The sequence below is a fragment of the Scyliorhinus canicula genome, chromosome 18 (genome assembly GCF_902713615.1).
Source record: "Scyliorhinus canicula chromosome 18, sScyCan1.1, whole genome shotgun sequence".
In the NCBI taxonomy this organism is placed as follows: Eukaryota; Metazoa; Chordata; class Chondrichthyes; order Carcharhiniformes; family Scyliorhinidae; genus Scyliorhinus; species Scyliorhinus canicula.
Window position 1 is genome coordinate 112,229,820 of NC_052163.1, and position 60,948 is coordinate 112,290,767.

General features: G+C 51.9%; 2 protein-coding genes across 4 annotated transcripts; one reads left to right on the forward strand and one right to left on the reverse strand.

The window, feature by feature from the left end:
- The first annotated feature begins 8,004 nt into the window (after positions 1-8,004).
- LOC119953030 (cytokine receptor-like factor 1) lies at positions 8,005-41,192 on the forward strand. Its single transcript, XM_038776804.1, has 9 exons — positions 8,005-8,309; positions 19,146-19,424; positions 22,706-22,835; positions 29,168-29,337; positions 30,434-30,591; positions 31,829-31,997; positions 32,806-32,984; positions 33,862-33,898; positions 40,534-41,192. The coding sequence occupies exons 1-9, from the start codon at positions 8,159-8,161 to the stop codon at positions 40,548-40,550; spliced, it is 1,290 nt and encodes a 429-aa protein (XP_038632732.1). The 5' UTR covers positions 8,005-8,158; the 3' UTR covers positions 40,551-41,192.
- On the reverse strand, positions 29,079-60,233 carry rex1bd (required for excision 1-B domain containing). Of its 3 annotated transcripts, none has more exons than XM_038776807.1 (5): positions 60,089-60,233; positions 55,915-55,997; positions 52,904-53,108; positions 51,327-51,415; positions 29,079-29,380 (listed from the first exon to the last, which is right to left on the reverse strand). In XM_038776807.1, the coding sequence occupies exons 1-5, from the start codon at positions 60,089-60,091 to the stop codon at positions 29,311-29,313; spliced, it is 450 nt and encodes a 149-aa protein (XP_038632735.1). In that variant the 5' UTR covers positions 60,092-60,233; the 3' UTR covers positions 29,079-29,310. The 3 variants fall into 3 exon arrangements, with proteins under 3 accessions (XP_038632735.1, XP_038632733.1, XP_038632734.1); XM_038776805.1 differs by lacking the exon at positions 29,079-29,380 and adding an exon at positions 44,014-44,512 and having other exon boundaries at positions 52,899-53,108; XM_038776806.1 differs by lacking the exon at positions 29,079-29,380 and adding an exon at positions 44,014-44,512 and having other exon boundaries at positions 60,089-60,231.
- Between the last annotated feature and the right edge of the window lie 715 nt (positions 60,234-60,948).

Here is a 60,948-nt window from a genome sequence, read left to right on the forward strand (position 1 = left end):
GTGAGAGTCAGTGTGTGTGGAACCCGCACCCCAATGAGAGTCAGTGTGTGTGGAACCCGCACCCCAGGGAGAGTCAGTGTGTGTGGGAACCGTACCCCAGTGAGAGTCAGTGTGTGTGGAACCCGCACCCCAATGAGAGTCAGTGTGTGTGGGACCCATACCCCAGGGAGAGTCAGTGTGTGGGTTTAAATGGGGTGTTCTTTCCATGGGTCGGTGCAGACTCGATGGGCCAAATGGCCTCCTTCTGCACTATAAATTCTACGATAAGCTGTCCCCATCAAACATTCCCAGGACAGGTACAGCACGGTGTTAGATACAGGGTGGCATTTACCAACCACCCCGCCGTGTGTTTTTCGTTGGGGGAGGCAGCCCGCCTGTGGGACCGATCAGCCCACCGTGGTGAACGTGATTTCCCATTGACAGCACCCCTCACCGCCAGAAAGTCGTGCGCCCGCGTGGGGCCAGCTGGCGTGGACAACTGATACATCCCATCGATAGAGTTAAGCTTTTCTACAGACTGCCTACATACAGATGAGGAGATTGTCACAGTGAGGGGTGTGGGGTACATCAGAGTGTTACAGTGAGGGGTGTGGGGTACATCAGAGTGTTACAGTGAGGATTGTGGGGTATATCAGAGTGTTACAGTGAGGGGTGTGGGGTATATCAGAGTGTTACAGTGAGGGGTGTGGGGTATATCAGAGTGTTACAGTGAGGAGTGTGGGGTATATCAGAGTGTTACAGTGAGGGGTGTGGGGTATATCAGAGTGTTACAGTGAGGAGTGTGGGGTATATCAGAGTGTTACAGTGAGGGTATGGAGTGTATCAGAGTGTCGCAGTGAGGGGTATGGGGTATATCAGAGTGTTACAGTGTGGGGTGTGAATATATCAGAGTGTTACAGTGAGGGGTATATCAGAGTATTTCCGTGAGGGGTGTGGGATATATTATAGTGTTACAGTAAGCGGTGCGGGGTATATCAGAGTGTTACAGTGACGGGTGTGGGGTACATCAGAGCGTTACAGTGAGGGGTGTGGGTACATCAGAATATTACAGGGAGGGATGTGGGGTATATCAGAGTGGTACAGTGACGGGTGTGGGGTACATCAGAGTGTTACAGTGAGGGGCGTGGGGTATATCAGTATGTTTCAGTGAGGGGTGTGGGTATATCAGAATATTACAGTGAGGGGTGTGGGGTATATTAGAGTGTTACAGTGAGGGGTGTGGGGTATATCAGAGTGTTACAGTGAGGACCGTGGGGTATATCAGAGTGTTACAGTGAGGGGTATATCAGAGTATTTCAGTGAGGGGTGTGGGATATATTATAGTGTTACAGTAAGGGGTGCGGGGTATATCAGAGTGTTACAGTGACGAGTGTGGGGTACATCAGAGCGTTACAGTGAGGGGTGTGGGTATATCAGAATATTACAGTGAGGGTGTGGGGTGTATCAGAGTGCTAGAGTGAGGGGTGTGGGGTATATCAGATTATTTCAGTGAGGGGTGTGGGGTATATCAGAGTGGTACAGTAAGGGGTATGGGCTATATCAGAGTATTTCAGTGAGGGGTGTGGGGTATATTAGAGTGTTACAGTAAGGGGTGTGGGTTATATCAGTGTTACAGTGAGGGGTGTGGGGTATATCAGTATGTTTCAGTGAGGGGTGTGGGGTATATTAGAGTGTTACAGTAAGGGGTGTGGGTTATATCAGTGTTACAGTGAGGGGTGTGGGGTATATCAGTATGTTTCAGTGAGGGGTGTGGGTATATCAGAATATTACAGTGAGGGGTGTGGGGTATATCAGAGTGTTACAGTGAGGACCGTGGGGTATATCAGAGTGTTACAGTGAGGGGTGTGGGGTATATCGGAGTGGTACAGTAAGGGGTGTGGGTCATATCAGTGTTACAGTGAGAGGTGTGGAATATATCAGAATGTTTCAGTGAGGTGTGGGTATGTCAGAATATTACAGGGAGGGATGTGGGGTATATCAGAAAATTACAGTGAGGGGTGTGGTGTGTATCAGAGTATCACAGTGAGGGGTGTGGGGTACAGCAGATTGTTATAGTGAGGTGTGTGGGATATATCAGTGTGTTTCAGTGAAGGGTGTGGTGTATATCAGACTGTTATGGTGAGGGTTAGGTGGATTGGCCATGCTAAATTGCCCGTTGTGTAAGGTTATTGGGGGGATTGTTGGGTTACGGGTATAGGGTGGATACGTGGGTTTGAGTAGGGTGATCATTGCTCGGCACAACATCGAGGGCCGAAGGGCCTGTTCTGTGCTGTACTGTTCTATGTTCTAAGATGTGGCGTATATCAGAACGTTACTGTGAGGGGCGTGGGGTATATCAGAGTGTTACAGTGAGGGGTGTGGGGTACATCAGAGTGTTACAGTAACGGGTGTGGGGTATATCAGAGAGTTTTAGTGAGGGGTGTGGGGTATGTCAGAGTGTCATAGTGAGGGGTGTGGGGTATATCAGCGTGCTTCAGTGAAAGGTGTGGGGTATATCAGTGTTACAATGAGGGGTGTGGGGTACCTCAGGGTGATACAGTGAGGGTTGTGAGGTATATCAGAGTGTTACAGCGAAGGGTGTGGTGTATGTCAGAGTGTTACAATAACAGGTGTGGGGTATATCAGAGTGCTACAGTGAGGGGTGTGGGATGAGTGTTACAGTGAGGGGTTTGGGGTATATCAGAATATTAGAGGGAGGGATGTGGGGTATATCAGAGTGTTACTGTGAGGGGTGTGAGGTATATCAGAGTGTTTCAGTGAGGGGTGTGGGGTATATCAGAAAATTACAGTGAGGGGTGTGGTGTGTATCAGAGTATCACAGTGAGGGGTGTGGGGTACAGCAGATTGTTATAGTGAGGTGTGTGGGATATATCAGTGTGTTTCAGTGAAGGGTGTGGTGTATATCAGACTGTTACGGTGAGGGTTAGGTGGATTGGCCATGCTAAATTGCCCGTAGTGTAAGGTTATTGGGGGGATTGTTAGGTTACGGGTATAGGGTGGATACGTGGGTTTGAGTCGGGTGATCATTGCTCGGCACAACATCGAGGGCCGAAGGGCCTGTTCTGTGCTGTACTGTTCTATGTTCTAAGATGTGGCGTATATCAGAGTGTTACAGTGAGGGGTGTGGGGTATATCAGAGTGAAGCAGTGAGGAGTGGGGGGTATATCAGAGTGAAGCAGTGAAAGATGTGGGGTATATCAGAGTGTTACAGTGAGGGTGTGGGGTATATCAGGGTGATGCAGTAAAGGGTGTGTGGTATATCAGTGGTACTGTAAGGGGTGGTGGGTACCTCAGGGTGTTACAGTGAGGGGTGTGGGGTATATCAGATTATTTCAGAGAGGGGTGTGGGGTATATCAGAGTGGTACAGTAAGGGGTGTGGGTTATATCAGTGTTACAGTGAGAGGTGTGGAATATATCAGAATGTTTCAGTGAGGGGTGGGTATGTCAGAATATTACAGGGAGGGATGTGGGGTATATCAGAGTGTTACAGTGAGGGGTGTGGGGTATATCAGAGTGTTACAGTGAGGGGTGTGGGGTATATCAGAGTGGTACAGTGAGGAGTGTGGGGTATATCAGGGTGTTGCAGTAAAGGGTGTGGGGTATATCAGTGGTACAGTAAGGGGTGGTGGGTACCTCAGGGTGTTACAGTGAGGGGTGTGGGGTATATCAGAGTGTTACAGTGAGGGGTGTGGGGTACATCAGAGTGTTACAATAACGGGTGTGGGGTATATCAGAGAGTTTTAGTGAGGGGTGTGGGGTATGTCAGAGTGTCGTAGTGAGGGGTGTGGGGTGTATCAGCGTGCTTCAGTGAAAGGTGTGGGGTATATCAGTGTTACAGTGAGGGGTGTGGGGTACCTCAGGGTGATACAGTGAGGGTTGTGGGGTATATCAGAAAATTACAGTGAGGGGTGTGGTGTGTATCAGAGTGTTACAATAACAGGTGTGGGGTATATCAGAGTGCTACAGTGAGGGGTGTGGGATATATGAGTGTTACAGTAAGGGGAGTGGGGTATATCAGTGAGTTACAGTGAGGGGTTTGGGGTATATCAGACTATTAGAGGGAGGGATGTGGGGTATATCAGAGTGTTACTGTGAGGGGTGTGAGGTATATCAGAGTGTTTCAGTGAGGGGTGTGGGGTATATCAGAAAATTACAGTGAGGGGTGTGGTGCATATCAGAGTATCACAGTGAGGGGTGTGGGGTACAGCAGATTGTTATAGTGAGGTGTGTGGGATATATCAGTGTGTTTCAGTGAAGGGTGTGGTGTATATCAGACTGTTATGGTGAGGGTTAGGTGGATTGGCCATGCTAAATTGCCCGTTGTGTAAGGTTATTGGGGGGATTGTTGGGTTACGGGTATAGGGTGGATACGTGGGTTTGAGTAGGGTGATCATTGCTCGGCACAACATCGAGGGCCGAAGGGCCTGTTCTGTGCTGTACTGTTCTATGTTCTAAGATGTGGCGTATATCAGAGTGTTACTGTGAGGGGCGTGGGGTATATCAGAGTGTTACAGTGAGGGGTGTGGGGTACATCAGAGTGTTACAGTAACGGGTGTGGGGTATATCAGAGAGTTTTAGTGAGGGGTGTGGGGTATGTCAGAGTGTCATAGTGAGGGGTGTGGGGTATATCAGCGTGCTTCAGTGAAAGGTGTTGGGTATATCAGTGTTACAGTGAGGGGTGTGGGGTACCTCAGGGTGATACAGTGAGGGTTGTGGGGTATATCAGAGTGTTACAGCGAAGGGTGTGGTGTATATCAGAGTGTTACAATAACAGGTGTGGGGTATATCAGAGTGCTACAGTGAGGGGTGTGGGATATATGAGTGTTACAGTAAGGGGAGTGGGGTATATCAGAGAGTTACAGTGAGGGGTGTGGTGTATATCAGAGTGTTTCAGTGAGGGGTTTGGGGTACATCAGAATATTAGAGGGAGGGATGTGGGGTATATCAGAGTGTTACTGTGAGGGGTGTGAGGTATATCAGAGTGTTTCAGTGAGGGGTGTGGGGTATATCAGAAAATTACAGTGAGGGGTGTGGTGTGTATCAGAGTATCACAGTGAGGGGTGTGGGGTACAGCAGATTGTTATAGTGAGGTGTGTGGGATATATCAGTGTGTTTCAGTGAAGGGTGTGGTGTATATCAGACTGTTACGGTGAGGGTTAGGTGGATTGGCCATGCTAAATTGCCCGTAGTGTAAGGTTATTGGGTGGATTGTTGGGTTACGGGTATAGGGTGGATACGTGGGTTTGAGTAGGGTGATCATTGCTCGGCACAACATCGAGGGCCGAAGGGCCTGTTCTGTGCTGTACTGTTCTATGTTCTAAGATGTGGCGTATATCAGAGTGTTACTGTGAGGGGCGTGGGGTATATCAGAGTGTTACAGTGAGGGGTGTGGGGTATATCAGAGTGAAGCAGTGAGGAGTGGGGGGTATATCAGAGTGAAGCAGTGAAAGATGTGGGGTATATCAGAGTGTTACAGTGAGGGTGTGGGGTATATCAGAGTGTTACAGTGAGGGGTGTGGGATATATCAGAGTAAAGCAGTGAGGAGTGTGGGGTATATCAGAGTGTTACAGTGAGGGGTGTGGGGTATATCAGAGTGTTACAGTGAAGGGTGTGGGGTATATCAGAGTGTTACAGTGAGGGGTGTGGGGTATATCAGAGTGAAGCAGTGAGGAGTGTGGGATATATCAGAGTGAAGCAGTGAAGGGTGTGGGGTATATCAGAGTGTTACAGTGAGGAGTGTGGGGTATATCAGAGTGTTACAGTGAGGGGTGTGGGGTATATCAGAGTGTTACAGGTAAGGGTGTGGGGTATATCAGAGTGTTACAGTGAGGGTGTGGGGTATATCAGAGTGTTACAGTGAGGGGTGTGGGGTATATCAGAGTGTTACAGTGAGGGGTGTGGGGTATATCAGAGTGAAGCAGTGAGGAGTGTGGGGTATTACAAAATGTTACAGTGAGGGGTGTGGGGTACATCAGAGTGTTTCAGTGAGGGGTGTGGGGTATATCAGAGTGTTACAGTGAGGGGTGTGGGGTATATCAGAGTGTTACAGTGAGGGGTGTGGGGTATATCAGAGTGAAGCAGTGAGGGGTGTGGGGTATATCAGAGTGAAGCAGTGAGGAGTGTGGGGTATTACAAAATGTTACAGTGAGGGGTGTGGGGTATATCAGAGTGTTTCAGTGAGGGGTGTGGGGTATATCAGAGTGTTACAGTGAGGGATATGGGGTATATCAGAGTGAAGCAGTGAGGAGTGTGGGGTATTACAAAATGTTGCAGAGAGGGATATGGGGTATATCAGAATGAAGCAGTGAAAGATGTGGGGTATATCAGAGTGAAGCAGTGAAAGATGTGGGGTATATCAGAGTGAAGCAGTGAGGAGTGTGGGGTATATCAGAGTGTTACAGTGAAAGATATGGGGTATATCAGAATGAAGCAGTGAAAGATGTGGGGTATATCAGAGTGAAGCAGTGAAAGATGTGGGGTATATCAGAGTGAAGCAGTGAGGAGTGTGGGGTATATCAGAGTGTTACAGTGAGGGGTGTGGGATATATCAGAGTAAAGCAGTGAGGAGTGTGGGGTATATCAGAGTGTTACAGTGAGGGGTGTGGGGTATATCAGAGTGTTACAGTGAAGGGTGTGGGGTATATCAGAGTGTTACAGTGAGGGGTGTGGGGTATATCAGAGTGAAGCAGTGAGGAGTGTGGGATATATCAGAGTGAAGCAGTGAAGGGTGTGGGGTATATCAGAGTGTTACAGTGAGGAGTGTGGGGTATATCAGAGTGTTACAGTGAGGGGTGTGGGGTATATCAGAGTGTTACAGTGAAGGGTGTGGGGTATATCAGAGTGTTACAGTGAGGGTGTGGGGTATATCAGAGTGTTACAGTGAGGGGTGTGGGGTATATCAGAGTGTTACAGTGAGGGGTGTGGGGTATATCAGAGTGAAGCAGTGAGGAGTGTGGGGTATTACAAAATGTTACAGTGAGGGGTGTGGGGTACATCAGAGTGTTTCAGTGAGGGGTGTGGGGTATATCAGAGTGTTACAGTGAGGGGTGTGGGGTATATCAGAGTGTTACAGTGAGGGGTGTGGGGTATATCAGAGTGAAGCAGTGAGGGGTGTGGGGTATATCAGAGTGAAGCAGTGAGGAGTGTGGGGTATTACAAAATGTTACAGTGAGGGGTGTGGGGTATATCAGAGTGTTTCAGTGAGGGGTGTGGGGTATATCAGAGTGTTACAGTGAGGGATATGGGGTATATCAGAGTGAAGCAGTGAGGAGTGTGGGGTATTACAAAATGTTGCAGAGAGGGATATGGGGTATATCAGAATGAAGCAGTGAAAGATGTGGGGTATATCAGAGTGAAGCAGTGAAAGATGTGGGGTATATCAGAGTGAAGCAGTGAGGAGTGTGGGGTATATCAGAGTGTTACAGTGAAAGATATGGGGTATATCAGAATGAAGCAGTGAAAGATGTGGGGTATATCAGAGTGAAGCAGTGAAAGATGTGGGGTATATCAGAGTGAAGCAGTGAGGAGTGTGGGGTATATCAGAGTGTTACAGTGAAAGATATGGGGTATATCAGAGTGAAGCAGTGAAAGATGTGGGGTATATCAGAGTGAAGCAGTGAAAGATGTGGGGTATATCAGAGTGAAGCAGTGAAAGGAAAGATGTGGGGTATATCAGAGTGAAGCAGTGAGGAGTATATCAGAGAAATTTGTAGCTGTTGAGTTTGTGCTGTCTGTGTTGAATGATATTGGAAGTGTGATTACGGGAAGCTTGTTGCTGTTTACCGTCCCATTAAGACTTCCCTGAACCATTCACCAATATACAGAGTGAGTCACTGCTCAGTCATTGACACTCGCCGAGGGATCGGCTTGAACAATCTCGTCGGCTGACTGGAATCGCAGGCACCCAGGCTAATTACAGGAAGGATTATTCAGTCTAACACAAGAGGCGGAATTGTGCAGAGAACGAGTGAGTTTTTTCACAAAAGTGAACACTGATGGAGTGGTGGGGGTTGTAGGGTGGGGCATTTGCAAGGATCAACTTGTCAAATTGCGGTGTGTAAGGTAGAAGACAGAGGAACTTCTTTGCAGACGGAACAGAGACTGTGAACATTCTGCAGCAGAAGCACCCAGTCCAACACACGTTAGTGGGAGAACACATGCGCCTGTTTTTGAAACATTTATCTGACAGACGTTTCCCACCCTCCATAAAAGTTATTAATTTTGAATTGACCAGCAGTGAAAGTATGATGTCTTCCCTCCTTTTCCTTCTTTCGTTCTGTCTGATGAAGCTGATTTTGTGCTCGGCACGTAAGTATCATTTTGAATACCAGTTGAGAAAATGACACTGATTGGTATGAAGGTACGATATAAGAGGTTACAGTGTTAATCTTGTGAGATGTGGAACACTGGATGCTCTGGATCCAGGGGAGCCAGTGCGAACTGTTAAATGTTGCCTGCTGGATCCAGAGGGGCAGTGTGAACCATACTGTACCTTAAATGTTTTTTTTCCGCTCTGAACTAATTTCTTGAATTCAGTCATGACTTAAGTTACAACTCATTGAGGGCAGCACAATGGCGCAATGGTTAGCACTGCTGCCTCACGGCGCAGAGGTCCCAGGTTCGATCCCGGCTCTGGGTCACTGTCTATGTGGAGTTTGCACATTCTCCCTGTGTTTGCGTGGGTTTCGCCCCCACAACCCAAAGATGTGCAAAGTAGGTGGTTGGCCAGGTTAAATTGCCCCATAATTGGAAAAAATGAATTGGGTACTCTAAATTAATTTTTTTTAAAGTTTCAAATCATTGCAATCCTGTACAATTGCACCTTCTAACATCCTTCAGCCAGCACCTCTTGACCAACGTGGGGTTCGGAGGATCTTAAAATACTTGCAATGTCAGGCCAGAAATGTATTTCTTTCTCTTTGTGTGATTAATGGTTAAGGCGAGGAGAAGAAAAAGGAAGAGAGAGAGAGAGAAAAGAACAAAGCGATAGAGTGGGGAATGCATAAATCTGAGACAGAAAGTAAAGGGAAAGAATGTGGTTGATCAAGAAATAAAATGGAGGACCCTCCAAAAGAACTGAAAGTTAAAAAGGGAGTGGAATAAAAGGAGGATTTAGTCGGAGCCTTGGGGCCCGGCACACCCCTTCCTTGGACAGAGGTTGGTGACAGGCCTTGAGGGCTGCTGCCGATGTTGAATGATTCTCTCTTCAGAGATGAGTGCCAGATCAGTACCGACCTGCCATTACATGGCGCGGAATGTGTGCTAGAGGCTGGTGAATGCCGACTGCGATCAATCCTTGGAATCAAGGCATCCGTTTGTTAGCAATTGGTGTGAGAGGGAGGGTTCAGCTTTGGGAGCAATTTGCAAGTACTTCCAATCAATTGCAGCATAGGTTAGATACAGAGTCAGGTTTCCCCTACATTGTCCATTTATGTACCTTGGCTCTGATTGCCAGCAGCTCCCTGGGATGAGAGTATATAACGCAGGTAACCTTCACCCTGTAAGTGTCTCATCGCAGCCACCCCCCTGCTCATCAGAGGCCTCCTGGTTGTCGGAACATCTGACACAACAGTTTTGAAGTATTTACCCAGTATTTGGCCCAACCAGTTTATGCCGGAGCTTATGTTCCACACAAGCCGCCTTCCATCATGCCTTATCTCACACTAACAACCTCATCTTTTGTTTCTTCACCCATGTGTTTATCTATAGCTTCCCTTTCAATGAATTTATTCACTGGTGGCACAGTGTTTAGCACGGTTGCCTCATCCCTCCAGGGACCTGGGTCCAATTCCGGCCTTGAGTGATTGCCTGTGTGGAGTTTGCACGTTCTCCCCGTGTCTGTGTGGGTTTCCTCCGGGTGCTCCAGTTTCCTCCTTCAGTCCAAAGATGCGCAGGTTAGTTGGATTGACCGTGCTAAAATTTCCCCTTAGTGTCCAAAGCAGTGCGGGTTAGGTGGGGTTACGGAGATAGGGCAGGGGATTGGGCCTAGGTAGGGTGCTCTTTCAGAGTCTCGATGGGCTGAATGGCCTCTTTCTGCACTGTAGGGATTCAATGGATCCACTTCCGATGGTAACATGTTCCACATTCCCACCACTCATTGGGTAATTGAAGTTTCTCCTGAATTCCTGATTGAATTTAATAATGATTATCTTAGGGCAGCACGGTGGCTTAGTGGTTAGCACAACCGCCTCACGGCGCTGAGGTCCCAGGTTCGATCCCGGCTCTGGGTCACTGTCCGTGTGGAGTTTGCACATTCTCCCCGTGTCTGCGTGGGTTTCGCCCCCACAACCCAAAAATGTGCAGAGTAGGTGGATTGGCCACGCTAAATTGCCCCTTAATTGGAAAAAAATAATTGGGTAATCTAAATTTATAAAAAAAAAATGATTATCTTATATTGATGACCCAATGGGCAGCACGGTGGCACAGTGGTTAGCATTGCTGCCTCACGGCGCCAAGGTCCCAGGTTCGCTCTGGGTCACTGTCCGTATGGTATGGAGTTTGCACATTCTCCCTGTGTCTGCGTGGGTTTCATCCCCACAACCCAAAGATGTGCAGGATAGGTCAATTGGCCCTTTATTGGAAAAAACAAATTGGGTACTCTGAATTCATTAAAAAAAAATTGATGATCCAATTCGTTCTGATCTTCTCCATAGTGGAAACATTTTTTTAAAATAAATTTAGAGTACCCAATTATTTTTTCCATTTAAGGGGCAATTTAGCGTGGCCAATCCACCTAACCTGCACATCTTTGGGTTGTGGGAGCGAAACCCACGCAGACACGGGGAGTATGTGTAAACTCCACACACACAGTGACCCAGAGCCGGGATCGAACCTGGGAACTCGGCACCATGAGGCAGCAGAGTTAACCACTGCGCCACCGTGCTGCCCCCAAAATGTCATTTAACCACTTTTTGCGACCCGAGACAGGACATATCAAAGCACTTCCTGACCAATGAAGTACTTTTCAATTGTGGTCACTTTCCCAATGTAGGAAAACTCTATCTCTTTTTTATAATAGGACTCACAGCCAAATGACACCAGCAGTTTACACTGTCAGGTTGGGCAGGATCTAGGACGGCACGGTGGCGCAGTGGTTAACTCTGCTGCCTCACGGCGCCGAGGTCCCGGGTTCGATCCTGGCTCTGGGACACTGTCCGAGTGGAGTTTGCACATTCTCCCCATGTCTGCGTGGGTTTCACCCCCACAACCCAAAGATGGGCAGGGTAGGTGGGTTGGCCACACTAAATTGCCCCTTAATTGGAAAAAAAAATAATCGGGTACTCTATAAATTTATTTTTTAAAAGGGTTGGGCGGGATTTAAACTCTGTTCCCAATGCACCACCCAGATCTACTCCCAAAACACTACGCTTGGTAGCGGAGTTGAATTTAGCTTCTGATCTAACACCAGACTGCAAGTCTACTCTCTGAAACACAGTCTGTTTTTAACCCCAAAGGAACTATCTCATTCTGTTACTGATCTCAACCTTGAGTTTGCTGGGCGATGAGAATTCAGGCTCCATTCCCAGTCTGTGCCTTTCATTCTTTTCAGGCAGGAAGAGTTGCAAAGAAGCCATAACTGGTAATAATATCAGAATAGAAAATCGTGTGTGTGAACGGACAGAACAACAACAGGAAATTGTCCTTATATAGCACCTTTAACATTGTCAAACCTCCCAAGGTGCTTGATGGGAGTATTATCAAGGAATATTTGACACCGGGCCGCACAAAAGGCAATTGGCCAAAAACGATATCAAAGAAACACATTTTAAGGGACATCTTAAAAGAGGAGAGAGAAGTAAAGAGGGAGAGAGGTTTAAGGGGTGAGTCCAGAGCTCAGGGCCTGGGTAGCTGAAGGTACAGCCACCGATGCACCGATGGCGGTGCGATGGGAATCCAAGGGTGGGTGGGGGGGGGGGGGGGGGGGGGGGGGGCGCTGGGGAAAGGGGGGTGCGTGCGCAAGAGCTCCAGACTCAGTCCAGCGTGCCACAGTGGGGGGAGGGCTGATCTGCGCGCAGGGGGTGCATTGTTCAGGGCTGGCGGCACTGTTGGGGGGTGGTCCGGGGCACACAAGCTGGCTGAAAGGAGGGACTGTTTCGCGGGCCGGGTCCGCGAGCTGCGTCTCCCATGAAGCTCGGAACGGCTGCTGTCGGCCGCCACCGTGTGCATGCGCGGCCATGGATCCGGCCTTTCCACGGGGAGTATCGGCAGCTAGAGCTCTATGCTGCCGTCCTGCTAGCCCCCAGCAAAACGGGTAATCGGTGGCAGTTTTGCGCCAGTTTTCCCGGCACTGTTCCCACGCTGGCGAGGGGACATGGCCCCAGAATCGGAGAATCCAGCTCATGATCTCTGTTCACACATGGAGAACAGCGACTTGGGCAACAACTCATTTCAGCTGTGGCTCAAGGAGTAACTCTCTCTCCTCTGGGTCAGAACATCACAATTTTGACGACATAAACCAGTGCGGTGCTGTACAATCTGAGGGAGTGCTGCACTGTCAGAGACAGCGTTGTACTGTCAGAGGGAGTGTTGTACTGTCTGAAGGAATGCTGCACTGTCAGAGACAGTGTTGTACTGTCAGAGGGAGTGTTGTACTGTCTGAAGGAGTGCTGCACTGTCTGGGGGAGTGCTGCACTGTCTGGGGTGTGCTGTATTGTCTGAGGGAGTGCTGCACTGTCAGAGACAGTGTTGTACTGTCAGAGGGAGTGTTGTACTGTCTGAGGGAGTGCTGCCTGTCTGAGGGAGTACTGCACTGTCTGAGGGAGTGCTGCACTGTCAGAGGGAGTGTTGTACTGTCTGAAGGAGTGCTGCACTGTCTGGGGGAGTGCTGCACTGTCTGGGGGAGTGCTGCACTGTCTGGGGGAGTGCTGCACCGTCTGAGGGAATGCTGCACTGTCTGGGGGAGTGCTGCACTGTCTGAGGGAGTGCTGCACTGTCTGAGGGAGTGCTGCACTGTCTGAGGGAGTGCTGCACTGTCTGGGGGAGTGCTGTACTGTCTGAGGGAGTGCTGCACTGTCTGGGGGAGTGCTGCACTGTCTGAGAGAGTGTTGTACTGTCAGAGAGAGTGCTGTACTGTCTGAGGGAGTGCTGTACTGTCAGAGAGAGTGCTGTACTGTCTGAGGGAGTGTTGCACTGTCTGAAGAAGTGCTGCACTGTCTGAGGGAGTGCTGTACTGTCTGGGGAAATGCTGCACTGTCTGAAGGAGTGCTGTAGTGTCTAAGGGTGTGCTGCAATGTCTGAGGGAGTGTTGTACTGTCTGGGGGAGTGCTGTACTGTCTGATGGAGTGCTGTACTGTCTGAAGGAGTGTTGCACTGTCTGAGGGAGTGTTGTACTGTCTGGGGGAGTGCTGTACTGTCTGGGGGAGTGCTGTACTGTCTGAAGGAGTGTTGCACTGTCTGAGGGAGTGCTGTACTGTCTGAGGGAGTGCTGCACTGTCTGAGGGAGTGCTGCACTGTCTGAGGGAGTGCTGCACTGTCTGAGGGAGTGCTGACTGTCTGGGGGAGTGCTGACTCTCTGGGAGGGGGAGGGTTGCACTGTCTTAGGAAATGCTGTACCATCTGAGGGAGTGCTGTACTGTCTGAGGGAGTACTGATTGTCTGAAGGAATATTGTACTGAATGAGGGATTGCTGCACTCTCTGGGGGAGTGCTGTACTGTCTGGGGGAGTGCTGTACTGTCTGAGGGAGTGCTGCACTGTCTGGGGGAGTGCTGCACTGTCTGAGTGTTGTACTGTCAGAGAGAGTGCTGTACTGTCTGAGGGAGTGCTGCACTGTCTGGGGGAGTATTGTACTGTCTGAGGGAGTGCTGCACTGTCTGAGGGAGTATTGTACTGTCTGAGGGAGTGCTGAACTGTCTGAGGGAGTGCTGAACTGTCTGAGTGTTGTACTGTCAGAGAGAGTGCTGCACTGTCTGAGGGAGTGCTGCACTGTCTGGGGGAGTGCTGCACTGTCTGAGGGAGTGCTGTACTGTCAGAGAGAGTGCTGCACTGTCTGAGGGAGTGCTGCACTGTCTGGGGGAGTATTGTACTGTCTGAGGGAGTGCTGCACTGACTGAGGGAGTATTGTACTGTCTGAGGGAGTGCTGCACTGACTGAGGGAGTATTGTACTGTCTGAGGGAGTGCTGCACTGACTGAGGGAGTATTGTACTGTCTGAGGGAGTGCTGTACTGACTGAGGGAGTATTGTACTGTCTGAGGGAGTGCTGCACTGACTGAGGGAGTATTGTACTGTCTGAGGGAGTGCTGCACTGTCTGGGGGAGTATTGTACTGTCTGAGGGAGTGCTGCACTGTCTGAGGGAGTGCTGTACTGTCTGGGGGAGTGCTGTACTGTCTGGGGGAGTGCTGCACTGTCTGAGGGAGTGCTGCACTGACTGAGGGAGTGCTGCACTGACTGAGGGAGTGCTGTACTGTCTGGGGGAGTATTGTACTGTCTGAGGGAGTGCTGCACTGTCTGAGGGAGTGCTGCACTGTCTGGGGGAATTCTGCACTGTCTGAAGGAGTGCTGTACTGCATGAGGGAGTGCTGCACTGTCTGGGGGAGTGCTGCACTGTCTGGGGGAGTGCTGCACTGTCTGGGGGAGTGCTGACTGTCTGGGGGAGTGCTGACTGTCTGGGAGGGGGAGGGTTGCACTGTCTTAGGAAATGCTGTACCATCTGAGGGAGTGCTGTACTGTCTGAGGGAGTACTGATTGTCTGAAGGAATATTGTACTGAATGAGGGATTGCTGCACTCTCTGGGGGAGTGCTGTACTGTCTGGGGGAGTGCTGTACTGTCTGAGGGAGTACTGACTGTCTGGCGGAGTGCTGCACTGTCTGAGGGAGTCCTGCACTGTCTGAGGAAGTACCGACTGTCTGAGGGAGTCCTGCACTGTCTGAGGGAGTCCTGTACTGTCTGAGAGAGTACTGACTGTCTGAAGGAGTGCTGTACTGTCTGGGGGAGTGCTGTACTGTCTGAGGGAGTGCTACCCTGTCCGAGGGAGTCCTGCACTGTCTGAGGGAGTGCTGCACTGTCTGAGGGAGTCCTGCACTGTCTGAGGGAGTGCTGCAGTGTCTGAAGGAGTGCTGCACTGTCTGGGGGAGTGCTGCACTGTCTGAGGGAGTGCTGCAGTGTCTGAAGGAGTGCTGTACTGTCTGAGGGAGTGCTGTACTGTCTGAAGGTGTGCTGCACTGTCTGAGGGAGTGCTGCACTGTCAGAGAGAGTGCTGCACTGTCTGAGGGAGTGCTGCCCTGTCTGAATGAATGCTGCACTGTCTGAGGGAGTGCTGCCCTGTCTGAGGGAGTGCTCACTGTCTGAGGGAGTACTGACTGTCTGAAGGAGTGCTGCACTGTCTGACGGAGTGCTGTACTGTCTGAGGGAGTGCTGTACTGTCTGAGGGAGTGCTGTACTGTCTGAGGGAGTGCTGCCCTGTCTGAGGGAGTGCTGTACTGTCTGAGGGAGTGCTGTACTGTCTGAGGGAGTGCTGCACTGTCTGAGGGAATCCTGCACTGTCTGAGGGAGTGCTGCACTGTCTGAGGGGGTGCTGCACTGTTTGAGGGAGTGCTGCGCTGTCGGAGGGAGTGCTGCACTGTCGGAAGGTGTGCTGCACTGTCTGAGGGAGTACTGACTGCCTGAGGGAGTGCTGCCTGTCTGAGGGAGTACTGCACTGTCTGAGGGAGTGCTGCCTGTCTGAGGGAGTACTGACTGCCTGAAGGAGTGCTGCACTGTCTGAGGGAGTCCTGCACTGTCTGAGGGAGTGCTGACTGTCTGGGGGAGTGCTGACTGTCTGGGAGGGGGAGGGTTGCACTGTCTTAGGAAATGCTGTACCATCTGAGGGAGTGCTGTACTGTCTGAGGGAGTACTGATTGTCTGAAGGAATATTGTACTGAATGAGGGATTGCTGCACTCTCTGGGGGAGTGCTGTACTGTCTGGGGGAGTGCTGTACTGTCTGAGGGAGTACTGACTGTCTGGGGGAGTGCTGCACTGTCTGAGGGAGTCCTGCACTGTCTGAGGAAGTACCGACTGTCTGAGGGAGTCCTGCACTGTCTGAGGGAGTCCTGTACTGTCTGAGAGAGTACTGACTGTCTGAAGGAGTGCTGTACTGTCTGGGGGAGTGCTGTACTGTCTGAGGGAGTGCTACCCTGTCCGAGGGAGTCCTGCACTGTCTGAGGGAGTGCTGCACTGTCTGAGGGAGTGCTGCAGTGTCTGAAGGAGTGCTGCACTGTCTGGGGGAGTGCTGCACTGTCTGAGGGAGTGCTGCACTGTCTGAGGGAGTGCTGCACTGTCTGAGGGAGTGCTGCACTGTCTGAGGGAGTGCTGCACTGTCTGAGGGAGTGCTGCACTGTCTGAGGGAGTGCTGTACTGTCTGAGGGAGTGCTGCACTGTCGGAGGGAGTGCTGCACTGTCTGAGGGAGTGCTGCAGTGTCTGAAGGAGTGCTACACTGTCTGAGGGAGTGCTGCACTGTCTGAGGGAGTGCTGTACTGTCTGAAGGTGTGCTGCACTGTCTGAGGGAGTGCTGCACTGTCTGAGGGAGTGCTGCACCGTTTGAGGGAGTCCTGCACTGTCTGAGGGAGTGCTGCAGTGTCTGAAGGAGTGCTGCACTGTCTGGGGGAGTGCTGCACTGTCTGAGGGAGTGCTGCAGTGTCTGAAGGAGTGCTACACTGTCTGAGGGAGTGCTGCACTGTCTGAGGGAGTGCTGTACTGTCTGAAGGTGTGCTGCACTGTCTGAGGGAGTGCTGCACTGTCTGAGGGAGTGCTGCACTGTCTGAGGGAGTGCTGTACTGTCTGAGGGAGTGCTGCACTGTCTGAGGGAGTTCTGTACTGTCAGAGAGAGTGCTGCACTGTCTGAGGGAGTGCTGTACTGTCAGAGAGAGTGCTGCACTGTCTGAGGGAGTGCTGCCCTGTCTGAATGAATGCTGCACTGTCTGAGGGAGTGCTGCCCTGTCTGAGGGAGTGCTCACTGTCTGAGGGAGTACTGACTGTCTGAAGGAGTGCTGCACTGTCTGAGGGAGTGCTGTACTGTCTGAGGGAGTGCTGTACTGTCTGAGGGAGTGCTGTACTGTCTGAGGGAGTGCTGCCCTGTCTGAGGGAGTGCTGTACTGTCTGAGGGAGTGCTGTACTGTCTGAGGGAGTGCTGCACTGTCTGAGGGAATCCTGCACTGTCTGAGGGAGTGCTGCACTGTCTGAGGGGGTGCTGCACTGTTTGAGGGAGTGCTGCGCTGTCGGAGGGAGTGCTGCACTGTCGGAAGGTGTGCTGCACTGTCTGAGGGAGTGCTGCACTGTCTGAGGGAGTACTGACTGCCTGAGGGAGTGCTGCCTGTCTGAGGGAGTACTGCACTGTCTGAAGGAGTGCTGCACTGTCTGAGGGAGTCCTGCACTGTCTGAGGGAGTGCTGTACTGTCTGAGGGAGTGCTGCACTGTCTGAAGGAGTGCTGTACTGTCTGAGGGAGTCCTGCACTGTCTGAGGGAGTGCTGTACTGTCTGGGGGAGTGCTGCACTGTCTGAGGGAGTGCTGTACTGTCTGAAGGAGTGTTGCACTGTCTGAGGGAGTGCTGTACTGTCTGAAGGAGTGCTGCACTGTCTGAAGGAGTGCTGCACTGTCTGAAGGAGTGCTGCACTGTCTGATGGAGTGATGTACTGTCTGAGGGAATGCTACACTGTCTGGGGGAGTGCTGCACTATCTGAGGAAGTCCTGCACTGTCTAAGGGAGTGCTGTACTGTCTGAGGGAGTGTTGCACTGTCTGAGGGAGTCCTGCACTGTCTGAGGGAGTCCTGCACTGTCTGAAGGAGTGCTGCACTGTCTGAAGGAGTGCTGCACTGTCTGATGGAGTGATGTACTGTCTGAGGGAATGCTACACTGTCTGGGGGAGTGCTGCACTATCTGAGGGAGTGCTGCACTGTCTGAGGAAGTCCTGCACTGTCTAAGGGAGTGCTGTACTGTCTGAGGGAGTCCTGCACTGTCTGAGGGAGTGCTGTACTCTCTGAGGGAGTGCTGCCTGTCTGAGGGAGTCCTGCACTGTCTGAGGGAGTGCTGTACTGTCTGGGGGAGTGCTGCACTGTCTGAGGGAGTGTTGCACTGTCTGAGGGAGTGCTGTACTGTCTGGGGGAGTGCTGCACTGTCTGAGGGAGTGCTGCACTATCTGGGGGAGTGCTGCACTGTCTGAAGGAGTGATGCCCTTTCTGAGGGAGTACTAACTGCCCGAAGGAGTGTTGTACTGTCTGGGGAAATGCTGCACTCTATGAAGGAGTGCTGTACTGTCTTAGGGAGTTCTGCAATGTCTGAGGGAGTGTTGTACTGTCTGGGGGAGTGATGCACTGTCTGAAGGAGTGATACACTGTCTGAGGGAGTGTTGTGCTGTCTGAAGGAGTGCTGCACTGTCTGAGGGAGTGCTGCACTGTCTGAGGGAGTGCTGCACTGTCTGAGGGGGTGCTGCACTGTTTGAGGGAGTGCTGCGCTGTCGGAGGGAGTGCTGCACTGTCGGAAGGAGTGCTGCACTGTCTGAGGGAGTGCTGCACTGTTTGAGGGAGTTCTGTATCTTCTGAAGGAGTGCTGCACTGTCTGAAGGAGTGCTGCATTGTCTGAGGGGGTGCTGCACTGGTTGAGAGAGTGCTGCACTGTCTGGGGGAGTGCTGCACTGTCGGAGGGTGTGCTGCACTGTTTGAGGGAGTACTGACTGCCTGAAGGAGTTTTGTACTGTCTGGGGAAATGCTGCACTGTCTGAGCGAGTGCTGACTGTCTGGGGGGAGGGGGGGGGGGGGGGGGGGGGAGGGGAGGTTGAGTGCACTGTCTGAGGAAATGCTGTACCATCTGAGGAAATGCTGTACCACTGGAGGGAGTGCTGCTCTGTCGGAAACGCAGCCTTTGACATGAGACTTAAACTGAGAGCCTGTCTCCCTCCTCAGTTGAACATTGAGGATTCCCCTGGCCACTCTTTATAAAACAGCAAGGGCGTCCTCTCTGGTACCCTGTGCCAAATCACAGAAACAGGCGATTTGGTAATTGAAGTATGTGGGATCTTGCTGTGCATAAATTCGCTGCAAATTATTGTTTTTAACTGAATAACTGTGAAACTATACCTCAACTTTCAGGGAAGAAATCTGAGCGAGATAGGTTCAGATTTTTTCACTATATAAACCACTTTAAGCGGTTCTTTCTGTTCCCTTCCTTCACAGCTCTTGCTGTGGTCGTGCCCCAGGATCCGATCCTGACCATTGGGTCATCGCTGACCGCCACCTGCATTATAAACTCTGAGGTGAACGTGGACTCCCATGAACTCTACTGGACGCTGAACGGCCAGAAGCTTCCCTCGGAGCTGTACACGCTGGTGAACAGCAGTGCACTGAGGGTGATGGTGCATGGGCTGAATGGGTCACGGCAGCAATCTGGCGACAATCTCGTGTGTCACCGAGTGGACGGCAGGATTCTCGCCGGGTCCTGTCTCTACGTGGGCCGTAAGTTTCTCTCGCCTCTCTCGCAGTGTTCTCCACTGGCACCGGGAAACTTTGTACTGCACTAGTGTGATGTGAATATGCGTTCACATTTATTTTTAAGAGTGTGGAAATGTGAGATCTTGCTTATTTGTATATCAACTGAAGGTCTGACCACACATCCTCAACCAGCACTTAGACTACCTATTTTCACCTCTTTAACATTGCCTACCTGTACCATGCCTCATTCATGTGCTGCTGAAATGCCTCATTAATGTCTTTACTATTAGACCTGACATTTTGAATATTCTCCTGTCCAGCTTCCCATTACCAGCCTCCATCAACTTTTTTTTCCAAATTAAGGGGCAATTTCGTGAGGCCAATCCACCTAGCCTGCACATCTTTGTGTTGTGGGGGCGAAACCCTTGCAAGCATTTTTTTTTCTTTTTTTATAAATTTAGAGTACCCAATTCTTTTTCTAATTAGGGGGCAATTTAGCGTGGCCAATCCACCTAGCCTGCACATCCTGGGTTGTGGGGGTGAAACCCACGCAGACACGGGGAGAATGTGCAAACTCCACACGGACAGTGACCCAGAGCCGGGATCGAACCTGGGACCTCGGCGCCGTGAGGCAGCTGTGCTAACCCACTGCGCCACCGTGCTGCCCCCACCCTCCATAAACTTGAACTCGTCTGGAACCTCGCTGCCTGCATCGTAACCAGCACCCAAGTCCTGTTTATCCATCACCCTGGACTTGCTGACATACACAGGTCCTCAGTCTGGCATCGGCTCAATTGTAAAATTCTCATCCTTGCCTACAAATCCCTCCATGGCCTCACCCCCTTCCAATGCCGATAACCTTCCCCAGCTCCACAGCCCTCGGAGAAGTCTGCACTTCTCCAATTCTGGCCTCTTACGCAGACCCGATTTTAATTGCTCCACCATTGCCGCCTGTACCTTCAGCCTAAATCTCTGAAATTCCTTTCCCGAAACCTCTCCACCTTTCTCTCCTACCTCTTTGGCCAAAATCTTGGCTGTCTGTAATATCTCCTTGTGTGACTCGCTGTTAAATTTTGTTTGTGAAGCGCCCTTAGTGTTTTACGACATTAAAGGTGCTTTATAAAAGCAAGTTGTTGTTTTATGTGTGTGTATATATGTAAACATCTGTGTGCAAATTTGTATGCGAGTGTCTGCGTGTGTAAATATATGAGTGTGTGTTACGGAGACTGATGTTAAACCTTTTCTCTAGAACAATGCAAATTGGCACCGCATTTTATTGATCTGTTGAACATGTAAGTCTGTTCTGCTGGAGAACTGAGCTGGAGGACAATGCTTCATTGACTCGATGCCCGAGCCTTTAATAGAAACTGTAAATGTTGGAAAGCAGGTTTGGCAGCACTTGTGGGGAGAAAAACAGTGTTAACGTTTCAGGCCAATGGCCTTTCAGCAGGACAGTCTGTGCGATCCCAGTGGTAGCAATTGGCCTCAGTGGCCCAGGAGGTGGAGGGGGTGAGAGAGAGAGAATAGAGGGGGCCAGATTTTCAAAGGGCCAAGGGGATCTGCTCATCCGCCAATTAACTTAAGTTCCTCAAGTAGAAGCAGACTACTGCGGATGCTGGAATCTGATTCAAAAACAGAAAATGCGGCAGCACGGTGGCACAGTGGGTTAGCCCTGCTGCCTCACGGCGCCGAGGTCCCAGGTTCGCTCCCCGCCTCTGGGTCACTGTCCGTGTGGAGTTTGCACATTCTTCCCGTGTTTGTGTGGGTTTCGCCCCCACAACTCAAAGATGTGCAGGGTAGGTGGATTGAACACCTTAAATTGCCCCTCGATTGGAAAAAAATGAATTGGGTACACTAAATTTATTTAAAAAAAACACAGAACATGTTGGAAAAACTCAGCAGGCCCGACAGCGTCTGTGGCAAAAAAAAAATAAGTTAACGATTCAAGTCTGCATGACTCTTCTTCAGAGCTCCTATCCAATGGAGAATGGCATTTTAAAACTTTATTCCAGCAAACTTGAACGGTCTGGTCTATTTTAGTGCAAGGTTGTCAAGTGTGTTGCGGGGCAAAATAAAGTTTATCTTCCTTTGTCTTAAAACTTTTTATTAATGCGCCTACTTGTGTTTGTGCAAGTGCTGGACCTTAATGTTTCCTGCTCGCCTGCATGCAGCAGTGCTGATGCTACAGGACCGCAGAGGAACTGCCTGCTCCAATCAGCAAGGCAGCAGCAGCCCCCAACATGGCTGCCGTCTGCCTTTGCCACTGATGTCAGGATGAAGAGGCTGCGAGAGAGGCTGGTTCTCCCCTCATGACTCAACAATTGGTCACGGGTCTCTCTATCTCCCTTTTGTCTTTCTGGCAAGGCCAGCGGTCACCTAAGGCGGGCAGATTTTGTTGGATGTAATCCTAGTTATTGTCAGATGACACCTCAGTCCCACCACTGGTTACCCGACACATCTGTCGTTATGGAACGCCAATTGAAAGGTGAATATAGCCTGATTAAATGTTTCTGACTGTCAGGTAATCAATCTGGAAGAGGGGCCATAGCCTCAGGAAAATGATTCAATCACTTTGGTCTGGGATCAGGAGAAACATCTTCAGAGGGTTGTGAATTTTTAGAATTCTCACTATTCTAATACAGTGAGCTGTAAATACACAGTTATTCAGATGTTCAAGACAGAGTTGATAAGGTTTTGGGCACTGATGTAATCATGGGATAGGGTGGGAAAATTGAGTTGATGTAAAAGACCAGTCGTGACCCCATGGAGCAGGGTCTTGGGGCTGTGTGGCTGAGCCCTGATCCTATTTCCTAAAAGGGTTGAGTCACACCATTTCCAGCTGATAGCTTTGTTGGAACCAACAATTCTACGGACACGTGCTTGTAGGATTAGAATAGCGGTTTTAATATACTCACAACAGAGCCAGCCTATTAGCCATTGAACTTTCGGTGAACTGGCCAGCTGACCATGTGGCACTGATCTTTATACAGCAGCTTCCAGGGGAGGAGTCCTGGGCAGAGCCAAGGGAGAAGACCCGTACAACTCGAGCATTCCCAAAGCTACTCCCCCTGGAGGACAGGTAGTGCAACTGCACTTACAATACAGACACATGTATATACAGATTATAAACCGGTGTGAATCACATTCACCACAAGCTTCTGAAACAGGACTGGTCCCATTGCACGATAGAATGTGATCCATTGAGCAGGTGTCACCTGAAAAGGTTTGAGACAGTGAAACCGTTACAGTGTTGTGAGTGTGGCTCGCAGAGTGTTTTAATATTTGCCTGTTTCTCTCTCACGCAGTTCCCCCCGAAAAACCCACCAACATCACCTGTTGGTCAAAGAACACAAAGGACCTTACCTGTAAATGGAGCCCAGGAGGCGAGGGCGAGTCCTTCCTCCGTACAAAATACACACTGAAATTCAAGCTAAGGTAAGGCAGCAAAACGTTTTAAAAATAAATTTAGAGTACCCAATTAGTTTTTTTCAATTAAGGGGCAATTTAGTGTGGTCAATTCACCTAGCCTGCACATCTTTGTGTTGTGGGGTGGGGCCCACACAAACATGGGGAGAATGTGCAAACTCCACACGGACAGTGATCAGGAGCCGAGATGGAAGCGTCATGAGACCTCAGTGCTAACTACTGCGCCACTGTGCCGCCCTGTAAGGCAGTAAAACTGAGAATCCAGTTCCTTGTTCGTCAATGCAAGATCAATGGACCCAGATTAAATCGACTCAATTCAGTGATTTTAAAATAACCCATTAGAGAGCAAAAACCACCAGTATTCTCCAACCCCACACCGGGTCGGAGAATCCTCGGAGGGCGGGGGGGGGGGGGGGGAGAATCACGCCACCCCGACGCCGACTCGCCGATTCTCCGGCGATGATTCTCGGGTTGCTGCGGGTTCGCGCCGTGCCGGTTGGGGGCCGTTGAAAGCGCCCCCCCGCCGGCGATTCTCCGGGCCACGACGGTCTGTGTGCCCGCCGAGTTCAGCCAAGTCCCGCCGGCGTGGGTTACGTATGGTCCACACGGCAGGACCTTGGAGCTCTGTCTGCGGGGGCCGTCCTGGTTGGGGGGGGGGGGATCAGACCCCGGGGGGGCCACCATGTGGCCTGGCCCGAGATCAGGGTCTACCGATTGGCGGGCGGGCTGGTTCCGTGGGAGCCTATGTTCCTCCGTGCCGGGCCCCTGTAGGGCTCCGCCATATTGCCCGGGGGCCGGTGCGGATATGAAAACGCACGCGCTTGCGCGAAGTCACGTCGGCTGTGGTGCGCATGCGAGAATTTGCGCCGACCATGGCGCGCCGGCTTTCGGGCACTGGAGCTGCGGAGACCGCTCCGTCACCATACTAGCCCCCTGGGAAGAGGTGGATAGCCGCCAGGTGAGGCCTGTTGACGCCGGCGTGGCTTGCACCACTTTTCACGCCGGCGTCAGAACGTGGCCGCAGGATTGGAGAATCCTGGCCCATATGTCCAAGTTTGTGAGTGACGCACAGATTGGTGGAATAATGAGCAATGTAGACAGGAGCATAAAATTACAAAGAAACATTGCTGGATTAAATCAGTAGGTAAAACTGCAGCAGATGGATTTCAACAGAGGTAAGTGTGAGATCATCCATTATGGACCAAAAAACTGAAACCGTTAAGTGTTAGTAAAATGGTGAAAAGTTTGGAAGATTGGGAGTCCACATAGTGTTAGGTGTCCATGTATAGATCACCAAAATGTAGTCATTACCATGCAAATTAGAGCACATGTGAATAGTTGTGGGCTACACACATTTAGAAAGGTATATTGGCCTTAACTGCAGTGCCAGAATGATACCAATGGGTAGATTATAACAGAGGTTACCTGTAATGATGCTCTTTCAGAGACTCAATTACTGAACACAAAAGGTATTTATTCATAAGAATTGTTCAGCAGCTGCATGGCTGTAGTTAGCTCCCAAAATGTCTCTTTGCCAAGACAGCTCCACCCCTTGGGGTGATTCCCCACTCTGAGTCCCAATTGTTCCCCTAGGTCAGGTGACCCTTTTCTGCTGTGTTGCTCTTAAAGGGACAATCACCACACCCCTCTCCCTTTAACACCTTTATATAATCTTCAAAAACTAAACTACTCAGTCCTAAATTCTAACTAAACATTATATAAATGAGTTGGACAAGTATAACTTGAGTCCGTGAGGGGTTTATCTGTTTCTTGTAGATGGCGTAATTCTGTAGTCTGAGATGCGTCCACAAGATCGACATTAACAGCAATAACGGGTACCCCATCTGGCACAAGCAGTTCAGCACTACCTGTTTCCATGGAGATATCAGTTATGTCAAAAACAGGCTGATCATTAACTTCTGTGCTCACGGGTTCAGAAATATTTCTTGATGGCAACATTTGTCTCTCTACTCCTCAACTAATCCATGTGTTTACGAACAACCCATCCCTCCATATCTACTAGGTACGACAGGGGTACGTCTCAGAGACAATAATTCCGGGAATCTAACTTTAAAAAAAATAAATTTAGAGTACCCAATTCATTTTTTCTAATTAAGGGGCAATTTAGCATATTCAATCCACCTACCTTGCACATCTTTGGGTTGTGGGGGCGAAACCCACGCAAACACGGGGAGAATGTGCAAACTCCACACGAACAGTGACCCAGAGCCAGGATTGAACCTGGGACCTCGGCGCCGTGAGGCAACAGGGCTAACCCACTGTGCCACCGCCGGGAATCTAACTTGATCCACTCCCAAAGTTTCATATTATGACACCATGTCATATTATGTACTTAATATGGGTTTTTGTTATGTTGCAGTGATGGTTGCTCATTGATAAGACCTTGAGACTTGTGTGTTTAAACAAAAATACTTTTAATAGTCAGCTTTAACTATGGTCAGTTCCAAATATGGTCTTCCATGTCACGGTTCCATTTAGGCTTGCTCTCTACCAAGTTTTGTCCTGACTGTTCTCTCACCACATGACTACATACATCACTCTGTGGGTGGTGCCACTCTCCAGTCGCACGTTAGTCCTTGCTCTGCCAAGCACATTTCATTGTAATGCATGCAGGCACATATCAGCACATTACCACTTTAAATGTATCACCTCTTTAAGGATATTGCTGCTTTAAGACTGCAAAGTTAGCTTTTTCCCCTGCACAGGGGTCCTGAATGTAGGAATTTCAGAGATGTTGTATTATAGGTATTTGGTTCAGAAAGAGCTAATAGCCTGGGCTAGTGTGTGTATGATTGCTGCAGTAACATTTCAAAGAATTCTGGTTTGAAAGGTTTGGAAGCCAGAGGTGCAATTAAGACATCGTAAAAGCTTGGGCTAATGGAGTTTGTTGGATTAAGGGTTCCCTGTGGATTAATTAGATTTCAGATAGGTAAGATGATGGGAGGAGCTAAGGCATCAGGCATTTTGGAGAAAATCAGTTTATTAAGCAGTTTAGTTGAGTTTTAGATTGGGATATGAGCAGAAGTCAAGCATCAGCTCTCACTGCAGTTCAGTTAAAGGTATGTCTATAGACAGAATAATAGTGTGGCTAGAAGGTGCGCTGAGACAAGCTGAGAGGCAGCTTCTGAAGAAATACAGCCAGAGTTTCTGCATGGTTCTCACAAGGTTCAGGGGCGGGATTCTCCAAACGCCCCGCCGGTTCGGAGAATCGCCGGGGGCCGGCGTCAATCCCGCCCCCGCCGTGTCCCGAATTCTCCGCCACCAGAGATTTGGCGGGGGCAGGAATCGCTCCGCGCCGGTCTCCCTCCCCCCCCCCCCCGGCGATTCTCCGGCCCGCCGCTGTCAAGCCTCTCCAGCCAGTGTGGATCAAACCACCTACCTTACCGGCGGAAGTAGGCGACGCGAGCGGGCTCCGGGATCCTGGGGGGGGGGGGCGTGGGGCGATCTGGCCCTGGGGGGGGGGGGGTGCCCCCACGGTGGCCTAGCGCGCGATCGGGGCCCACTGATCGGCGGGCGGGCCTGTGCCGTAGGGGCATTTTTTTCCTTCCGCCTTTACCATGGTCTTCACCATGGCGGAGGCGGAAGTGACCCCCTCCCCTGCACATGCGCGGGGTTGACGTCAGCAGGCGCTGACGCTCCGGCGCGTGCGCGGACTTACGCCGGCTGGAGAAGTCCCTTCGGCCCCGACTGGCGTGGCGCCAAAGGCCGTCCACGCCAGCCGGCGGAGCACCAACCAATCCGGCGAGGGGCCGACGCCCGAGTGGTTCACGCCACTCCATCACGCTGGGACCCCCCGCCCCGCCGAGTAGGGGAGAATCCCGGCCCAGGTCTTTTCTTTAAAACACTCTCAAAGAACATCACTGTAAAGCAAGCATGCCTGGGTCTGCCATTGTATTTGAAAGTGGATTGAGAGCTGAGATGGTTTTGAGTGAAAGTATAGATTATAATTAAGGGTTATTGTGTCACTGTATTGAATAGCATTGTTTAAGGGGTAATTGTAAGCCATTTTTCTTGTGTGATGTTAAAGATATTTTACTACTGTGTTAGGAATGAAATTTGATTTAATATACCACATCCCTATTTTACGTGAAATCACTCCTGGAGCGAAGCATCCTTTCCTCAGTCTTACAAAGTTAAAATAAAACATTGGGGTTTCTGTCCAGTATCCCTGCGTCACTGTTGGGATCTGGTTCTGGATCGCAATACAGGCTGTCCATGCTCAGACACAGGTTGGCTTCCTTTTCCAGGTGTATTTTGCAACAAATGTATCAATGCAGGTGCAGAGTTTTCTGAACTGTTCCTTTTTGTTTTACTCTTAAAGCTACAACACTGCTTTCTCGCGACAACTTTAAAAAAAAAGATTTTGAGCTTTATTTTAAAAAAAATTTAGAGTACCCAATTAATTTTTCCAATTAAGGGGCAATTTAGCGTGGCCAATCCACCTACCCTGCACATCTTTGGTTTGTGGGGGCGAAACCCACGCAAACACGGGGAGAATGTGCAAACTCCACACGGACAGTGACCCAGAGCCTGGATTAAACATGGGACCACTGCGCCACCGTGCTGCCCAGTTTTGAACTTTACTAACTGCAGCAATTATTTGCCAAATTCCTTCTTTATATAAAGGTTGAGAATTTTTTTATTTTTTTATTTTTAAAATAAATTTAGAGTACCTAATTATTTTTTTTAGGGTCAATTTAGTGTGGCCAATCTACTTAACCGGCACATCTTTGGGTTGTGGGGGTGAAACCCACGTAGACACGGGGAGAATGTGCAAACTCCACATGGATGGTGACCTGTGGCCAGATTGAACATGGGGCTGTGAGGCAGCAGTGCTAACCACTGCGCCACCGTGTTGCCCAAAGGTTGAGAATTTCTCAGCTTGATTGAAGTTCATCAGTGCAGGGATTACTGCCACAGGAACCCCCGCAGGCTCTCCCCCGAGCCTGCACACCGGGAGCCCGAAACTCAGTTTCAGCCTTTTGTTCTTGCCGCGCTTCAGAAGTCCTCGCTGTAGCTCACTTTGGCTTTCTTTTTTAATTTAAATCACTGCTTTCTCTGTGCTCTTCTTCAAAACCCTTCGCAGCAGTTCCATTTTTTTAATATGTTATTTTTCTCTAAACTTAAAGCCATGGCTCTTGCTTTGTAGGATTAGTTTTCCTTGTTTTTCCCCGTTGCTTTTCTTTTGACTCCGTCGGCCAATTTAGGTTTCTTCTGTGTCTATTCCTCAGCCTCTCCAATGCATTGAGCCTCCTGGATCAGCTCCGGACCAGAATGTAGGTGCAGGTGCTTCTCCCTATTTCATTCACCCTTCTCGTGGATTCTGACCCAGGGGTCTTGCCATGTTCTCTGTTTCATGCATCTTCTAACCGCCCATCTTTTCCCATTCTACCGTACTCAGGGTCTGGCAATATCTTAAATGGGTCATTAATAACTTCCATTAATTCAGGATACTCACATGTGTCGAGCCAGAGGCGGCGCATGATAATTTATCCTCGTCGCCGGATGTGAAGATGCACTTTCAGAGATTCCATTAGCGAACACAAAAGGTATTGATTGATAAGAATTGTTCAGCAGTCACATGGCTGCAGCTGGCTCCCAAAATATCTCTTTTCCTCAGAGAGCTCCACCCCCTGGGGTGATTCCCCACTCTGAGCCCCAATTGGTCCCCCAAGCCAGGTGACCCTTTTCTGCTGTGTTGCTCTTGAAGGGACAATCAGCACATTTCCTAAACTAGGTAAGGTGTTTAAAAAATAAATTTAAAGTACCCAATTATTTTTTTCCAATTAAGGGGCAGTTTAGTGTGGTCAATCCACCTAGCCTGCACATCTTTGGGTTGTGGGGGTGAAACCCACGCAGACACGGGGGAGAAAGTGCAATATCCACACGGACAGTGACCCAGAGCCAGGATCGAACCCGGGTCCTCAATGCCGTAGGAAGCAGTGCTAACCACTGCACCACCGTTCTGCCCATATACTAGGTAAGGTTAAGGGGTGATTACGCTTCCTTTTAGGATTTTGAAAGGAAGCAACTGGGTAGATAAGAGAGAAACGTTTCCCCCCCAGTTGGGTCGTCATTGGGGAAGGAGCCAGAGAGTGTAACTGTTTGAGTAGCTCTTTTAAAGGGCTGTCACAAGTACAATGGGCTGAATGGCTGTAAGATTCTGTGGGATGGTACAAAATGGGAGATGGTGAAATCAGTGTAAATAGGAAGACATGAATCCTGTTGCAGTCACTGTCACCTGTTTAATGCTATTGCAGAGAGTCAAAGCCCACCCCCGTGAATCTGCTATTGTAAAGATGCCCCGTTGCTTTCCTCAGGTGGTACGGTAAAGAGAATGAATGCCAGGAGATGGGCACAGCTGGATTGAACTCTTGCTACATTCCCAAGGATCTTGCTCTCTTCACTCCATATGAAATCTGGGTCGAGGCATCAAACAAATTGGGGTCTGCAGCTTCTGACATCATCTCTCTGGACATCTTGGACGTGGGTGAGAGATTTCTGCGAGGTGTTTTGGTGTATGACTGGGGGGGCTGGAGATTTAAAATGTCAAAATATAAATGATACACATCCGGGGTGGCCTCTCGTGAGTCAGTGTTGAAAATACACCGTCTGTGTGCTACTGATCCAAACACAGTGGAATGGCACATTTCAACCCATTACACACACAGTCAGTGCTGGGACACACAGTCCTGATACACACACACACACACAGTCAGTGCTGGGGGACACAGTCCTGATACAAACACACACACAGTCAGTGCTGGGACACACAGTCCTGTTACACACACACACACACAGTCAGTGCTGAGACACTCAGTCCTGTTACACACACACACAGTCAGTGCTGAGACACTCAGTCCTGTTATACATACACACACAGTCAGTGCTGAGACACTCAGTCCTGTTACACACACACACACACACAGTCAGTGCTGAGACACACAGTCCTGTTACACACACACACACAGTCAGTGCTGGGACACTCAGTCCTGTTACACACACACACACAGTCAGTGCTGAGACACTCAGTCCTGTTACACACACACACACACACAGTCAGTGCTGAGACACTCAGTCCTGTTACACACACACACACACACACACACAGTCAGTGCTGAGACACTCAGTCCTGTTACAGACACACACACAGACACACAGTCAGTGCTGGGACACTCAGTCGTTACACACACACACAGTCAGTGCTGAGACACTCAGTCCTGTTACACACACACACACACACACACACAGTCAGTGCTGAGACACTCAGTCCTGTTACACACACACACAGTCAGTGCTGAGACACTCAGTCCTGTTACACACACACACACAGACACACAGTCAGTGCTGGGACACTCAGTCCTGTTACACACACACACACACAGTCAGTGCTGAGACACTCAGTCCTGTTACACACACACACACACACACACACAGTCAGTGCTGAGACACTCAGTCCCGTTACACACACACACACAGTCAGTGCTGAGACACTCAGTCCTGTTACACACACACAGTGCTGAGACACACACTTTTGTTACCCATAGCACTAAAATATCCACATTGCTGTTTATTGTTTGGAACAGTTACCACGGATGCTCCATTTGACGTTCATGTGAATCGTGTTGGTGACCTTGAGGATCAACTCAGTGTTCGTTGGAGCTCCCCACCTGCATTGAAAGACTTTCTCTTTCAGGCCAAGTATCAGATCCGGTATCGTGTGGAGGACAGCACTGAGTGGAAGGTATACCTGGTATTTTCATTAGATTATCTTTCACTGTTGCCTCTTTGGTTAAATGGAGCTGATGTACAGGGGAGGCATGGGTAAATGAATGTTGCGACTTGCTTCATCATTTAGGTATGGGGAAAATCAACCACGATTCCAACCCCTCATCCCTATCCAGTGAATCGTATTGGTGTGTGTACACATTTGGGTGCCTGTGACCATATAGATTAGTGTATGTAACTGTGTTCTCATCTGTACGTGTATTTGTGTATATGTGAGTGGCCAAGAATGCACATAAAAACAATTGTACATTCGTATATAGACATTTAAGGTCAGGGTTGAGCTTAACTGTGATGCCCCTTGTGGTCCAATAGTCTGCTGACACTCAGGGCCCAGACGTGCACCTGAAGTCTGGGCACTGACTGAATTAGCATCAGAGGGCAGAGTTAGCTCTGTGAGTGTAAGCATGAACAAGCGGTGCTGATGGAGATCTGGGTCAGCACAGAGAACCATCACTGCAGGTTCCACTTGTTTTGCACAGGAGGAGGCCACTCATCCCCTTAAGCCTGTTCTACCATTGAATTAGATCTTGGCTATGAGTATTGTAACTCTGTAGGGTGGGGGCTGGCCCTCGGTCGGGTGCTCTTTCAGAGGGTCGGTGCAGATGGGCTGAATGGCCTCCTTCTGCACTGTAAGGATTCAATGGTTCTACCGACTCCCAACCTCACCTATTTTGGTGGGAATGAGGGGAGGGAGGCTGGGAAAAGTTTCAGAATTCCACTCCGGGATTCAAACCCAGGTCTTCAGTGCTGTAGGCTACAGTGCTAACCACTGTGCCACGTTCCGCCAAGGAAGTGCTTCTTGCCATTACCCTGAGCATCTAGCTCTAATTTTAAGGTTCTGCTCCTTGTTGTCAACTCCTACCAACTAGAGGAAATAGTTTCCCTTTATTGACCCTATCAACTTAAATCACCTTCAATTAAATCAGAAGACAGCACTGTGCAACCTGCCCATATTTTCTTTAAGGGGCAATTTAGCATGTTCAATCCACCTACCCTGCACATCTTTGGGTTGTGAGGGTGAAACCCACGCAGACACGGGGAGAATGTGCAAACACCACGCGGACAGTGACCCAGGGCCAGGATTCGAACCCGGGTCCTCGGCTCCACAGTCCCAGTGCTATCCACTGTGCCACATGCCGCCCTGAAATCTGCCCACATAATTTAGTCCTGTCTCTCTTGCTTTCTCGCTGCAGGTTGTGGATGATATTGGAAACCAGACTCTGTGCCGATTGGCAGGGCTGAGACCGGGAACCGTGTACTTTGTGCAAGTCCGTTGTAATCCTGTCGGTATTTATGGCTCGAGGAAGGCTGGTATTTGGAGTGAATGGAGCGTCCCTACAGCTGCCTCCACTCCCCGAAATGGTGCGTTCTTCCTCACCTTGACCTGTTTGATGGGGACAGTGTAGAGAGAGCTTTACTCTGTATCTAACCCTGTGCTGTACCTGTCCTGGGAGTGTTTGATGGGGACAGTGTAGAGGGAGCTTTACTCTGTATCTAACCCTGTGCTGTACCTGTCCTGGGAGTGTTTGATGGGGACAGTGTAGAGGGAGCTTTACTCTGTATCTAACCCTGTGCTGTACCTGTCCTGGGAGTGTTTGATGGGGACAGTGTAGAGGGAGCTTTACTCTGTATCTAACCCTGTGCTGTACCTGTCCTGGGAGTGTTTGATGGGGACAGTGTAGAGGGAGCTTTACTCTGTATCTAACCCTATGCTGTACCTGTCCTGGGAGTGTTTGATAGGGACAGTGTAGAGGGAGCTTTACTCTGACTCTAACCCCGTGCTGTACCTGTCCTAGGAGTGTTTGATAGGGACAATGTAGAGGGAGCTTTACTCTGTATCTAACCCCGTGCTGTCCCTGTCCTGGGAGTGTTTGATGGGGACAGTGTAGAAGGAGCTTCACTCTGTATCTAACCCCGTGCTGTACCTGTCCTGGGAGTGTTTGATGGGGACAGTGTAGAGGGAGCTTTACTCTGTATCAAACCCCGTGCTGTGCCTGTCCTGGGAGTATCTGTTGGGGACAGTGCAGCTGTATCTAACATGGCCAGAGACGTTTTAGGGGACAGGATACTACTTTGTCCAGGACCATAATGAAATAGTACGGTGTTAATTTTCAGTGTGTGGTCTTTCCATGAGCAAGATAAATAGCAACATTCCCTGGTGTCTTGGCAGAGAGATCGAGTGGCACCTGTTACCAGAAGAGTGGAGAGAGTGGCTCTAACCTGCGGCGCGAGCTGAAGCAGTTCTTTGGCTGGGTGAAGAAACATGCGTACGGGTGCACAGCCCTCAATATCAAACTGTACGACCAGTGGCGTGTGTGGCTGCAGAAATCGCACAAGACACGGAACCAGGTACACACTTTACTCACAGGGTATGGCTGTGCAATGTTTGCAGTGAGCTGGCACACGCTGAAGTAATTTCCATGGATATAATGCTTTTCACAACCTCAGAGCAGTGAGTTCCCCTCCCAAGTAACTCACCATCCTGACTTGGAAATATATTGGCCATTCCGTCTCTGTTGCTGGGTCAAAATCCTGGCATTCCCTCACTTACTGCACAGTGGGTGTACCTACATCTCCACAGTCCACAGTGGTTCAGGAAGGCAGCTCACCACCACCTCAAGGGCAATTAGGAACAGGCAATAAATGCTGATCTAGCCAGCGAAGGCCACATGCCAAAATTTAATAAAATAAAGCCAATGATGTAACTTGGCAGTGTTCGAACATCAGAAACAACATGGCAGCCAATGTGGGCACAGCAAGATCCCAACATGGTAAAAGATGAGAAAATCTGTTTTTAAGTGATGTTGGTTGAAGCAGAAATATTGACCAGTGGAAAATGTTCCTTCTCTCCTTTGAAATAGTCACCGTGGGCTTAGGTTTTAACAGCTCATAGCTCTGACAGTGCAGCATTCTCTTTGTACTGAACTGGGATTGCCAGCCTAGATTATGGGGTTTGAACCCAAAAGCTCTTTGTTCCAGTAGCGCGAGTGCTGCTCATTGAGCTACAGAGCTCTGGTTGTGAGCGTGAAGGTGATGTGCTGCCAATGGTGGGTTAAGCAGGCGTGGGACAGGAGGTCATTGTTCTCCTTTCAAACTTGCGGGTTCCAGTGAAGGAAGAAAGCAGAAAAAAAATTACCTCCTCCTCTCGCTGCCCCCAATTTCACAAACCCAAATTCTGTCTCATTCTCGGCCTTCATTGACTCGCCATTCCTTTCTCTTCTCCCAGAACCAGGAGGTTGCTGTTTTCATTGGATTGCAGGAAGGTGAGTGAGATCGAGTTGGGTAAGTGAGTGATGACTTTAATCGGTTAACAAGTGAGAAGGTACCCCGTATGCTTTCAGAGAAATGAAGACAATCCCAGGATTTGAGTTGCCAGACCAGACCGAAGCTCCAGATAGTTTCAATGTGTCCATGGGGCCCTTTCCCCACATTGCTAAAACAAATTTCTTATCAATTTGTGGATTTATTGATGAGCCGCAGAACTGATCATTCATATTATAGAGAAAATCTGTCTGCTGGGCCATCTCTCAATTTCCTTCTCTGATTGTTTGTTTCACCTTTTCTCTCTCTCTGCCTTTCCTTCAATTCATCACTCACCATTATACCGGGGTTGGTTGGCAACTCTGGATGGACCTTTTCCTGGAGGTTTTATCTTTTTAAAAAAATATTCTTATTCAACAAATTTTCAAGTTTTATAATTCACCAAAACCCCACAAACCCCTCCCCCTCAACAGTAACCAACTCCTGACAGTGCATGATGAACAAACCCCAACAATTGTAGAACCCCTCAGTTGCCCCCCTCCCCCTTAGAGCAAACTTCACCTTTTCCAGGGTCAGAAACTCCAGAAGGTCCCCTCCCTGGCCACACCGAGGTACAGGGTGGAGAAGCTGACCTCCACCCCAACAAGACCCATCTACAAGCATCAGCAAGACGAAGGCTGAGAAGCCCGGCCCGTAGTTCCGGCCAGTCTGACACCCAGAATGTGGCTTCCAGGGGACCCAGCTTCACGTCCACATGCAGAAACCCCAAAATTGTCCTCCAAAATCTTTGTTCATGATTCGCAAGGCCCCTCCCACATCGCTCACAGACATCCTCCACCCCTTTGAAAACCGGCTCATCCTGGACTTTGTGACGTGCGCCTTGTACACTACCTTCCTCATGCACAAAGTCGAGGCATTCACCCTCCGCAGCACCTTGCACCACAGACCCTCCTCCAGCACCACCCCCAACTCTTCCTCCCACTGCGCTTTAAACCCCAACATGGACACCCCGTCCTCCTCCAAAATCTTCCCGTAAATCGCCGACAACTCCCCTTTCCAATTCACCCATTTGCAGCACCTCCTCCAGCAATGAGGTGTCAGGCCCTATCGGGAAGGTCAGGAAGATCATCCTTGCAAAGTCATGCACCCGCATGTATCTGAGGCTTTCGCCCCCTGCCAGCACAAACTTCTCGCCCAACTCCTCCAAACTCATAAATCACCTCCCAGAAACAGTTCCTTCATTTCCATAATCCCCCTCTCTTCCCATCCCCGGAACCTTGCATCCATCCTTCCAGGCTCTTGAACGCATAATTCCCCCTAATTGGCACCCCACCCCCCCTGACCCAACTCCCAACCTATAATGCTGCCTAAAGTACCTCCAGATCTTCAAAGTGGCCACCACTACTGGACTCACTATATACTTCCCTGGGGTCATCAGGTGCGGCGCCATTGCCAGCACCTGCAAACTCATCCCCCTGCAGGAGCCCATCTCCATCATCACCTACAAAGTCGGGGAACTCCCCTCCCATCCCTGCTCCATTACTGAACCTCCTCTGCATTTGCTGCCAAATAATAACACACAAATTTGGGAGGCCTATCCCCTCCGCCTGCTGCCCCCTCCGCAGTATCACCTCCCTGCCCAAACAAACAAGGAGATCAGCCTGTCCACCCCCCTAAAAAAATGCCTTGGAGAAAAAAGACTGGCAGGTATTGACACAAGAACAGGATTCGCGGAAAAACATTCATCTTCACTGCCTGCACCCGGCCCGCCAATGACAAAGGGAGATTGTCCCATCTCAGCAAGTCAGCCTTCACCCTCCCCACCAGCTAGTGAAATTAAAAAGGGAAAAAATTATACAACTATGGACAATGAGGTTGGGGAGTGTGTTGTATATGTTACTGATTTTTACACAGGTTTGGAATAAAATACATCTAACAAAAATAAAATGAGATGTCGCCACCCACACCACCGGAGGGGAGATCACAATGTACTCACTTTTCCCGAAATTCAATTTATATCCTGAAAACGTCCTAAATCTCTGGAGCAACCCCATTATACTCCCCACCAAAGAGCCCTGCTTCATGATATACAGCAACAAGTCATCTGCATACAAGGACAACCCATGTCCCCCCCCCCCCCCCATCCCAATATTCCCTGGGCCCCTCAGTGCAATGGCCAAGGGCTCTACAGCCAAAGCAAACAGAAGGGGGGACATGGGTGGTATTGAGCCTCTCCTCCATCCTTCACACCTCCCAGGCCCAGCAAAGCCTGCTCGGCCAGGCTCCAACAACCGCGACCCCTCCCCCCCACCACACTCCCGTTCACTAGCCAACCTACGTTTGCTAGCACAGTGACCCCTGCCAGAGCACCCCAATCTCCCCTTCCCCTCCTCAGTGACTGGGCCCCACATGCCCCTACCCACCTCCCTCAAACCGAGAAACAACACAGAACTGCACCCATAAGGAAAAAATAAAACCAAAACACATGTAAACAAACCCTCCTATTCAAGAGTCAGAAAAAACAAAACCCAGGCAAATAGAAGACCTTCAATAAGAAAAACACAATTGGACTCTCAATTGATGACAGTCTAAGTTCCAACTCTCATCTCAGTCCCAGTCCTTCAGCTTTAACGAAAACCTCCACCGTCTCAAAATAAAACTCCTTTGCATTGTGAATCACTGTCACCTTTGCTTGGGCAAGGGCAGCACGGTGGCCTAATGGTTAGCACAACCGCCTCACGGCGCTGAGGTCCCAGGTTCGATCCCGGCTCTGGGTCACTGTCCATGTGGAGTTTGCACGTTCTCCCCGTGTCTGCGTGGGTTTCGCCCCCACAACCCAAAAATGTGCAGAGTAGGTGGATTGGCCACGCTAAATTGCCCCTTAATTGGAAAAAATAATTGGCTAATCTAAATTTATATAAAAAAAAACCTTTGCTTGGGCAGACCACTCCAAATCTCACTCCGCTGCCATAAAATGCCACCTTCACCCGTTCACCTGCCTTCTCGCCAGCTCCGCCGCCAGATCTTGGTATATGTGTATACCAACGCCATCCCACTTCACATCTTATCTTTGCTTCGCCTAGCTCAAAACCTTCTCCTTCACGTGCTAGCTGTGAAAGCAGACTCTAATCGCCTTGGCGCTTCATTTGCTTTAGACTTGGGCCTGAGCGACCGATGTGTCCAACTCGTAGCGGGAAGGATCTCCTCCCTTCCCATCAACTCTGCAAAATCTTAGGTTGGCCTCAGGCCCTCCACCCTCTCAGGCAGCCCACAATTCTCAAATTTTGCCTCCTCGACCTGTTCTGCAGGTCCTCCATCCTGCCCGAGCCATTTGCTTGCCTCAACCAACCTCCGCAGCTTTCATCCATTGAAGTTGCATTGCAGTGTTGCAACAATGCCTCTTCCACCCCCTTCAACTTCTTGATGCTTCCACACTTTCACTGACGCCTTCATCACTGCCGCCTTTCCTGGGGTAATTGCCTCCTCCACCCACTCTTTCATCAAAGACGTCATCTTCCTCCGAGGTACCTCCATGTACTTGACAAACAGCCGCTCAAACTCCAACGACATCACCTTGGTCAGAGTTTCCATGGTGAGGGGAGCAGCCGCACCCACCCGACTGCCATCTTTCTTCCTGCAGACTCACAGCTGCACTCACCGGTGGACTTTCGCTCGCCCCCTTCTTCTGGGTCTTTGACATTTCACACCTTTCTTACAACTTCCCACACAAACTCATCCACAAACTACCCCTGAAACTGGGCATGAAAGTCCAAAAACCAGAGACTCTAGCAGGAGCCACCTCACGTACCTATATGCCGCCACCAGAAGTCCCCCCCACCCCTTAGAGGTTTTTAAAAAATAAATTAAACCCCCATTTTCTTTTCCCAATTAAGGGCCAATTTAGCGTCGCCAATCGACCTAACTTGCACATCTTTGGGTTGTGAGGGTGAAAGCCACGCAGACACTGGGAGAATGTGCAAACTCCACACGGATCAGGCAGCACAGTGGTTAGCATTGTTGCCTACGGCGCTAAGGACCCGGATTTGAATCCCGGCCCTGGGTCACTGTCCGTGTGGAGTTTGCACATTCTCCCCGTGTCTGCCCCCACAACCCAAAAGATGTGCAGGATAGGTGGATTGGCCACACTAAATTGCCCCTTAATTGGAAAAAAATAATTGGGTACGCTAAATTTATAAAAACAAAAAAAAAAACTCCACACAGTGACCCAGAGCTGGGATACCCCCCTGGAGGTTTTATCATGTGATTTCCCGTTTCCAACTCCCTTGTGCTCGCCCCCTATTCTCCACTGGACGTTTATCCTCGCAGTGCCCCATCTTCCCACAGCCAATCGCAAATCACACTTTTGTTATCCAAATGACTAATACTTGGCTGTCGGTCACGGAATCACAGAACCAGGAGGCCATTCAGCGTATCATAGCTGTGACAGTCTGAGTACGACTAGCCCCTGCTCTTTGCCCACTAGTCTATATTAGTTTCCCTTCAGGTATTTAACCAATTCCCCCTTTGAAAGATACTCCTGAATCTGCTTCCCCCGCAAACACTTCCAGGTTTACGCACTCATCTCCGCTTTGGCTCTTCTGTCAATTATCTTCAAACTGTCCCATTCTGCTTACTGACCCTCCTGCCTCTAAAAGGTTTCTTTTTATTTACTCTACCTAAACCCATCATGATTTTGAACACCTTCATTAAATCTCCTCTTAACCTTCTCCACTCTAAATGGAGCAATTCCAGCCTTACCAGACTGCAAACTGGTTGACTCCACTGCCCTTGGAGATGGCCCAGCAAGCCACTCAGTTGTATTCAAGATGTCGGCCCAAACAGACTTTTAAACCAAGTGTTGGAACAAGGTTAAAGAATACGATATCATTAACACCCCGATGGATTTTCTCCTGGGTGTTGTTTGCAGCCCTCTACTAGAGATGCATATTTAATGCTTTGAGACTCCAGGGCCAATCCTGGAGGTTTAGTAACCGTACCAGGTGCTAATGGTGTGTTTTTACAAACATAGGAATTCGGAGCAGTAGGCCATTCGGGCCTCGAGCCTGGCCGGCCATTCGTTAAGATCATGTCAGATCCAATTGTGGCCTCAATCCACTTTCCTGTTCACACTTTTGGTCTCCCTGCCTCAAACATATTCAGTGACTCACCTTGCACTGCTCTCTGAGGAAAATATTCCACCAACTAATGACTCTCTCGAGAAAAGATTTCTCGTCTCCGTCTTATATGGAAAATGTTGGGTTGGATTCTCCGGTCCCTCAACCACGTGTGTCTCTCGGCAGCGCGCCATCGGCTGGTGGTGGGAATCTCTACTACTGCCACTTGTCAATGGATTTCCCATTGAAGCACCCCACACCACCAGGAAACCCGTGAGTAGGGGTAGGCTGTTGGCAGGAACAGAGAATCCCAACAGCCGGACAATTCCGGTGGCCTTATTTTTAGACTGTTTCCTAGTTCATGCCTCCCATATAAGGGTATAGGGTTACGGGGATAGGGTGGAGGTATGGGCTTGGATGGAGTGCCCTTTCCAGGGGCTGGTGTAGACTCTATGGGCTGAGTAGCCTCTTTCTGCACTGTAAACTCTATGAAATCCATGAATCCTCTCAGCAGCCACTCTGTTAAGTCCCCTTTTTCTGTGCGTTGTTGCCAATCGGCATCGGAGTCACCAATAATGTAGTTCTTTTTTATGAGTGGAATACTATCCCACCAATGTCACCAATAATGTTGCCAAATTAACTAGATATGGCAGTTATTAATAATATTGCTTTTCAGAGTCGCCAGATGTCAAAAATACCAGATATCGATCAAAGACCAAACAACCAGTTAGTCAGTTCAAGTTCAAAGATAGTTTATTTACAAACAAGGATTACTTCGACGTGCAACATAAAACACTACAGGTTAAACTACACCTAACAACTACAATAGCCTGTACTTAACTTCAGGGCAACCGGCTCTTTGCAGATGAACAAGGCCATTGTTCAGATCTTGCGTGGCTGGGTACAAGAAGTGGCTACGTTTCTGCTGGGCTCATCCGTCTGGTAGCGATTGTTGGTCTTGAACTTGTCTTCTGGTCGTAATGCTACACTTGGTTTTAGGTGTAAGCCGGGGCCAAGAGAGACCGAACACATGGCTGTGTCTCTTTTTATCCCTCTGGGATTTTGCGCTCTTTGGGGCAGTCCTTAGCTTTGGACCCAATAATTCAACAGGCTTCGATCACTGCCTTCGATTTTGGCCAATAAAGGGGCGGGTGCCTTGATGGCTGGGTGTGCCCTGAGCGGTCATTAACCTTGGCTGTTTGGGCTTTCTTAGCAAAGGGAGTGGCGACGATTAGTCTGCATCTGTTACCTGAGTACAGTACTTTTGTTCTGGGAAAATGGGCCATTAGAATGCAAACGAGCAGGGGTTTCGATTGAGTCTAGCTATCTGAGTTGCAAATACACACACAAGCTCTGAGTGTGTCTGAGTCTTGGGTTGGCCATAATTCCCATGGTGCTTTGCAGGTGGCCATCCCAGATGGCTACAGCATGTCTCAGTCTTCTTTTGACTTAGTAGTTTTCTTTCCATCTCTGTACATCTGTCTCTACCCAGCTAAATCCTTGTACCTGTTTTTTTTCTCCAGATTCCCCTGGCCGGTAACTCCAGATATTCTCTGAAAGGACGGGCCCCTTGGTGTTTCGAGGGAGGATTGGTCTTTAATCCAGGAAGAATGTATGGCGCAGTCACCACAACATTTCCCCATTGTTAGTCATGGAGAAGTTGCAGACACTAGCACAGGTGTATTCATTCATTCATAAAATAAAGACAGAGGTGTTTAGACACTGTCCTGTCACCTCAGGAATCAATGAACAAATTCACCACAGGGGTTGAAGGTCATTCCTCTTCAACTGCTGGTCAACGGCCCATTCTCAATAATTTAGCATTTTGGCTTAGTTCTCCCTGAGCTTTAACGCTCTTATAATCTCTCTTTCTATTTCTTGTTCCTATTATTGCGTTGTGTGGCTCGGTGTCAGTTTTTGTTTGAAGGCATTCCTGTGAAGTGTTTTGGGGTTGTTCCTATTATGTTATAGGTGCAATATAAATGCAAGTTGTTGTTGAGATGGTCAGAAATGTCAGCAGGATTAAGCACCCAAAATTCCGAGGAAGCAAAAGATACGGAGCTTCGGAAAACCCAGCTAGTACAGGGAACAATGTCTTCCCACCTTGATGCAAAAAGCAATCGAACCAAAATATTCCGGAATGAACCATTCAAAATTTCAAATAAACCAAATATTACATTTATATCAAATGTTAAGATTTTTCTTTTCTTTGAAGTAATATTCCCTTTCGGACTCGAATGGAAGCCACTGGGTTGAAAGGCATGTGCACAGATGGCTCAATGGGTAACACGTTCCTCCAGGTGTGGTGCTGAGCCACAGAATGGAAGTTAGGGTAGTTTAGGGACTCTGGTACTAATTTCTGTCCCTCTTTGGTGGGGGGGGGAGGAGGCGCGGTTAGGTTGTGGGGGGCAAAATCAGCCAGGGCTCCTGTCCCTGGTTATCAGCTAGCCACCCCATGCCCCCTCTTTGGAAGGTGTGCATGATTGATGAGTGACAGCAAAGTTTGGCTTGACTGATGCCCCATGCAGTCAAATAGCTTTTTTTGGTATTTCATAGAATTTACAGTGCAGGAGGCCATTCGGCCCGTCAAGTCAGCAACGGCTCTTGGAAAGAGCACCCTACCCAAGCCCACATCTCCACCCTATCCCCATAACCCAGTAACCCCACCCAACACGAAGGGCAATTTTGGACACAAAGGGCAATTTAGCATGGCCAATCCACCTAACCTGCACATCTTTGGACTGTGGGAGGAAACCACAGCACCCGGAGGAAACCCACGCACACACGGGGAGAGCGTGCCGACTTCACACAGACGGTGAACCAAGCCGGGAATCGAACCTGGGACCCTGGAGCTGTGTAGCAATTGTGCTAAACACAATGCTAACGTGCTGCCCTGTATGCCGGTATAAATTTAGAGTAGTCAATTATTTTTATTTTTCCAATTAAGGGGCAATTTAGCATGGCCATTCCACCTAACCAGCACATCTTTGGGTTGTGGGGGTGAAACCCACGCAGACATGGGGACAAAGTGCAAACTCCACACGTACTTGCAGTTGAATGGCTGAGCCCACACTTGCATCCAGGGTCTAATATGAAGAATGGCTACTTTATTGAGGTACAGGAAAAGGACAAAATCAGAGAGGATACGAGGACTTGGGAGGGTTACATAGAACGTACAACAAACAGAACACGCAGCCAAATCGGGCTGTCCCAGTGTTCAGCTCCACACAGGCCTCCTCCCACTCTGTCATCTCACCCCAACAGAGAGAAACTATTCCCTCTGTTTGAGAGCAAGGAGAAGTCCAGAACAAGGCCATTCAGAGGTGATGTCAGGAAGCACTTGTTCACAGAGTTCAGTGGAAATCTGGAACTCTCTCCCTCAATGTGTTGTGGTGGTGGGGGCGTCGTTGGAGCTTTGTGATTTAGACTTCTGTTGAGCAAAGGGATCGGTAGCAAAATGGATAAATTAACATTACAGATGAGCCATATTCTCAGTAAATGGCTGCAGAGGCTCAATGGGCTGGACAGCTTCCGCCTGTTTTACTTTGGGACAACTCTACTCTGACCCCCTCAGGGAGTTCACACAAATATTGTTTCTAAAGATTTATAAAATATTGTTCCCATCCACCCCCATATTGACTGCAGTTCTCGTGCTACAAAGGGCTATCAGCAGGCAACACACCAGAAGACACCACACTTAATGTGCCCAACAAAGTAGAATTGCCTGGCGACACAGAGCCTTACAATGAAAAGCGCTGGTTTTTCAACAACGTATCCCTAAAGTAACTGGTAGATGCAATCAGTCATAGTAATACAAACATATAAAACAGAAGTGGGCCATTCGGCCCTTCGAGGCTGCTCTGGCATTCGATAAAATCATAAACGATAGGTTTGAGCTTCAAGTTCCACATTGACGTTTACCTACCCTTGATAACCTTTGATTCCCTTGCCTAATGGGAATCGATCTACCTACATTTTAAAAATATTCAGTGACCCCAGTTTCCACCGCCTCCTAAGGCAGAGAGTTCCAAAGTCCTACCATGCTCCTAGAAAAATCTCTCCTCATCGCTGTGCTAATAATCCCAATTTTAAAACAGTGTCCCCCTAGTTCTGGACTCAGCAAAAGAGGAAACATTGGGCTGTAACTTCCTCGGAGTGGGTGCTAGTGTGGGAATGCCACTCCATACCCACTTACCGCACCTCGGAGTAGCAGTCAATGTCAGATTGCCACTCTGCACCCACTTATCACACCTCGGAGTGGCAGTGTGGGATTGCCATTCCGTACCCACTTACTGCACCTCGGAACGGATGTTAGTGTCAGATTGCCATTCCGTACACACTTGCGCACCTTGGGAGTGACAGTCAGTGTGGGATTGCCACTCTGTACCCACTGACCGCACCTCGGAGTGGCAGTGTGGGATTGCCATTCCATACCCACTTACCGCACCTCGGAGTGGCAGTGTGGGATTGCCATTCCAGACCCACTTACCGCACCTCGGAGTAGCAGTGTGGGATTGCCATTCCATACCCACTTACCGCACCTCGGAGTAGCAGTGTGGGATTGCCATTCCATACCCACTTACCGCACCTCGGAGTGGCAGTGTGGAATTACCATTCCATACCCACTTACTGCATCTCAGGAGTGGCAGTCAGTGCCGGTTTGCCGCTCTGTACCCATTTACCTGTGCCAAATATCTTCTGTGCCCGTCTCGCCTGACCTCAAGCTGCACTGTTGGAGATGCCATCTTTGACTGACACCCTCTTGGGTGCATGTGAAAGATTCCATGGCCACTATATTGAACAAGAACAGGAAAGTTCTCCCCAGTGTCCTGTCTGATATTTATCCCACACCCAACACTATTAAAGCAGATTAGTTAGTCCCTCTCACTGTGTTAAACAGCTGCAGCACTTGCTTACAGAACACTCAGCATTTAGTGATGTTTCTGACAGATGTCACAAAGACAATCCTTTTGCAATGCAGAAATACAGGCTAACGAGTGTCGCACTTTAAAATACTTGACAAGGGGAATGATCATTTATTTGTGCAGAAGATCTACACAGTATGTGAATGGTACGTGCAGGTTAGCGAAACAGTTTGTTTAGTGATCCCATCACAGGTTAGGGATCCAGTTGAGTCTTTGCAGAAATTTGGGATGCAGACAGAATCACAATCCTCCCTGGAAAAGGGAATATCATTCCAGATACCTCCCAGAAATAGGGCTCCCTCTGTCCCAATTTGTGACAACAGATTTCCCCAGAGCGACAAAGAGAGTGTGAAACCTGCAGGAACTCCAGCCTCGGGTGTCTGTCGGCCACAGGGACATTGCAAGCTGCAGGTGGTGGTGATGCGGAGGTCAGATCAGAGGCACAAACTGAGCAGAGCCGACTCCAACAGGTCTTCAACCCACGCGAGAAGGATTCTATTCACTGGATTCAATCTCTTCAGAGTCGTATTTGAAGTCCTGAAGTATGTCGTTAATTGCCTCAATAGTTTTATTAATCCTGGAGAAAATAATAAACATTATATAAAACCAGGGGTGATGGAGGCTCTTATGAGAAATGTGACTGACTCCCCTTTCCCCGCCACTCTGCTGACTCTTGTTGGGTGTGACTTTTGTGGGCTGTTCTCAGGTACCTCATCAAAGCAGTCGCATAATCACATGCATGATTAGGGGCTGGTTTAGCTCATTGAGCTAAATCGCTGGCTTTTAAAGCAGACCAAGTAGGCCAGCAGCATGTTTCGATTCCCGTACCAGCCTCCCCGGACAGGCGCCGGAATGTGGCGACTAGGGGCTTTTCACAGTAACTTCATTGAAGCCCACTCGTGACAATAAATTATTTTCAATTTTCATGAGACAGTGAGTGGCAGCAAGCTATTTGACTGTGGAGGACAGCACAGTGAAGATCAATCTTGTTCACACTTAGTATCAGGTCACACGCACTGTTCAGCGAAACAGGGGTGAGAGGTGGGAGATGGTGGTGGTCGCAGTCACTGAATAGTAATCAGAAGCAGAAACTGTTGCTGATTTCCTCCTGTCCACCTCAGCTCAGGTGGTGGTGAAGGCATTTACAACCGAGAGCACTTAATGCATCAGAGGGTGGGATACAGCCTGTAATTTGGCCGCTGTACCTGGCCCAGGTTCACTGGCCGTTGGAATTCCAAGGTCCTTTTGTCCTAGGATAGCCAGGTTCATAAATGGGGAAGCCAAATTTATCCACTGGGTCCTCACTTACCATGCAGCAAGAATCAATAACAATCTTTATTAATCACAAGTAGGCTTACATTAACACTTCAATGAAGTTACTGTGAAAAGCCCCTAGTCGCCACACACGCCTGTTTAGTTACACTGAGGAATTTAGAATGTCCAAATTACCCAACAGCACATCTTTTGGGACCGAGGTGCGGTAAGTGGGTATGGAGGAAACCGGAGCACCTGAAGGAAACCCACGCTGACATGGAGAGAACTCACACCGACAGTGACCCAAGCCGGGAATCGAACCTGGGACGCTGGTGCTGTGAAGCAACAACGCCAACTACCGTGCTGCCCTAAGGACATGATTGCACTGGAAAGGGCGCAGAGGAGGTTCACCAGGATGTTGCTGAGGCTGGAGCGTTCCAGCTGTGAAGAGAGGCTGGTAAGGCTGTGGTTGTTTTCCTTAGAGCAGAGAAGGCTGAGGGGGACCTGATCGAGGTGTACACAGTTTTGTGGGACAAAGATAGGATGCAGGATCTGAGGCTGATTTCTCCTCACCTAGACCCAGTGATGCACGATCAATTGCACAGAGAAGAGAGTTGAATACAACTGAGGCTTTATTACTCCAAGATGTGTGGCCTCCGACATCAGCTAGCGAAATGGCTGCTGTACGGGGAGCACACATATTTATACTCCGCCTACTGGGTGGAAATAGCAGGCAGGGACTACCCCTCTACCTGTAGTACAGGGTCTTACCACACATCTCCTAATATACACAAAACAGTGGTGATTACCACATTCACCCCCTGTTAAAATTGAGTCCGGCGGGGGTGGCGGAGAACTATATACAGAGCAAGTTTAATATACCGAGGCAAAATTTTTTTTTAGTCCAGTACAAGGTGCTTTAACAGTCCCAAACCAATTACAGGTTTAGCCGGTCTGGGGCCTTGATATGACGTTGGGAGCGACGCAGTGGTGGCGGCGATTCCGTTGGTGGTCTGATCCTCGGTGACTCCGGGAGAGTGCCAAAATCCTCTTCAACCTCGGGCGTGGGCAAGGGAAGGGCGGATGGTCCTGGGAGGGTGCTGCTGGATGTGCGGGGAGGCAGGGGGGGGGGGGGGGGGGGGGGGGGGTGGCGCCGGGCCAGGGGTGTGTGTGTGTGTGTGTGTGGGGAACCTACTGGTGCCAGGTCCCTGAGGGAGACAGTATCCTGGCGGCCGTCGGGGTACGCCACGTAGGCGTGCTGGGGATTAGCGTGGAGTAACTGCATCCTTTCAACAAATGGGTCCGCCTTGTGGAGTCGTACGCGCTTACGGAGGAGTACGGGTCCTGGAGCTGCGAGCCAAGTCGGGAGCGACACCCCGGATGTGGACTTCCTGGGGAAGGCAAAGAGATGTTCATGGGGTGTGTCGTTAGTCGCAGTGCATAGGAGCAAACGAATGGAGTGCAGTGCATCGGGGAGGACCTCCTGCCAGTGGGAAGCCGGGAGATTTCTGGATCGTAGGGCCAGCTGGACGGCCCTCCAGACCGTCTCGTTCTCCCTCTCCACCTGCCCGTTTCCCCGGGGGTTATAGCTGGTCGTCCTGCTGGAGGCGATACCCCTGCTGAGCAGGAACTGACGTAGCTCATCACTCATGAATGAGGATCCCCTGTCACTGTGGATGTAGGCGGGGAAGCCGACCCGAGCGAAGATTGTGTTGAGAGCTTTGATGACAGTGGCAGATGACATGTCGGGGCACGGGATGGCAAAGGGGAATCTGGAGTACTCATCGACCACACTGAGGACGGTCGGTGGAGGGGAGGGGCCCTTCAAAATCCACGCTGAGGCATTCAAAGGGGTGGGAGGCCTTCACCAGGCACGCGCGGTCCGGCTGGTAGAAGTGCGGTTTACACTCCGCACAGACCTGGCAGTCTCTGGTGATTGCCCGTACTTCCTCGAAGGAGTACGGCAGATTTCAGGCCTTTATGAAGTGGTACAACCGTGTGACTCCCGGGTGACAAAGGTTGTCGTGCAGGGTCCGGAGTCGGTCTACTTGTGCGCTGGCACATGTACCGCAGGATAGGGCATCTGGGGGTTCTTTAAGCTTCCCGGGGCGATACAAAATCTCGTAGTTTTCGGTGAGGAGCTCGATCCTCCACCTCAAGATTTTATCGTTCTTGATCTTGCCCCGTTGTGTGTTGTTAAACATAAAGGCTACCGACCATTGGTCAGTGAGGAGAGTGAATCTCCTGCCAGCCAGGTAATGCCTCCAATGCAGCACAGCTTCAACGATGGCTTGGGCCTCTTTTTGCGCCAGCTGCTGTAGGAGGCACACATCTTAGAGTAATAAATTGATGCACGATCAATTGCACAGAGACGGGAGTTGAATACAACTGAGGCTTTATTACTCTAAGATGTGTTGCTTCCTACAGCAGCTGTCGAAATGGCTGCTGTACGTGGAGCACACATATTTATACTCTGCCTACTGGGCGGAGCCAGTAGGCAGGGACTACCCCCGTACCTGTAGTACAGGGCCTTGCCACACATCCCCTAATATACACAACAGTGGTGATTACCACACCCATGTACTGAGAAAGGACAGGAGGAGGAACGGAAATTATTCAGCTCGAAGTTTAGCTGAGTAATGTAATCAGACGGAATGTATAGACAGAGATTGCAACGACGGCCTGCAAAAGAGCAGCACACCGGTAAGTAAGCTCACCAAGAAACAGACCTGCTACGAAACCACAAAGTGGAATTAAACTGGCAGATTTCATCAGTTCTCCTAGATATCTTGTAGAGATAGTATTTACAAAACAGAAACAGACCTTTCAGCCCAACTGGTCCATGCAGGTGTTTTTTGTTCTGCATGAGCCTCCTCTCACCCTCCTTCATCTCATCCAATCAACATATCCTTTATTCCTTTGCCTCTTGTTTACTAAAATACAAACAGAAACATTGGCAGGAAGGTTATTTTCACCACTTGGACCCTCCCCACCAGTGTCAGGTGTAGTGTATCCCATCTCTTAAAGTCCTCCCTAACCTCCTCCACCAACTTTGTCAGGTTCCAATTGTGCATCATCGCCCACGCCCCTGTACCTGAACCCCAAATAGCCAAACGTACCCCTGGCAACCCTAAATGGCATCACTCCAAGATTGGTTCCTCCACCAACCCCATTCACTGGAAAACCTCACTCATTCCGACATTCAGCTTACAGACCGAGAAGGCCCCGAACCTCTCTAGTATGTCTATAATTCTCCCCATACTCTCCATTGGGTCCGATACGAACAACAGGTCGTCTGCGTACAGCAATACCCGGTGCTCCCTACTCCCCTCACAATCCCCTGCCACTCTGCTGACCCCATCAGGGCCATCGCCAAGGGCTCTATCGCCAGCGCGAACATCAGCAGTGACAACGGACATCCCTGCCTCGTTCCCCTGCACAACCCAAAGTTCTGTGAACTCATCTCGTTTGCCTGTACACTCGCCACCGGGCTCACGTACAGCAAACGCACCCATGCCACAAACCTCGGGCCAAACCCAAATCTTCACACATTCTCAAACACGTACCGCCACTCCACACAGTCGAATCCTGGCTCTGGGTCACTGTCAGTGTGGATTTTGTACATTATCCCAGAGTCTGCGTGGGTTTCACCCCGACAAACCAAAAGATGTGCAGGTTAGGTGGGTTGGCTATGCTAAACTGCCCCTTAATTGGAAAAAAAATAATTGGATACTCCAAATTTTTTTAAAAAAAATCTTCCCTTGCTCCGACACTATCTCCCCCATTCTGTCTGTACCCTCAGAATTTCTCTGGACGTGACCTGCCTCTATAGCTGATGGGCTAGCATGCGGCTCGGCTTCCATATTCATAATGCACCTCTACCACTACCACCCCCACCCCCTCAACCCTCCGTAGCCGCCTTCCCCGTCAGCTACTTATCGAACTGCCCTGTAATCTCTTTCTCTCCACCAACCCTTCCTTGGTGGAGGCACTCGAATATTTCCTGTCAACCTCGACTATCTCGTCCAACAACTGTCCCTCCTCTTATCTGTGTGCCTTGAACGAGATAACCACCCCGAACCATCGCCTTCAACACCTCCCAAAATGTTGCCACCAATATCTCCCCATTCTGATGTACTACAAACACCATCCTTTTGCTCAGCAAGATGGCCATCCCTGGCAACTTTGAATTAAACCCCAAGTGAAATACTTGATCCACTTATCCCTTTCTCAACCTAACCTGAACCTTCACCCAGAGATGCGTGTCCTGCAGAAAGACCACCCCCACCTCAAGCTCCTCAAGTGCGTGAAGACCTGAGACTTCTTCACCCTCACGTTCAGTCACCATCCATTCCATACTACGAACCTTACCGGAGACTTGCACCTCCACTCCCCTCTACCGTCCGCCATCCTCACCTTCCAATTCTGCCCTCTTTAATTTTGCCCTAAATCGGGCCCCCTTGTCTGCCCAGGACCCCACTCATCCTCTAACCCTGCCATGTCGCATTCCCCCACCCTCCCCCACACAAACAAATACAGATCCTAAACCACAGGTCATCCCTTCCAAAAAGGAAAACACCACAAACAGTGGGAGGCTGTTTCGCCGGGTACAGTAACCCAAACCGGATCTACCGTTGGTATAGAAACGCTTTGGTCTTGTTGAACCCAGCTCCGCTTCAATGCCCCGATAGATTTGGACCCTGTTCCCCCTCCTAATCGCAGTTCCGCTTCTCCCTGGCCCATCACTGTATCTTCTCTTTTTCCACAAGCTTATGGAGCCTCACGATCACCGCCCGTGGCAGCTCCCCCACTCTCAGCTTCTGGCTTAGGGACATGTGCGCTCTATCCACCTCCGGGGCCTTGTCCAGCACCCCCTCTGTCACCAGCCCTATAAGCATCCTTGAGACATATCTCGTGGCACTCGTGCCTTCTACACCCTCAGGCAAGACCATGATACACAGGTTCTGCCTTCTGGATCCGTTTTCACGCACCTCTACGTCTGCCCTTAGCGACGTGCAAAGGTCCCCCAGGAACCCATCTCCGCCTGCAGTTCCACCACCCGATCACTGTGATCGGACGCCACCCTGTGACCCCTGTGCCTCCAGGCACTTCTCGACTCTCTCCATTGATCCTTTCATGGGTGGTGCCACTCCCTCGAGGGCCTTCAACCAATCCTTCTGCATCTCCTTTTGCTGCTGGCAGAACTCCTCTCTAATAAATGCCATGAACTGCTCCATCTGGGGTTTTCCAAACTGTGCCGACCCTTCCCCCTCCGCCATCTTTCCAATTGCTACTGCACCACAGGTCTCCTCCAGTTCCTTGGCCAGGTCATTAACCATCTTCTGCCAGGTCTGATAACCAGCAGACATGCCACTCCTGGGGGGGGGGGGGGGGGGGGGGGGGGGAATGTCTCCTCCACACCTTCAGCTACAATTTGCTGTTGAAATTCTCCGCTTTTGGCTAAATGGTGGCATAGTGGTTAGCGCTGCTGCCACATGGCGCAGAAGGCCCGGGTTCAATCCCAGCCCCGCGTCACTGTCCGTGTGGTGTTCGCACATTCTCCCGTGTCTGTGTGGGTCTCACCTACACAACTCAAAAGATGTGCAGGTTAGATGGATTGGCCACGCTAAATGGCCTCACGGTAGCATGGTGGTTAGCATCAATGCTTCACAGCTCCAGGGTCCCAGGTTCGATTCCCGGCTGGGTCACTGTCTGTGTGGAGTCTGCACGTCCTCCCTGTGTGTGCGTGGGTTTCCTCCGGGTGCTCCGGTTTCCTCCCACAGTCCAAAGATGTGCGGGTTAGGTGGATTGGCCATGCTAAATTGCCCGTAGTGTAAGGTTAATGGGGGGATTGTTGGGTTACGGGTATACGGGTTACGTGGGTTTAAAGTGGGGTGATCATTGTTCGGCACAACATTGAGGGCCGAAGGGCCTGTTCTGTGCTGTACTGTTCTATGTTCTAATTGGAAAAAACAATTGGATACTCTAAATTTATATTAAAAACAAAATCAGGTGGTGATGCTTCCTCTGAATATGACACGAGAGCTTGGGTTCTCCTCCGCCCCTGGCAAGAGCACAGTGCATACTAACAAGATCAGAGAGTTGAGATGGGTCGACCAGAATGGCAATGCTCCTACCTGTGCTTCGCCTCCTGGGCCTCCTCCTGGTATGTCTCATTGCCTGGATGGTCCAACATATTCTGTTTGGCAAGTTGCAGCTGGGCTGTCTGGAGGACAAAAAAAGCTTTATCAGTAACACACAAGTCTCCTCAGTGTAGAGGGAGTTTACTCTGTATCTAACCCTGTTCTGTTACTGTCCTGGGAGTGTTTGATGGGGACAGTGCAGAGGGAGCGTTACTCTCGTATCTAACCCCGTGCTGTACCTGTCCTGGGAGTGTTTGATGGGGACAGTGTAGAGGGAGCATTACTCTCGTATCTAACCCCGTGCTGTACCTGTCCGGGGAGTGTCTGATGGGACAGTGCAGAGGGAGCTTTACTCTGTATCTAACCCCGTGCTGTACCTGTCCTGGGAGTGTCTGATGGGACAGTGCAGAGGGAGCTTTACTCTGTATCTAACCCCGTGCTGTACCTGTCCTAGGAGTGTAGAATCCAAAATGGTAAGTGGTCCTTTCCGTAGCTTGAACCTCTCTTTTACTTTACTGACCTTATCTTCATTACAAAAAAGATCCCAATGAAGTTCAGAATAAGAATTGACAGATAGTGTTAGTAATATGTGCTGGGAATGATTATCAGGAATTCATGGATGTCCTTGTGAGATTCAGCATACAACTGGCTGCCTCAATAAACACTGCCATCACTGCAGGAATCCTTTCCCAAACAGAGAGCTGGACTGATCCCATCCCAAACAGATTGGACAGATCCCATCCCAACAGATAGCTGGACTGATCCCTTCCCAAACAGATTGGACAGATCCCATCCCGACAGATAGCTGGACTGATCCCTTCCCAAAACAGATAGCTGGACTGATCCCTTCCCAGATTGGACAGATCCCATCCCAAACAGATAGCTGGACTGATCCCTTCCCAAAACAGATAGCTGGACTGATCCCTTCCCAAACAGATAGCTGGACTGATCCCTTCCCAAACAGATAGCTGGACTGATCCCTTCCCAAACAGATAGCTGGACTGATCCCTTCCCAAACAGATAGCTGGACTGATCCCTTCCCAAACAGATAGCTGGACTGATCCCTTCCCAAACAGATTCCATCCCGACAGATAGCTGGACTGATCCCTTCCCAAAACAGATAGCTGGACTGATCCCATCCCAGATAGCTGGACTGATTCCTTCCCAGATTGGACAGATCCCATCCCAAACAGATAGCTGGACTGATCCTTTCCCATATTGGACAGATCCCATCCCAAACAGATAGCTGGACTGATCCCTTCCCGAACAGATAGCTGGACTGATCCCATCCCAAACAGATAGCTGGACTGATCCTTTCCCAGATAGCTGGACTGATCCCTTCCCAAATTGGACAGATCCCATCCCGAACAGATAGCTGGACTGATCCCTTCCCAGATTGGACAGATCCCATCCCAAACAGATAGCTGGACTGATCCCTTCCCAATCAGAGGTCAGCTGAACCAGTGCCCAATATTCCCCAACACGTGCCTCCCCCCCACTCTACCTGTAGCCCAGTTGCAGCCCCCCCCCCCCCAACCACCTCCGAGGCCCCCTTTTCCCCTTCACCTCACCAGCTCCAACTTCTCCCGTTCCCGCTCCTGCATCCTTTCGACATGTTCCGAGAGGTCAGGGCGATCATACTCCTCGTGAAACCGATCCTTGAGCTGAATCACTTCCTTTGAGATCCGGTTAAACGCCTGTGTGATTTCGTGCACGAGCTGCCGATATTGGATGAAGTCATAATTGGGAGAGGAGCGGAGATACGCCTGGTGTCCTCTGGAGCCAAGGAGACGAGACCAAGAAAAAATAATCACTATTTGTGATCAAACATACCTGTGATTTTTAAACTGCTACTTTTCTCAAAGCGCTGAGACTCTCAGTTTCAGTCCCAACCATGCTGAGCCAGGTGCAGGAATGGCCAGGCAGTCCTTTGGGTGTGGAGGAGGCCAATTCTATCTATATGGGCTCTCTGAATGAACAACCTGTCTCGTGCCACTCTTCTGCCTTCTACCCATGACGCTGGACATTCTTCCTTTCAGATAAGTCTAATTCTCTTTTGAATGCTTCAGTTGAAGCTGCCTCCACCACACACTCACCGACAATCCATTCTGAACCCTAACCACTCGCTGAGTACAGTACAAGGTTTTTCCTCGCATCACTTTTGCTTCTTTTCCAAATTACTTTACATCTCTGCCTTCTCAATCCTTTCACGAGAAGGAGGTTTCTGCCCATCTACTCGTTCCAGACCCCTCATGATCAATCACAGAATTGTTACAGCACAGGAGGCCATTCGGCCCATTGTGTCTGCACCAGTTCCCCAAACGAACTTGATGGCTTTGTGCCATTCTCCTGCTTTTCCCCCTATTGAAATAATCATCTCATACCCTCTTGAATGCCTCGATTGAACCCATCTCCACCTCTCTTGCAGGCCATGCATTCCAGACCCCACCACTCGCTGTGTGAAAACTATTTCCCACATTGCATTTGCTTCTTATGCATCACTTTAAATCTGCGCCCACTCATTCTTTTAAAAAAAAACTAAATTTAGGGTCCTCAATTATTTTTTTTTCCCAATTAAGGGGCAATTTAGCTAGGCCAATCCACCTAACTGCACATCTTTTGGGTTGTGGGGGTGAAACCCACGCAGACATGGGGAGAATGTGCAAACTTCACACGGACAGTGACCCAGGGCTGGGATTCGAACCCGGGTCCTCAGCACCGCAGTCTCAGTGCTATCCACTGCGCCACGTGCCGTCCTCCGCCCTCTGGTTCTTGATCCTTTTACGAGCGGGAACAGTTTATCTACTCTGTCCAGCCCCCTCATGATTTTGAACATCTCTATCAAATCTCCTCTTATCCTTCTTCTCTCGGAGATAGAGACCCTAGTGGCATGGTGCAACGACAACAATCCCTCCCTCAATGGCAGCAAAACTAAGGAGCTGATCATTAACTTCAGGACACAAAGTGTCGTGCACGCCCCTGTCTGCATCAATGGGACTGAGGTGGAGATGGTTGACAGCTTCAAATTCCTAGGTATGCACATCACCAATAATCTGTCCTGATCCACTCACATCGCGCTACGACCAAGAAAGCACAACAGTACTATACTTTCTCAGGAAACTAAGGAAATTCAGCATGTCCACATTGACTCTAACCAATTAAAAAAAAAATTTAGAGTATCCAATTATTTTTTGCCAATTAAGGGGCAATTTAGCGGGCCAATCCACCTAACCTGCACACCTTTGCGTTGTGGGGGCGAAACCCACGCAGACACGGTGAGAATGTGCCAACTCCATACGGACAGTGACCCAGAACCGGGATCGAACCTGGGACCTCAGCACCGTGAAGCAGCAGTGCTAACCACTGCGCCACCGTGCTGCCCAGTACTCTAACCAATTTTTACAAATGTGCCATAGAAAGCACCCTATCTGGCTGCATCACAGCCTGGTATGGCAACTGCTCGGCCCAAGACCATAAGAAACTACAGAGTGTCGTGAACACAGCCCAGTCTATCACACAAACCCGCCTCCCATCCATTGACTCAATCTACACCTCCCGCTGCCTTGGGAAAGCGGGCAGCGTAATCAAAGACCCCTCCCACCTGGGTTATTCTATCTTCTAATGTCTTTCATCGGGCAGAAGATACAAAAGTCTGAGAACACGCACTAATAGATTCAGAAACAGCTTCTTCCCCGCTGTTAGCAGACTTCTGAATGATCCTCTTATGGACTGAACTGATCTCTCTATTCATCTTCTCTACTATCGTAGGACTACACTCCGTATGCTTCACCCAATGTCTATGTCTATTCACATTGTGTATTATCGTATGTCCTATGTTTTTCAGGGATGGAACAATATGCCTGGACTGTACGCAGAACACCACTTTTCGGTACACGTGACAATAAATCCACATCTAAATCCAAGGAGAACAGCCCCAACCTCTCCAATCTATCCTCATCACTGATGTTTCTCATCCCTGGAATCATTCTTGTGAACCTCTTCTGTACTCTCTCCAATGCGTTCACACCTTTCCCACAGTGGCTCCCAGCACTGAACGGAATATCCCAGCTGAGGCTGAACCGGTGACAAATTCAACATAACTCATTGCTCTCGTGCACTAGGCCCCCATTAATAATGCCCAGAATACTTTCGGCTTTATCAGCTCTCTCAACCTGTCCTGCCAGCTTCAATGATTTAAGTAAATGTACATCCAGGTCCCCCTGATCCTCCGCCCACTTTGGATTTGTAACCATTACGTTATATTGCCACTTCACGTCCGTCCTATCAAAATGAATCGCCTTCCAATTCTCCGCATCAAACTTCATCTGTCACCTATCTGCCCACGCCAACTTGTATATGTCCCTTTGAGGTCATTCACTATCAAATTTTGCACCATCTGCAATGAAAGTTAGAATGGTTTGTTAAAACATCACCAAGGTGGTATTGAGAGGAGAGACACACATGCCGTGTTTGAATATCCTCCAGACATAAGTGTGCAGGCTTACACAGAAAGAAAGTAGTCAGAGAACTGCTTTCAAGAAACAAACACCACAGATTCTGTGTAAATCAGTAGTTTACTCACAGATCGAAAAGCCGATAAGCTTCAACTCGTTCCTCCTGCAACGCATATAGGTTCCGCACCAATGCTTTCAGTCCACTCACACTCTGCAAACAACACACAAGCCACATGTAAAAGCAAAATATTGCAGCTACTGGAAATCTGAAATAAAAACAATGCGCTGGGGCAAACTCAGCAGGTCCAGCAGCGTCTGTAGAAAGAGAAACAGTTAAAGAGTTCAGTCCAACACTGGCCTTCTTCAAAACTGGAGGAATGTAGAAATGTGATGTTGAAATGGGAGGTGGTGGAGGAATGAAGAATAAACAAAGGGACAGGGTAGAGGGCAGAAGAGGTTAAATGACAAAGACGTTATGGAACAAACAGCAAGAGGGGGGGTGGGTGGGAGGTCGGAGGGGGTAGGAGAGAGGTCGGAGGGGGGTAGGAGAGAGGTCGGAGGGGGGTAGGAGAGAGGTTGGAGGGGGGTAGGAGAGAGGTTGGAGGGGGGTAGGAGAGGGGTTGGAGGGGGGTAGGAGAGAGGTTGGAGGGGGGTAGGAGAGAGGTTGGAGGGGGGTAGGAGAGAGGTTGGAGGGGGGTAGGAGAGGGGTTGGAGGGGGGTAGGAGAGGGGTTAGAGGGGGGTAGGAGAGAGGTTGGAAGGGGGTAGGAGTGGGGTGGAAGGGATGTAGGAGGGGGGTGGAAGGGATGTAGGAGGGGGGTGGAAGGGATGTAGGAGGGGGTGGAAGGGATGTAGGAGGGGGTGGAAGGGATGTAGGAGGGGGGTGGAAGGGATGTAGGAGGGGGGTGGAAGGGATGTAGGAGGGGGGTGGAAGGGATGTAGGAGGGGGGTGGAAGGGATGTAGGAGGGGGGTGGGGAGTGCCTTGGTAGGTTGGGAAATTAGCCGGGACGCCCCCACCATCCAGTGAATGCTGTGGAAAAAGTGCACATGTGCAGGTTTGGCCGCGATGCACCCATGGCCGAATAGCAAAATCCGCTGGTCATAGCCCATGGGCCGGGGGAACTGGGCGGTCAGTCCCGGGGCCGGGGGGCTGGGCGGTCAGTCCCGGGGCCGGGGGCGGGGCTGGGCGGTCAGTCCCGGGGGGGGGGGGGGGGGGGGACTGGGCGGTCAGTCCCGGGGGGGGGGGGGGGGGGGGGGACTGGGCGGTCAGTCCCGGGGGGGGGGGGGGGGGGAGAGAATGGGCGGTCAGTACCGGGGGGGGGGGGGGGGGGGGTGGTCAGTCCGGGGCCGGGGGGGAGTGGGGGGGGGGGGGGGCGGTCAGTCGGGGCCAGGGGGGGGGGCGGTCAATCCGGGGCAGGAGGGGTGGGGGGGGGGGGCGGTCAGTCCGGGGGGGGGGGGGGAGTGGGGGGGGGGCGGTCAGTCGGGGGGGGGGGGGGGGCGGTCAGTCCGGGGCCGGAGGGGTGGGGGGGGCCGCGGGTCAGTCCCGGGGCGGGGGGGGGGGGGGGAGGGGTCAGTCCGGGGCGGGGGGGTGGGGGGGGGGCGGTCAGTCAGGGCGGGGGGGTGGGGAGGGGGGTCAGTCCGGGGCGGGTGGGTGGGTGTGAGGTCAGTCCGGGGCCGGGGTGGGGGGGGGGGGGGGGGCGGTCAGTCCCGGGGGCGGGGGGGGGGGGGGGGGGCGGTCGTCCGGGGGGGGGGGTGGGGGGGGGCGGTCAGTCCGGGCAGGGGGTGTGGGTGGGCGGTCAGTCCGGGGCCGGGGGGGGGGTGTGGGTGGGCGGTCAGTCCGGGGCCGGGGGGGGGGGGGGGGGGGGGGGGCGTCAGTCCCGGGGCGGGGGGGGGGGGGGGGGGGCGTCAGTCCCGGGGCCGGGGTGGGGGGGTGGGTGGGCGGTCAGTCCCGGGGCCGGGGTGGGGGGGTGGGTGGGCGGTCAGTCCCGGGGCCGGGGGGGGGGGGGGGGTGGGTGGGCGGTCAGTCCCGGGGCCGGGGGGGGGGGGGGGGGGGTGGGTGGGCGGTCAGTCCCGGGGCCGGGGGGGGGGGGGGGGGGTGGGTGGGCGGTCAGTCACGGGGCGGGGGGGGGGGGGGGGGGTGGGTGGGCGGTCAGTCCCGGGGCCGGGGGGGGGGGGGTGGGTGGGTGGTCGGTCAGTCCCGGGGCCGGGGGGGGGGGGGGGGTGGGTGGTCGGTCAGTCCCGGGGCCGGGGGGGGGGGGGGGGGTGGGTGGGCGGTCAGTCCCGGGCCGGGGGGTGGGTGGGCGGTCAGCCCGGGGCCGGAGCGGTCACTCACCCCGGGGCCGGAGCGGTCAGTCCCGGGGCCGGAGCGGTCACCCCGGGGCCGGAGCGGTCAGCATCACCCCGGGGCCGGAGCGGTCAGTCCCGGGGCCGGGGCGGTCAGTCCCGGGGCCGGGGGGGGGGGGGGGGGGGGGTGGGTGGGCGGTCAGTCCCGGGGCCGGGGGGGTGGGTGGGCGGTCAGTCCCGGGGTGGGGGGGGGGGGGTGGGTGAGCGGTCAGTCCCGGGGGTGGGTGAGCGGTCAGTCCCGGGGCCGGGGGGGGGGGCGGGTGGGCGGTCAGTCCCGGGGCGGTCAGTCCCGGGGCCGGGGGGGGGGGGGCGGGTGGGCGGTCAGTCCCGGGGCCGGGGGGGCGGGTGGGCGGTCAGTCCCGGGGCCGGGGGGGCGGGTGGGCGGTCAGTCCCGGGGCCGGGCGGTCAGTCCCGGGGCCGGGGGGGCGGTCAGTCCCGGGGGCGGGGGGGCGGTCAGTCCCGGGGCCGGGGGGGCGGTCAGTCCCGGGGCCGGGGGGGCGGTCAGTCCCGGGGCCGGGGGGGGCGGTCAGTCCCGGGGCCGGGGGGGGCGGGTGGGCGGTCAGTCCCGGGGCCGGGGGGGGCGGGTGGGCGGTCAGTCCCGGGGCCGGGGGGGGCGGGTGGGCGGTCAGTCCCGGGGCCGGGGGGGCGGGTGGGCGGTCAGTCCCGGGGCCGGGGGGGGCGGGTGGGCGGTCAGTCCCGGGGCCGGGGGGGGCGGGTGGGCGGTCAGTCCCGGGGCCGGGGGGGGCGGGTGGGCGGTCAGTCCCGGGGCCGGGGGGGGCGGGTGGGCGGTCAGTCCCGGGGCCGGGGGGGGCGGGTGGGCGGTCAGTCCCGGGGCCGGGGGGGGCGGGTGGGCGGTCAGTCCCGGGGCCGGGGGGGGGCGGGTGGGCGGTCAGTCCCGGGGCCGGGGGGGGCGGGTGGGCGGTCAGTCCCGGGGCCGGGGGGGGCGGGTGGGCGGTCAGTCCCGGGGCCGGGTGGTGCGGTCAGTCCCGGGGCCGGGTGGGCGGTCAGTCCCGGGGCCGGGGGGCGGTCAGTCCCGGGGCCGGGGGGGCGGTCAGTCCCGGGGCCGGGGGGGGCGGTCAGTCCCGGGGCCGGGGGGGCGGTCAGTCCCGGGGCCGGGGGGGGGGTGGCGGTCAGTCCCGGGGCCGGGGGGGCGGGTGGGCGGTCAGTCCCGGGGCCGGGGGGGCGGGTGGGCGGTCAGTCCCGGGCCGGGGGGGCGGTCAGTCCCGGGGGCGGGGGGGCGGTCAGTCCCGGGGGCGGGGGGGCGGTCAGTCCCGGGGCCGGGGGGGCGGTCAGTCCCGGGGCCGGGGGGGCGGTCAGTCCCGGGGGCGGGTGGGGCGGTCAGTCCCGGGGGTGGGTGGGCGGTCAGTCCCGGGGCCGGGGGGGTGGGTGGGCGGTCAGTCCGGGGCCGGGGGGGTGGGTGGGCGGTCAGTCCCGGGGCCGGGGGGGTGGGTGGGCGGTCAGTCCCGGGGCCGGGGGGGTGGGTGGGCGGTCAGTCCCGGGGCCGGGGGGGTGGGTGGGCGGTCAGTCCCGGGGCCGGGGGGGTGGGTGGGCGGTCAGTCCCGGGGCGGGGGGGTGGGTGGGCGGTCAGTCCCGGGGGGAGGGGGGGGGGCTGGGCGGTCAGTCCCGGGGGGAGGAGGGGGGGGGGGGCTGGGCGGTCAGTCCCGGGGTCGGTGGGTGGGCGGTCAGTCCCGGGGGGGGGGGGGGGGGGGGGGGCTGGGCGGTCAGTCCCGGGGCCGGGGGGGTGTGGGTGGGTGGGCGGTCAGTCCCGAGGGGGGGGGGGGCTGGGCGGTCAGTCCCGAGGGGGGGGGGGGGGGGCTGGGCGGTCAGTCCCGGGTGCGCTCCCCGACCTCTGGCAGGTTCGCTGACTCCGCGAAATACGATAGGCCAGGGGAAACCTTCGGGCCTGAGTTCCGCTCGTTACCGCTTGAACCCTCTCGCTGACAAGAAAGGCCGCACTCACCATCCTGCCCCCTGACGGTGCCCGGCTCAGGGAGCGCTGCACTCCCGTCACTTGGCTGTCAAGTCGGAAACGGATCTGCCCTCAGCGCCGTCTCAGGCCGGGCTGCGGTCCTCCCTCAACAGCGCCATCTCAGGCCGGGCTGCGGGTCATCCCTCAACAGCGCCATCTCAGGCCGGGTTGCGGTCCTCCCTCAACAGCGCCATCTCAGGCCGGGTTGCGGTCCTCCCTCAACAGCGCCATCTCAGGCCGGGCTGCGGGTCCTCCCTCAACAGCGCCGTCTCAGGCCGGGCTGCGGGTCCTCCCTCAACAGCGCCATCTCAGGCCGGGCTGCGGGACCTCCCTCAACAGCGCCATCTCAGGCCGGGCTGCGGGTCCTCCCTCAACAGCGCCATCTCAGGCCGGGCTGCGGGACCTCCCTCAACAGCGCCATCTCAGGCCGGGCTGCGGTCTTCCCTCAACAGCGCCATCTCAGGCCTGCGGGTCCTCACTCAACAGCGCCATCTCAGGCCGGGCTGCGGGTCCTCCCTCAACAGCACCGTCTCAGGCCGGGCTGGGGTACTGCGGGTCCTCCCAGGACAGCACCGTCTCAGGCCGGGCTGGGGCACTGCGGGTTCTCCCAGGACAGCACCGTCTCAGGCCGGGCTGGGGCACTGCGGGTCCTCCCAGGACAGCACCGTCTCAGGCTGGGCTGGGGCACTGCGGGTCCTCCCAGGACAGCACCGTCCCAGGCCGGACTGAGTTACTGCAGCACTGCGGGTCCTCTTAGGATAACAGCGTCCTCGGCTGAGCTGTGTTACTGTAGCACTCTGTGTCCTCCTCGTACAGCACCGTCCCAGGCCGGGTGGGGTTATTGCAGAACT

Coding starts and splice junctions, on each gene's coding strand:
- rex1bd (XM_038776805.1), bottom strand. Junction 51,416..52,898: donor GAGAAGTTGGAGCTGGTGAG/GTGAAGGGGAAA, acceptor TTTGTCCTCCAG/ACAGCCCAGCTGCAACTTGC. Junction 44,513..51,326: donor GCCCAGGAGGCGAAGCACAG/GTAGGAGCATTG, acceptor TATTTTCTCCAG/GATTAATAAAACTATTGAGG.
- LOC119953030 (XM_038776804.1), top strand. CDS start 8,159: ATGCGCCTGTTTTTGAAACATTTATCTGACAGACGTTTCCCACCCTCC. Junction 29,338..30,433: donor TCTGGACATCTTGGACGTGG/GTGAGAGATTTC, acceptor TGTTTGGAACAG/TTACCACGGATGCTCCATTT. Junction 32,985..33,861: donor CGCACAAGACACGGAACCAG/GTACACACTTTA, acceptor CTCTTCTCCCAG/AACCAGGAGGTTGCTGTTTT.